This window comes from Miscanthus floridulus, chromosome 5 (genome assembly GCF_019320115.1).
Source record: "Miscanthus floridulus cultivar M001 chromosome 5, ASM1932011v1, whole genome shotgun sequence".
In the NCBI taxonomy this organism is placed as follows: domain Eukaryota; kingdom Viridiplantae; phylum Streptophyta; class Magnoliopsida; order Poales; family Poaceae; genus Miscanthus; species Miscanthus floridulus.
Genome location: NC_089584.1, coordinates 65,915,020 through 65,987,108, shown reverse-complemented (window position 1 = coordinate 65,987,108; position 72,089 = coordinate 65,915,020).

The window sequence follows — 72,089 nt, the reverse complement described above, 5'->3', positions numbered from 1 at the left end:
CCATCGGCGCGGGGCAGTGTGCTGAGCATGTTGGTGCCACCCCCTTCACCGGAATCCTCGCCATCGTTGAGCGGAGGCCGGTCAATGACCTCCCCTGTTTCGGCTGCAATTGGCCGGTGGGTCCATTGACCCCGCGGGACCCGCCTGTCAATGGCTTTTACAGTTTTAGAGTTGAGTTTAAATGCAGATTTTATGCTATTTTGTGATTTTTGTATCTCCTCAGTGGTAGATCCAAATGGAGTGAGGTAAATTTTGGTAGAGTCACAATGAAGTGTAGTATTTAAGAAAAATAGGACATGAGCACATGTTGTATAAATTTTGGATGAATTAAATAGGAACTTAAAATGTGTTTTTAAATACATGCAAACTTGTTTAAATTATATCTAGAGTTCCTTTGCTCCAAAAATTATGAAATTTTATGGGTGAGCTATTCTTGATGAGTAGAATCTCTGGTAAAAATTTTAGAGTCATTGCATGTATGGTTTTTGAGTTATAGATTTTCCTTTTATCATTGGGCAATTCTTGTGTGAATTTTAGTAATTTATTTATGAATCTAATCACTATGAAATTTATTGGAGAATGTCCTAGTACCTTAAGTATGCTAGGAAAAATATGAAATCTGTTGCTTGACACTTTTCACTAAGGTTTCCTATTTATGCCATTTTAAGCCTTTATGCCTTGTCATTTTTGTGTAGGATGAGATACTTGTTCAATTGATGTGAAATTTATGTAGTAGCCTATTGGAGTCATGTATATGCTACTGTAATTTTTGTGGAATTTTATGTACACTTTGGATATGTGTTTATTATTTAACCTAAGTATCTAAATAAATTATTAAAGGCAGGAGAATAATTTAGTTAGGAATGGACACTATGTTTTCTGGTGTTATTTCAACCTGTATGATGAGTTAGTAAAGTTGGTCTTGTCCGTTGGTATGTTTACAACGTAAGTTAATAATTATTTCTTACGTTGTGTCTTTCTGGCTAATTCTGGGAACTTTAGAAAGTTCCCCATGATAAATTGGTTTGCTGGGAAAATGGTTAATAACAAGGTTGTAGACAATTTTATAAGCTTTCCAGAAAGTCTTAAATCATGGTATTTGGATCTGTAGAACTCCAGTTATGGATCAAACTTGTAGCTGCTGTTTACAGCCTGAAAACTATTGAGTGCAGTAACTGACTGGTTTGCTTTATATGAGTTGATGTGATGATTTAGATGCTAGGCTAATTTAAGATAAATTGTTAGTTGCAGGTGTTAGACCTCTTACCGAAGATGAACAACTTTATCTTAGGTTATTAGAACTTGGTGAGTGTGCCATTCTTGTTTTCCAAAAGAGATATGCACCTACTCGGTAAAAATCAATGTTAATCTTGCATCATTATGTCTTTCATGCGTCCATTCATACATGGCTATACATTTCATCATCATCTTCCATCTCTTGTGCATGCATGATTCTTACTATGCATATGCATGCAATAGGTGTTCCGGAGGGAGTTACGCTTCTGGAATTCGAGCCAGTACTTCCGGAGGAGCAGCAGCAAGCTCAGGAGCAGGAGGTGCAGGCCCCCGAAGGAGTCAACGAAGAAGTTCTTGAGTGCCCCGATCACCAACCTTCATCTTTTCTGAAAGGCAAGCCCCGGAGCATTCTAAGACTCCTATGTTTTCAAAATGGTTACTTTGAGTATCTTTATTTATTGATGCATTAAGTGATAGGAATTGGATGCGAACACTTGTTGCATATATACCTATTCCTTGGCCAGTATACGTACCCTGAATCCTATTTAGGTCCAGGAGCGAATCAAAGCTTAGCCATGCTTAGACCGGTAAAAGTCGGGTGATTTCCTGTCACCTGCATATTAGAAAAATGTCTGATCACGGTTGGCTATAATCGCTATCGTGGAGAATAACCATGTGTTAATAATGAATTGTGACCGGGCGGGAGGTCGATAGAGAAGCAACAAGGCAAGGAGGTCTTGGTTGTGGATCTATCCCCGTCTGTGTCGGTTAAGGACCGATTCGCTGTACGTCCTCATGTCATGTTGAACGCATGCCTATCACTTAGTTGGCCGGATAACTCGTTCCGACCGCGAAGCCGAGTAGCTCAACTCAGGCCGGAAGACCGAGAAGTGAAAGTGCACACCCTGGCGGTAGTAAGGATGTGTGGGGAGCTATTGGCGTAAGTCCGAGGTGAGATTGACCACCTGGCAGAGTGGACTCCCTGAGGGTGCGGCGCTGCTTGGAGCCGCGATTCCTGAGATGTACCAAAGGTGACCTAAGGCTGCCTTCGCGAGGTATGCCTGGGTTTGTGTTAGGAATACCCCTCCAGCTGGATAGGAATCGATTCGAATCGCCGTCTCTCCCGGATAGTGAGAACTTGACTGAGCAGCGGCAACGTAGATGCACTTAATTGAACTTGATGGTTAAATTGATGATGATGATACAACATTATACCGGATATGGTTACTAATGTTTGGAGTTAATCAATTGCTTGCTCTAGTACAGGTGCTAATCTAGTTGATAGGTTAATATTATTAAATTGCTGCTTATTCATAAAGCAAATTATGCTCTCGTATCACTAAAGCATTTTTGCAAAATGATTGTCAAGCTAGATCCACCGATAAAGCCTTGCATAATCCTTGGTGTCATTTATTTCTGGTTTACGACGGGTAAGTCTAGCTGAGTACCTTCTCGTACTCAGGGTTTATTTCCCCCTTGTTGCAGATGACGTGCTATATAACGGCTACTGCAAGTATTGTCTCCACCCTGCGGGGGATGAAGACTAGATCATGGTCATGATCATCTAGGTTATCTTATCTTACTTCTTTTGCTGGATATGACTATGGTACTGGCTTGTATTTGAACTAAGGGTGTGTGATGGTGTTAAACTACTTTGCTTCCGCTATTTGTGAACTCGTTTTGTAATAACTATGTGTACTCTGATGTATGTGGTACTTATGAACTACTTGGGAAATGGATGTAACATGTGGCTTGTTATGTTGAATTACTGTGATCTTGGTTGTATGCAAGTTGGTTTGAAATCCTTCGTGGTTTCAGTTGACTACCGGGTTTATATGGGTTCAAGTATGACGGTTTGATCACTCCGGTGATTGCTTTTGTACTTGTGCTCTTATAAATTGGTCGGTTCTGTTACAGCTGGCATCAGAGCTAGATTCAACATTAAACATGTCATATGTGTATTTAAAACAAAAGCTTTTGTTTGTAAAAATCAGTTTTGACAACTTATAGCTACATATATAGGTGTTCAAATCTGAAATTTTATCTAGGTGTGCCAGTTGTCATATCCTCTATGCCCAAATAAGGACTTTCAGGTGGCTTATTTAAGTAATGACTTTTGGGGGGGTAATGGCTTTCATTTTATTTCGTCGTCCATACGGCGTGCTATTGTATGGATGCCATCCGCTTGGGTGGTAATGTATGGACCAATTGCCTCTACGCCTAGGTAAAGTGAGTTGTGAGAGCATGACCGTCCAACTGTCGGTCTAGGGGAGAGTTAGTTATGGTTACCGGAATGTTTACATGTTGCACACATGTACATATGAAGGAACTTAATTGTGGGTGTATCCATCGGGTAGCTTTGGATACCGAAGTATATATATCCGGGGATGTATATATGGAGAGTATCTTAGTTTACTGCTTTCATTGCGTACTTATTTCTTTTGTTGGGATGGGCTGCAATGAAATTTTCTGCAGGTACACTAACAACGCAATGTGTAGCTCGACTAGATACGTATATGAGAGAACGTATGTATGCCACCGTCTATGTCGCTAGAATGTTAAATTTCTTAAGATTCGTGAGGACGTACGGAACGTGCATGCATCATGTTTACTCATGCCATTACATTTTTGCATCACTCCCTCCCTTATCTAATTATTCCATTATAGTTTCTCATCCTGTAAGGTAATCCTCTCGCACCCAAGTTGCCATGCTACTACTGATGGCCGCACTACCACTACCGCCCTGGAGCAGTCTCGTTATACTTAGATGAAATTTCTAAAACTTGAAGTTGATCAAAAATTTGGCATATGAGCGGCTGCATCGCATGAATGTGCGGAGTAAAGTTATGGCGATGTTATGAGGATGAATTATTGTGCCTCTGTTTATTGTATGAAATTAATCTCTCCAATAAGTTCAGTTTGGCATAATTCTACAATCCGTCTGCATTATATCTGACATCGTCCATCATTACTCACAAATGCGCTTCTGCAGATGTCGCGCAATCTATGTTCAGGCCGTGGTGGGGGTAGTGGCGATGATGATCTTCCACCGCCACCTTCGCCCACGCCGTCTGATCTGTTGGCCATGCTCGTGGAAGGTCAGCGTGCGTTGGGTGATGCTATGCGTACCATGGCCCAGCATCAAGCCCAAGGCCGCAATCAACGTCAGGGGCTAGAGCCCAACCAGTTTAGTGATTTCAAGGAATTCCAAGATACCAAGCCACCCGTCTTCAAGGAAGCTGAAGAGCCGCTCCAAGCAAAAGAGTGGCTAAACACGCTTGAGCACAAGTTCCGTTTGCTCATGGTGACAGAGCAGATGAAGGCGGAGTATGCTTCGCATCAGCTACAAGGACCAGCAGGTATATGGTGGCGACATTATCGGTCCACCCTACCAGAAAATGCCCAGATTACTTGGAATCGATTCCAGGAGGCTTTCAAGAGTCATTATATTCCTCCTGGGTTGATGGCCATCAAGCACAATGAGTTTATGAAGTTGGTGCAGGGCACCAAGACACTCACTGAATATCTTCATGCCTTCAACCATCTGGCAAGGTATGCTCCAGAATTCGTTGATTTAGAAGCAAAGAAAATCGCCAGCTTTAAGAGAGGGCTTAGTCCCAAACTGATGAAGTCCATGGGGAACAACAAAAGTATCACTTTCAATGAGTTCGTAAGTGATGCTCTTACTCAAGAGAATAACGATAATGTCTATGCTGCTTCCAAAAGTCGCAAGAGGGTCTTTGAGGCAGGTGTCTCTCAGGCTAGAGCTCCAGTAGCGAAGACTCAGTTTCGCCCACCAACTACAGCCGTTCGGTACCGGCCGCCACAAAAGAAGAATCAGGCAAAGACTGGGTTCAAGAAGGCATTCACTGTACCTCTTCCAAAGGGTACCACAGGACCTAGAAATTCTTTTGTTCCGCCAGCTAATAGGCCCTGCTGGAATTGTGGCAGGACAGGTCATTGGTCCAAGAATTGTCCGTATCCTCAGAAGAACAATCAGAAGCAAGGGAATTCTAGTGCTTGTCAAGGACATGTTAACTACACCAACGTGACCGAGATACCCTCAGGAGAGGTGGTCACCGCGGGTAAGTTTCTTGTGAATCACCATCCGGCAGTTGTACTATTTGATTCTGGTGCTTCGCATTCATTTATGAGTCCAGCTTTTGCATCAAAATACAATCAGAAGGTAATTACAGTATCCACGGGTAGTTATTGCATTAGTGCAGCTGGAAGTAATATTTCGACCAATCAAATAGTGCTGGGGGTAAGGATTGAAATAGAGGGATGAGTGTTTATGGCCGATGTGGTAGTCCTACCAGGATTAGGGATAGATGTAATCTTGGGAATGAAGTGGATGAGCGGTCATGGAGTGTTCATTGATACTTCCACTAGGGTCGTTATGTTGAGGGATCCTATCAGCAATGAAGCCTTCCTTGTGCCACTTCCTAGAGAGCTAGAACTCCACAACACTGCTAACGCTATCCAGACCCCGAGAATTGAGGACGTCCCAGTAGTGTGTGAATTTCTAGATGTTTTTCCTGATGATCTACCTGGTTTACCGCCGGATTGAGATATTGAATTCAAGATCGAGTTAGTGCCGGGCACTGCACCTATTTCTAGAAGGCCTTATAGGATGCCGCCTAATGAGTTAGCAGAGCTTAAAGTACAGTTACAAGATCTATTAGAGAAAGGTCTTATCCGACCTAGTGCTTCTCCCTGGAGTTGTCCTGCTATATTTGTGAAGAAGAAGGACAAGTCATTGCACATGTGTGTGGATTATCGTCCACTCAATGCGGTGACAATCAAGAACAAGTACCCATTGCCCCGCATTGATATTTTGTTTGATCAGTTGTCTAAGGCAAAGGTATTCTCTAAAATTGATTTGAGATCTGGTTATCATCAGATAAAGATTAGACCGGAGGATGTGCCTAAGACCGCTTTCTCCACCAGATACGGGTTGTATGAGTATCTGGTTATGTCTTTCGGCCTGACCAATGCTCCTGCATACTTCGTATATCTGATGAATTCTGTGTTCATGGAAGAACTGGACAAATTTGTAGTTGTCTTCATTGATGACATCTTAATCTTTTATGTAAATGCTGAAGAACATGCCGAGCATCTGAGAGTTGTTTTATCTAGGCTACGAGAGCATAAGCTTTATGCCAAGTTTAGTAAATGTGAGTTTTGGCTTAAGAAAGTACCTTTCTTAGGTCATGTGTTGTCCGATGAAGGGATTTCGGTTGATCCGTCTAAGGTGCAAGAAGTCATGAATTGGAAAGCACCAACTTCAGTACATGAGATCAGAAGTTTCCTTGGTTTGGCTGGGTATTATCGTCGATTCATCCCAGATTTCTCTAAGGTAGCCAAGCCCATGACCAGGTTGCTTCAAAAAGATGTGAAGTTTGTTTGGACTCCAGAGTGTGAGACTGCTTTTTGCACTTTGAGGACCTTGTTGACATCAGCTCCTGTGTTGGCACAACCTGACATCGAGAAACCTTTTGATGTGTTTTGTGACGCATCAGGTACCGGTTTAGGATGTGTCCTTATGCAGGAAGGTCGAGTTATCGCCTATGCCTCACGTCAGCTAAGGAAGCATGAAGCTAATTATCCAACTCATGATCTTGAGTTAGCTGCGGTTGTGCATGCTTTGAAGATTTGGAGGCATTACTTGCTCAGTAACGTGTGCCATATTTATACCGATCATAAAAGTCTCAAGTATATATTCACTCAACCAGAATTGAACATGAGACAAAGAAGATGGCTAGAGTTGATTAAAGATTATAACTTAGAAGTTCATTATCATCCGGGTAAAGCAAATGTTGTTGCCGATGCTTTGAGTAGGAAATCTCACTGTAATTCTCTCTTGGAGGCAGATTATCATTTGGCGCATCTGTTACATCCTGCTGTGTTGCACAGTATTACCCTTAGTTGCTCTCTAGAAAGTAAGATCATCGAGCTTCAGAAAACCGATGTGGGTGTGTTCCACATCAAAAGAAAGATGAAGGAACAAGAGACAAACCACTTTCGCATTGATGAGAAGGGTGTTCTATGGTTTAAGGACAGACTGGTAGTACCGAAGGACAAAGAGCTTAGAAACCAAATCTTAGAAGAAGCTCACTCATCCAAGTTATCTATCCACCCAGGAAGCAGTAAAATGTATCAAGATTTGAAATCTCGCTTTTGGTGGACAAAGATGAAGAAAGAAATCGCAGCTTATGTTGCAAGGTGCGACAATTGTTGTAGAGTCAAAGCAATTCACATGAAGCCTGCTGGACTTCTCCAACCATTGTCTATACCAGGATGGAAGTGGGAAGAGATTAGTATGGATTTTATTGTTGGACTTCCCCCTACCCAAAAGAATTTTAATTCCATATGGGTGATAGTGGATCGTTTAACAAAGTCTGCTCATTTCATACCAGTTAGGGTTGACTATCGGCCAAGTGACTATGCTGAGCTATATTTTAACCAGATAGTACGTCTCCATGGTGTTCCTAGAACCATTGTATCTGACAGAGGACCTCAGTTCACCGCTCGTTTTTGGGAACAACTGCATAAGATGATAGGGACCAACTTAGTTAGAAGTTCTACTTATCATCCCCAAACCTCCAGACAGACGGAGCGGGTGAATCAAATATTGGAAGACATGTTAAGAGCTTGTGTCATATCATCCAAAGGTTCATGGGATAAGTGGTTACCCTTGGCTGAATTTTCCTATAATAATAGTTATCAAGAAAGCATCAAGATGGCCCCGTTCGAGGCGTTGTATGGTCGCAAGTGTAGAACTCCTTTGAACTGGGTTGAATCTGGAGAAAGGAGATACTACGGCATTGATTTCATCGAAGAGGCTGAACAACAAGTCCGTACTATCCAAAAACATATGAAAGCCGCTCAAGCTAGGCAGAAAAGCTATGCTGATAAAAGAAGGAAGCCCATTGAGTTTGAAGTGGGTGATCACGTTTATCTGAAGGTATCACCGATGAAAGGTGTGCAATGATTTGGAGTAAAAAGAAAGCTTGCACCGAGGTATGTAGGTCCATATCCGATTATAGAGAGGAGTGGGAATGTAGCTTACAAGATAGAGTTACCTTATGAGATGAGAGCTATCTTCAATGTGTTTCATGTATCTCAATTGAAGAAATGTCTCCGTGTTCCCGAGGAAAGAGTTTCACTTCGAGATGTCAAGTTGAAATCAGATTTATCCTATGAAGAAAGACCAGTGCGGTTATCGACACGAGAGAAAGAGTAACCTGGAATCGTGTGGTCAAGTTCTACAAGGTTATGTGGAGTAACCAGGGTAGTGAGAGCGATGCAACGTGGGAGCGGGAAGATTATTTGAAGGATGTATATCCTACCTTTTATTCAAAATGGTACGCTTTTCAAATCTCGGGGCGAGATTTTTATAAGGGGGGAGGGCTGTAACACCCCAGTGTTATGGTTGTACTAAAACACTTGCATCACATGAGCATGAGCATCATCATCTCATTCATAAGCATCATATCATTATGAATATTATCATTTCATGTGTGTTTCTATTTGAACTGCTTGGTTTATGCTAGCATTTGTGTGTGCTCATGTGTGGTCTATGCAAATGTGTGCCAAATGTCCTCTTAAACAACTTAGCTACACTTAGAATGTCTTTAGCAACAATGTTCATGTTGACCATCTTACCTAATTACACTTCTAAGTAATAGTTTGACTTGTGTTGACCCTAGAGCTCTTATCTTTGACTATTTAAAAAGTACAACTTAGAGTGTTTGCATGTCTGAGCAACCTAAAGCAAAGTGGTAGCAAATTTTATATGGAACAAACTTTGTTTAGAGGTCAAGTCATGAAAATGTGTGGAACAGTCTCAAACATGGCCCACAAGTCAGAATTGGGGCTGATTCTACACTTAGAAATTTTCTAAGTCTAAGGGCTGATTTCCAGTTTTGCAGGCTCGACTTTGGCTTGATTTTACTCTCTATCCATTGTGAATTAGACTTTGATCTCTAAAGGAGTTTTGTAGCTGGTACATAGTACTTCAACTTTCGTTTAGGAGGTTTGCGCTAATTACCAAAGGATTCGGAGATCCATCGACTCCAAATCGCGCTGTCAGGCGTTGAGGTTCGACTGAATCGGAGCTACAGGGTTTTGGGTTCAGGCCGTCGTGGCCGACCGCCGTCTGGCCACGCGCGCCAAGTGGAGGCCGTACACCGGCGCTGCCCTAGCTCGTCAGGCCATTGCTGCCGTGAAGACACCACGCGCCCCTCAGCTCACCTATTTGCTTCGCCATGCGCGTCTGGCCTCGTCAGTTCGCGCCGAACCGAGCCATAGCCGCTCGCCATTGCCGGCCGAGCCTCCGCCGTTACCTCGCTCTCGCGCCACTGCAAAAACGCTGTCGCCAGCTAGCTCCAAGCTCCGCCGCGACCTCCTCTTGCTCGTTGTCGCATCCACGCAGCCAGTCAACCTCTGGTGAGGCCGCTTTCGGCATTCCCGCGCCGTCGCAACCTCATCGGAGGTGAGCCCGCCGTGGCCAACCACCACCGGAGCTCCCTCTTTCCTTTCTCTCCCATCCCTCGTGTCTTTGCGAACTCTTGATGCTCACGCCTGGCTTAGGACAGTCCACCATGGCCGAAGTTGGCCGGCGTACCTTGCGCAGCGCCGCCGCAAGCACCATTGCCGACGGCGACCTCCTCCTCTGTAGCTAGGGAGCCCGTTTTCTACTCCCATCGGCGCGGGGCAGTGTGCTGAGCATGTTGGTGCCACCCCCTTCGCCGGAATCCTCGCCGTCGTTGAGCGGTGGCCGGTCAACGACCTCCCCTGTTTCGGCTGCGACTGGCCAGTGGGTCCATTGACCCCGCGGGACCTGCCTGTCAATGGCTTTTACAGTTTTAGATTTGAGTTTAAATGCAGATTTTTATGCTATTTTGTGATTTTTGTATCTCCTCAGTGGTAGATCCAAATGGAGTGAGGTAAATTTTGGTAGAGTCACAATGAAGTGTAGTATTTAAGAAAAATAGGACATGAGCACATGTTGTATAAATTTTGGATGAATTAAATAGGAACTTAAAATGTGTTTTTAAATACATGCAAACTTGTTTAAATTATATCTAGAGTTCCTTTGCTCCAAAAATTATGAAATTTTGTGGGTGAGCTATTCTTGATGAGTAGAATCTCTGGTAAAAATTTTAGAGTCATTGCATGTATGGTTTTTGAGTTATAGATTTTCCTTTTATCATTGGGCAATTCTTGTGTGAATTTTAGTAATTTATTTATGAATCTAATCACTATGAAATTTATTGGAGAATGTCCTAGTACCTTAAGTATGCTAGGAAAAATATGAAATCTGTTGCTTGACACTTTTCACTAAGGTTTCCTATTTATGCCATTTTAAGCCTTTATGCCTTGTCATTTTTGTGTAGGATGAGATACTTGTTCAATTGATGTGAAATTTATGTAGTAGCCTATTGGAGTCATGTATATGCTACTGTAATTTTTGTGGAATTTTATGTACACTTTGGATATGTGTTTATTATTTAACCTAAGTATCTAAATAAATTATTAAAGGCAGGAGAATAATTTAGTTAGGAATGGACACTATGTTTTCTGGTGTTCTTTCAACCTGTATGATGAGTTAGTAAAGTTGGTCTTGTCCGTTGGTATGTTTACAATGTAAGTTAATAATTATTTCTTACGTTGTGTCTTTCTGGCTAATTCTGGGAACTTTAGAAAGTTCCCCATGATAAATTGGTTTGCTGGGAAAATGGTTAATAACAAGGTTGTAGACAATTTTATAAGCTTTCCAGAAAGTCTTAAATCATGGTATTTGGATCTGTAGAACTCCAGTTATGGATCAAACTTGTAGCTGCTGTTTACAGCCTGAAAACTATTGAGTGCAGTAACTGACTGGTTTGCTTTATATGAGTTGATGTGATGATTTAGATGCTAGGCTAATTTAAGATAAATTGTTAGTTGCAGGTGTTAGACCTCTTACCGAAGATGAACAACTTTATCTTAGGTTATTAGAACTTGGTGAGTGTGCCATTCTTGTTTTCCAAAAGAGATATGCACCTACTCGGTAAAAATCAATGTTAATCTTGCATCATTATGTCTTTCATGCGTCCATTCATACATGGCTATACATTTCATCATCATCTTCCATCTCTTGTGCATGCACGATTCTTACTATGCATATGCATGCAATAGGTGTTCCGGAGGGAGTTACGCTTCTGGAATTCGAGCCAGTACTTCCGGAGGAGCAGCAGCAAGCTCAGGAGCAGGAGGTGCAGGCCCCCGAAGGAGTCAACGAAGAAGTTCTTGAGTGCCCCGATCACCAACCTTCATCTTTTCTGAAAGGCAAGCCCCGAAGCATTCTAAGACTCCTATGTTTTCAAAATGGTTACTTTGAGTATCTTTATTTATTGATGCATTAAGTGATAGGAATTGGATGCGAACACTTGTTGCATATATACCTATTCCTTGGCCAGTATACATACCCTGAATCCTATTTAGGTCCAGGAGCGAATCAAAGCTTAGCCATGCTTAGACCGGTAAAAGTCGGGTGATTTCCTGTCACCTGCATATTAGAAAAATGTCTGATCACGGTTGGCTATAATCACTATCGTGGAGAATAACCATGTGTTAATAATGAATTGTGACCGGGCGGGAGGTCGATAGAGAAGCAACAAGGCAAGGAGGTCTTGGTTGTGGATCTATCCCCGTCTGTGTCGGTTAAGGACCGATTCGCTGTACGTCCTCATGTCATGTTGAACGCATGCCTATCACTTAGTTGGCCGGATAACTCGTTCCGACCGCGAAGCCGAGTAGCTCAACTCAGGCCGGAAGACCGAGAAGTGAAAGTGCGCACCCTGGCGGTAGTAAGGATGTGTGGGGAGCTATTGGCGTAAGTCCGAGGTGAGATTGACCACCTGGCAGAGTGGACTCCCTGAGGGTGCGGCGCTGCTCGGAGCCGCGATTCCTGAGATGTACCAAAGGTGACCTAAGGCTGCCTTCGCAAGGTATGCCTGGGTTTGTGTTAGGAATACCCCTCCAGCTGGATAGGAATCGATTCGAATCGCCGTCTCTCCCGGATAGTGAGAACTTGACTGAGCAGCGGCAACGTAGATGCACTTAATTGAACTTGATGGTTAAATTGATGATGATGATACAACATTATACCGGATATGGTTACTAATGTTTGGAGTTAATCAATTGCTTGCTCTAGTACAGGTGCTAATCTAGTTGATAGGTTAATATTGTTAAATTGTTGCTTATTCATAAAGCAAATTATGCTCTCGTATCACTAAAGCATTTTTGCAAAATGATTGTCAAGCTAGATCCACCGATAAAGCCTTGCATAATCCTTGGTGTCATTTATTTCTGGTTTATGATGGGTAAGTCTAGCTGAGTACCTTCTCGTACTCAGGGTTTATTTCCCCCTTGTTGCAGATGACGTGCTATATAACGGCTACTGCAAGTATTGTCTCCACCCTGCGGGGGATGAAGACTAGATCATGGGCATGATCATCTAGGTTATCTTATCTTACTGCTTTTGCTGGATATGACTATGGTACTGGCTTGTATTTGAACTAAGGGTGTGTGATGGTGTTAAACTACTTTGCTTCCGCTATTTGTGAACTCGTTTTATAATAACTATGTGTACTCTGATGTATGTGGTACTTATGAACTACTTGGGAAATGGATGTAACATGTGGCTTGTTATGTTGAATTACTGTGATCTTGGTTGTATGCAAGTTGGTTTGAAATCCTTCGTGGTTTCAGTTGACTACCGGGTTTATATGGGTTCAAGTATGACGGTTTGATCACTTCGGTGATTGCTTTTGTACTTGTGCTCTTATAAATTGGTCGGTTCTGTTACATGTACTAAGCAATCACTTGAGTAAGATGCAAACATTATTAACCATAGCAGATATAAATCATGGCAACATTATCATCATTCTCCATTTAACCATATCATTAAATTAATTGAATCTACGTTGCCGCTGCTCAGTCAAGTTCTCACTGTCCGAGAGAGACGGCGATTCGAATCGATTCCTATCCAGCTGGAGGGGTATTCCTAACACAAACCCTGCTTCCCTCGTCAGGGTCGCAATCAAGTCACCTTTGGCACAACTCCGGAGTAATGAGTCCGAATAGATCGGCATTCTTAGAGAACCACTCTGCTAAGGGTGATCGGGACTCTAACTCGCCTAGGGCTTATGCCAAGGGCTCTCCGCACATCCTTACTACCTCCAGAATGCGCGCCACTGCTCGTGTTCCTAGCCTGAGTCGAGCTACTAGGCTTCGCGGTCGGAACGACTTATCCGGCCAGCTAAGTGTTAGGCTACGTTCAACATGACATGAGGACGTATAGCGTATCGGTCCTTAAACGACATAGACAGAGTCACTATGTCCAACCCTACACAAGACTCCACCCGGTCTTCATTCATTATTAACATGGTTCTTTTCCATGATAGCAAATATAGCCAACCGTGATCCACCTCATCCTAAAGCTCACAGGTGATAGGAAATCACCTGACTTCTACCGCACTAAGCATGGCTAAGTATTTAACCCTTTCCTGAACTTAAATCGGATTCAAGTGCGATATCTGGATAAGGATATATATATAATTCAACAATTGGTTCCAACCAATTCCTATACTTAAGGCATCATCAACAACAAAAGATACTCAAGATATTTGTAAAAACATGGGAGACTTAGAATGCTCTGGGGCTTGCCTTTCAGGAAAGAGAATGGGCGGTGGTCAGGGCACTCGGGTAACTCCTCCTCGGCGGCTGCTTCGTCGATTGCCTGAACCTCAGGCTCCTCCTCCTGGCTCGCTCCCTCGAACTCCAGAAGCGTCACTCCCTCCAGCACACCTATTGCATGTATGCGCAAGATAAATATCATGGATGCACATGAACAAAGTTAGAGATGCTCGGGGAATGCACATGCTTACTGCAGTCCGCATATTCTAACTTAAGCTCTATTCAAATCACTTTAACTTACCAAGTTTATACAACCTAATGCACAATTGCTCATCTTCAGTTAAGGACCTAGCACCTGCACCTAAGCATGTTCTCAGGTTAGGCTAGCACCTAAACAATCAACAAGAACATTGCAACATAGCATACACACAAATATTCGTATTTTAGCAAAACAGGAACTATACAGCGGTATAGTAAACTGATCATAACTGGAGATCCACAAATCGAAATGATAGGCAAAAAGACAATTTGGAAAGCTTATGAAATTTCCTACAATTAATTTTCAGACCTCAAGGCACGATTCCGAACTTTACAAGTTCAAATTTACAGAACCACATAATCAGGTCCAAATAAGACAGAGAGCAAGCAAAACTATGATCCAACTTTGAACGACAGTAACTCCTAAACTACTAGGCCAAATACCACCAAATGTTAACAGGAGCTAGATACATAAGTTATCTACAACTTTTGTATTCACCACTTTCTCAGCAAACCAAATTATCATGGTGAACTTTGCAAAGTTCCCAGAACTGTCCAGAAGGACATAATGCAAGAAAATAATTATTAACTTATGTGGCAAACATATAAATCGACAAAACCAACTTTACTAACTCATCACACATATCAAAATAACACCAGAAAGTAAAAAGTTCACCACCAATTCATTTCTTTTAATGCCTTTCTTAATTTATTTAATTATTTAAGAGGAATAATAAACATATATGAAAACTACACCATTTAATCTACAAAACTTACAGTAGGTACTATATGCTCTAAGTAGACTACTATAAAAATGTCACATCATTTGAACAAGTATAACATCCTACACAAAAATGACAAGGCAGAAAGGCTTAAAATAACATAAATAGGAAACCCTAGTGAAAAGTGTCAAGCAACAGATTTTATATTTTTCTTAGCATCCTTAAGGTACTAGTACAACCTCTAATAAATTTCATGAGCATTGGATTCATAGATCATTTATAAAAATTCACACAAGGATCACCTAATTATAAAAGGAAAATCTATAACTCAAAAACTATTCATGCACTAACTCTGAAATATTTACCAAAGCTTCTACTCATCAAGAAGAGCTCACCATCCAAATTTCATAATTTTTGGAGCATAGGAACTCTAGATATAATTTAAACAAGTTTGCATCCATTTAAAAACACATTTCAAGTTTCAATTTAATTCTTCCAGAAACTCTACTACAAGTGCTCATATTATATTTTTCCTAAATACTACACTTCACCAAGATCCTAACAAAATTAGAACAACCCAATTTGGATCTACCAACTCTAGATATGGATTTTACAAAACTGCATCAAAATCTACATAAATGAGCTATCCTATTTTCTAACAGTCACTGGCAGCTGGGACCGTAGGTCAGGCGGGCCCGCTTGATAGTGAGACGAAAAACAGAGGAGGCGGCTTGCTCGACGTGGACCGGTGGAGCTCACCAATGGCGAGGTTTTTCGGCGACACCAATGACACACCGAGCATCCCCATGACATTACGCACCTACAGCGCTAAGCACGGTGGTGGCGGTCATGGCAGCACGGTGGTGCGGCTCGATGGTGCTCTAGTGAGGTCCGGCCATGTAGGGCGTGGCTAAGCTTGGTACGAGCTTCTAGGGCTCGTGGGGAAACTAATGGAGGGTAGAAAAGGGAGTGAGAGGGCTCCGATGGTGGTCGGCCACGGTGAGCTCCAACTCCTGCGAGGTCCGGACGGCGGTGGAAACAAAAATGCAGCCTCTACCTTGACTCTCCGGCTCAACAGTGAGGTGGACGAGCTAAAGGAGACTATGGTGGAGTTGTGGTTGGAGTGGCATTGGCTGTGGTGCAGCGGCGAGCTCATGCGGGCTCGGCGGAGCCAATGGCGACGGCGGTGGTCTGCTGCGGCTGCTGCGGTGGCGAAGTTAGGAGCAGAAAATGAAATGTGAGCACGGTGGAGTCACAGGCGCACGATGGGGCTTGATGTGGCATGCAGCAGCCCAACGTGGCCTGGCCAGTCAGGCCGGCATCGATGCACGGTGCCTCGCGGCGGTGACATTCTAAAAACGGTCAGGTTACTGTAGACTCGATTCAGTAAACCTTCAGGGCTTGACAGCGTACATTCATTGCGTTCAAACTTCTAAACCGTGCTGATCTAGCTCATGGCATAGTTGACAAAGTTGGAGATCTAGGTGAGGGCTACAACTTTACCAATTGGAGCTAGAGTTGGTTCAGCCTGCTTAGTGAGATACAAGGTTCCAAACATCGACACATGAAACTAAAAATCAGTTCCAAGACTTAGAAAATTTCTGAGTTTCTAAATAGACCTCAAAACTGACTTGTGGGCCCTTTTTGAGCATGTTCTGCACCTTTTCATGAGATGGTCATAAATAACTTTTGTTCCTTATAAAATTTGCTACAACTTTACTTTAGGTTTCTCGGACATGCAAACAATCTAAGCTGTACTTTTTAAATAGTCAAACAAAAGAGTCCTAGGGTCAATACAAGTCAAACCATTACTTGAAAGCATAATTAGGCAATATGGTCAACATGAACATTGTTCCTAATGACATTCTAAGTGTAACTAAGTTGTTTAAGAGGATAATTAGCCACACCACACGTTGATCACACCAAAATCAAGCATCACATGTATTGAAACAAGGAAGAACAAGTGAAATGTTACTTTTGTTTCAAAGCCATGTTTCATATGTTTCATGAGTTTGTTGCATTGTACTAACTAACCATGTTTCACTAAAGTATGTGACATGTTTCAAGAGTGAGTTGCACATGTTGCACTTGAGTGTTGCACACTATTCATTTCATAAAACAAACACACATAGAATATAAACATATGTTGCAATGTTTCAAAAGCATGTTTCATACAATCTAAGCTCATGAATGGATGAATGATGCTCATGTTTATGAAATGCAAGTGCAAATGTGGAAGCCAAACACCTGGGGTGTTACATCCCTTCCCCCTTATAAAAATCTCGTCCCAAGATTTGACAAGCGTACCATTGTTGATAGAATTCCTTATAACCTTCCCTCAAATAATCTTCTCTTTCCCAAGTTGCATCGTGTTCACTACCCTAATTACTCCACATGGCCTTGTAAAACTTGACCACCCGACTCTGAGTCACTCGCTCACGAGTGTCAATTACTCGAACCGATTTTTCTTCAAAAGTCAAATCAGATTCTAACTCGATATCCCCTAGTGGAACTCTCTCTTCAGGGACGCAAAGACATTTCTTCAACTGAGATACGTGAAAGACATTGAAGATAGCACTCATCTCAGGAGGTAATTGGATCTTGTATGCTACCTTACCACTCTGTCCTATAATTTGAAATGGACCGACATATCTCGGCGCAAGCTTTCGCTTCACACCAAAGCATTGGACACTCTTCATGGGTGAGACTTTCAGATAAACGAAGTCTCCAACTTCGAACTCGATAGGTTTTCTATGACGATCAGCATAACTTTTTTGCCTAGCTTGAGCTGTAGCCATATGGGTTTGGATAGTACGGACTTGTTCTTTGGCTTCTTGAACAAAATCAATTCCATAATATCTCCTTTCATTGGCTTCAATCCAATTCAACGGGGTTCTACACTTTCGGCCGTACAAAGCTTCAAATGGTGCCATCTTGATACTCTCTTGATAACTATTATTATAAGATAATTCAGCTAGGGGCAACCACTTTTCCCATGAACCCTTAGACGAGATGACACACGCTCTCAACATATCTTCTAAGATTTGATTCACTCGCTCAGTTTGCCCATTAGTTTGCGGATGATAGGCAGAGCTTCTTACTAACTTAGTTCCCAATAATCTGTGTAAGTGCTCCCAAAAGCGAGCAGTGAACTATGGTCTTCTATCAGAGACAATAGTGCAAGGTATCCCATGAAGTCAGACTATCTGATTGAAGTACAACTCCGCATAGTCAGTTGGACGGAAATCTATGCGGACAGGAATGAAGTGTGCAGACTTGGTCAGACGGTCTACAATCACCCAAATAGAGTTAAAATTCCTCTGAGTAGTAGGGAGTCCAACAATAAAATCCATACTTATTTCCTCCCATTTCCAACTTAGAATAGAGAGTGGCTGAAGCAATCCAGCCTTCATGTGTATAGCTTTAACTCAACAACACGTGTCACACCTAGCCACATAAGCGGCTATCTCCTTCTTCATCTTGGTCCACCAAAAGCGAGGCTTCAAATCATGATACATTTTACTACTACCAGGATGAATAGATAATTTCGAGGAATGTGCTTCGGATATGATTTGATTTCTAAGCTCTCTATCCTTCGGAACCACTAACCTATCCTTAAACCATAACACGTCATTCTCATCTACCCGAAAATGCTTGGTTTCTTGCTCTTTCATATTGCGCTTGATGTGGAACACACCTGGATCTATCTTCTATAGCTCAATAATTCGACTCTGTAGAGTACAACTGACAGTGATGTTGTGAAGGATTGCAGGATGTAGGAGTTTTGACAAATGGAGGTCACTTTCAACCAAAGAGTGGCAATGAGATTTCCTGCTTAAGGCATCCGCAACGACGTTTGCCTTGCCAGGATGATAGTGCACTTGGAGGTTATAATCCTTGATCAACTCGAGCCATCTTCTCTGATGCATATTCAACTTAGGTTGAGTGAAGATGTACTTAAGACTTTTATGATCAGTATAGATGTGGCATACATTGCCAAGCAAATAATGTCTCCAGGCCTTCAAAGCATGAACAAATGTAGCGAGTTCTAAGTCATGCGTAGGATAGTTCACCTCATGCTTCCAAAGTTGGTGAGAGGTATAAGCAATGACTCTATCTTCCTGCATAAGAACACCTCCTAAACCTGTGCCTAATGCATCACAAAACACATCAAAAGGTTTCTCGATATCCGGTTGAGCTAAAACCGGAGCCGAAGTTAGAAGGGTTCGCAGGGTGTGAAAAGCCACATCACACTCAGAAGTCCAGACAAACCTCATGTCTTTTTGCAGCAACCGAGTCATAGGCTTGGCTATTTTAGAGAAATCTGGGATGAAGCGACGATAATAGCCAGCCAACTCCAGAAAACTCTGAACCTCATGCACCGAGATTAGAGCCTTCTAGTCCAACACTTCTTGCACCTTGGTGGGATCCACCATAATTCCACCATCGGACAACACATGCCCGAGAAAAGGTACCTCACAAAGCCAGAATTCACACTTGCTAAACTTTGCATCAAGCTTGTGTTCACGCAATCTAGTGAGAACCACTCGCAAATGTTCAACATGATCTTCTTCATTCTCATAATAGACCAAGATATCATCTATAAATACCACCACAAATTTGTCCAACTCGGGCATAAACACCAAATTCATCAGATACATAAAATGTTCGGGGGCATTGGTCAATCCAAAAGACATAATAAGATACTCATACAGACCGTATCTTGTAGAGAATGTAGTTTTTGGAACATCCTCAGGCCAAATTTTGATTTGATGATAACCAGATCTCAAATCAATCTTGGAAAAGACTTTTGCTTTAGACAACTGATCGAATAAGATATCTATACATGGCAGAGGGTACTTATTCTTGATTGTGACTGCATTCAAAGGCCTATAATCTACACACATGCGTAGTGATTGATCCTTCTTCTTCACAAAGATAGCTGGACACCCCCACGGAGATGAACTAGGACGGATAAGGCCTTTCTTTAGAAGTTCATTCAACTGGGTCTTAAGTTCGGCTAGTTCATTGGGAGGCATTCTATAAGGTATTCTAGATATGGGCGCTGTACCAGGAAGCGACTGTATCTTGAACTCCACGTCTCGATCCGGGGGCAATCTGGGCAAATCATAAGGAAAAACATCAGGAAAATCACACACTACTGGGATATCTGCAATAGCCTTTGCTTGCACCGCATTTGCCGCACAAGAGAGATTGATGTCCCTAGTTAGTTGCACAAGAAAACCTTCCTGATTACTAGGGTCTCTGAGCATGACTACTCTAGTCGATGTATCAATAAGCACCCTATGACTGCTCATCCAGTTCATTCCCAATATCACATCGATACCTAGCCCTGGTAAAACTACCAGATCCACCTGATAACTTTGTCCCTCTACCTCAAGTTGCACACCCCCGACAACTAGCTTGGTTGGGATAGTACCACTAGCAGCCTTAATACAATAACCCTCACCCTCAACAGTGTATGTTTTCTGCTTAAACTTGGGTGCAAATGCGGGACTAATAAAAGAATGCGAAGCACCTGAATCAAATAGTACAACTGTAGGGTGTTGATCAACCAAAAACTTACTAGTAGTTACTACCTCTCCTGAAGGAATATCAGCAATATTAGTGTAGTTCACCTACCCCTAACGGCCACCTTGGTAGTTATTCTTCTTAGGATAAGGACACTCCCTTGCCCAGTGACCTGTCTTGTTGTAGTTCTAGCATGGCATGTTGCTTGGAGGAACCTTAGAGCTGCCTTGACTAGTAGTGCCCTTTGGAAGAGCAACTGTAAAAGCCTTGCGAAATCCAGTCTTGCCTAGATTCTTCTTCTGCGGTGGGTGGAACTTAGCAGCTGATGCCGGAGGATGGAATGGAGCCTTATGTGTGACTGGAGCCTTAGATTGTGAGGCACCCGCCTCATAGGCTCTCTTGCGATTCTTTGAAGCAACATATATAGCATTGTTATTCTCTTGAGATAAAGCATCACTAACAAACTCATTAAAATGAGCACACTTACAATTTCCCATAGTCTTCAACAATTTGGGGCTAAGTCCCCGCTTGAAACTAGCGATCTTCTTGGCATCAGTGTTAACAAACTCAGTAGCATACCTTGCAAGGTTATTAAAGGCCTATAGGTATTCATTCAAGCTCTTGTTCCCCTGTGTTAGCTTCATGAACTCCATATGCTTGATTGCCATGAGACCAGGAGGAATATAATTTCCCCTGAAAGCAGACTTGAACTGATCCCAAGTGATTTGGGCATTAGCGGGCATAGTGGACCGATAATGACTCCACCAAATACCACCTGGCCCATGCAGTTGGTGAGAAGCATATTTAGTCTTCAGCACTTCTGTCAAGCGAAGCAGATGGAATTTCTGCTCAAGAGTGTTTAGCCACTCATCAGCTTGGAGGGGCTCCTCAGCCTCCTTGAAAATTGGTGGTTTAGTGTTGAGGAAATCTTTGAAGTCGCTATACTGATTTGGTTCCTATCCTTGGCGTGCACCACGACCATCATGATTTGCAATCGTGCAGAGAGCCTCAGCCATAGTGCGCTGTCCTTCAGCAAGAATTGCCATCAATTCCGCTAGTGTGGGTGGTGGTGGCAGTGGGAGACCATCATCATCACTAGCCGCACCAGTGGAATGAGTGCGAGGCATCTGCAACAACACGCAACCAGCAATTATTGGTAATGTTAGCACATTGGAGAGGAACAATGTAATTATGCCAAACTGAATTTACTGGAGAGAATGTAAAATTCATACAATAAAACAGAGGCAATAATTCATTCTCCAATCACCACATCATCAATTAGATTACTAGCGCCATACGCAGTGCATTCCAACATGACAAGTTTTAAAATTCACCAACTAAGATAAGCATCCCGAAGGGAGTAGATTAAGGTACATTACATGCCAAGTTCGAATTAAAAGGTACATCCAACATCTACCACAGTACTTAGTCCATTACACAATTGGCTACAAAAGCTTAAACTAGTGAGACTTGCTAGCTAACTACTCATCAAAGTGGTCACTATCCACATCGGAGATGCCTTGGACTTCTTCAGGATCTTTCTCTTCCTCTTCCTCTTCATTTGTATGTTCAGCTGCATTGACATCCATCTACACATCCTCTTCTTCTTCATTGGCCTCAATCACTTGAGGTCCACCCACATTAGGATACCTTGGAATGGGGTGAGGAATAGGAAATAGGCGGTTGTTCAGTTGATGGTACTCAACCTGAAGCTCCTCTAGCTGCTCTTGGAGCTCATTCTCCCTTTGAAAAGCATTGTGGTTAGCCATGATCCATCCCTGATGCCTTTCTTCTACCAACTCTAGGGCGACATCTCTATGACGGGTCACACGGTCCAACTCCTGTACTGCCTCCTCTCTCTCTATGGTGAGGTTCATAAGCTAGTTATGAAGCTCATCTCTCTTGCGTGCTGCTTGCCCCCACTGCTGCAGGCGATAATTTGCAATGCCCCGAATCTCATCTACTTCTAGCTGAGCTTGCCCACATGCCTCCACCCTATGGCGATACTTGTAGGGACGCAACCTAAACTTGTGCTAGGCTACCATTGCCTTGCTAGCTTCTTCTAATACTCTAGAGAGTGTGTCCTGCCTGACTCGACAAAGCTTCAAGATGGCCATCATAGCAAGGCCTAGCCAACTCCTTGAGTCCACTCAACATCTGTAGGAGCCACTCGGGGAATGGATGCAGCTGGTCCACCCACTAATTCATCTCCGAAACTATGTGTTATGTCCATAAGCACATCAAGGGCAGCAACTTGTGCGGCTTCCCATGGGCTTTGCCCATCAGACTCGATGCTCCACCCACGCCACAACGGTCTCATGGGGTTCTGTGGCACCACCAAGGTCACATTGTACCATGGCACATCTCAAAATGGCACTATCTGCACCCACGTGTAATGGGGCACCTCCGGGTACCCAACTGAGCTTAGCACCCTCCAGAGCAAGGTAGGTATACCAAACTGGTCCAAAAAGGTGCTGCTACAAGGAGGAAACACAGGCGCGGCCATAGCCTTTCAAAAGGGATGCAACTCTTGTGAGAGGATTATTCTTCAAGGTAGGCATAAGTAAGTTATAAGGGAGGGAGTACTGCAATATGAATGACATGAGTGAATATAATGCATGCACGTTCCATACGTCCTCACAAACCTAAGAAAAGTTAAGTTCTAGCAGAATATACAGTGGCATACACACGTTCTCTCGAATAGCGGTAACTAGTCGATCTACACAGTGCATTGTTAGCGTACCTGCAGAAAATTTCATTGCAGCCCAACCCAACAAGATATAATGCTAACAATGAAAGTAGTAAACTAAGATACTCTCTATATATACATCCCCGGATATATATACTTTGGTATCCAAAACTACCCGACAGATATACCCACAATTAAGTACCTTCATATGTACATGTATGCAACATGTAAATATTCCGGTAACCACAACTAACTCTCTCCTAGACCGACAGTTGGACGGTCATGCTCTCACAACTCACACTTACCTTGGCGTAGAGGCAATTGATCCATACATTACCATTCAAGCGAATGGCACCCAGGCAATAGCACGCCGCATGGATGATGAAATAGAAACAATCACTTTACCCCAAGTTAGTAATTATATAAGCCACCTAAAAGTCCTTATGTGGGCTACAAGGGATGTGATCACCAGCACACTATAAAATTTCAGATTTTGAAACACTTATATATAACTATAAGTTGGAAAACCCTTTTCGCAACAAAAGCTTTTGTTTTTAAATACCCATATGACATGTTTAGTGTTGAATCTAGCTCTAGTGCCACCTGTCACAGAACCGACCAATTTATAAGAGCACAAGTACAAAAACAATCACCGAAACGATCAAATTCTCGCACTTGAGCCCATATCAACCCGGTAGTCAACTGAAACCACGAAGGATTTCAAACCAACTTGCATACAACCAAGATCACAGTAATTAAACATAACACATCACACGTTATAACATTTCACAAATGGTTTGCAGATATTACAACACCTCATAGTCATAGTTATTACAAACCAAGTCTTGTAAAGTAGCGGAAGCAAATAGTTTAACTCACACACACGAGTTCAAATACAAGTACCAGCTTACTGATCACATCCCACAAAAGCATTCGGATAAGATAAACATAGATCATGCCCTTGATCTAGTCTTCGTCACCCACCGGGTGGAGATAGTACTTACAGAAGCCCTGATAAAGATGGTCATCTGCAACAAGAGGGAATAAACCCTAAGTACGAGAATGTACTCAGCTAGACTTACCCATCGGAAACCAAAACAAATGACACCAAGGATCATGCATAGCTTAATTTAGTGGATCTGGCTGACACTTCCTTTTTGGCAGAAAGCATAGGTAATAATGATCAACTTTTAACCTGAGCCAGCAGTGATTTTAAGCCATTAAGCTGTCATCTATATTAGCACCTGTACTAAGCAATCACTTGAGTAAGATGCAAACATTATTAACCATAGCAGATATAAATCATGGCAACATTATCATCATTCTCCATTTAACCATATCGTTAAATTAATTGAATCTATGTTGCCGCTGTTTAGTCAAGTTCTCACTATCCGGGAGAGACGGTGATTCGAATCGATTCCTATCCAGCTAGAGGAGTATTCCTAACACAAACCCTGCTTGCCCCGTTAGGGTCGCAATCAAGTCACCTTTGGCACAACTCCGGAGTCGTGAGTCCGAATAGATCGGCATTCTCAGAGAACCACTCTGCCAAGGGTGATCGGGGCTCTAACCCGCCTTGGGCTTACGCCAATGGCTCTCCGCACATCCTTACTACCTCCAGAATGCACGCCACTACTCATGTTCCTGGCCTAAGTCGAGCTACTAGGCTTCGCGGTCGGAACGACTTATCCGGCCAGCTAAGTGTTAGGCTACGTTCAACATGACATGAGGACGTACAACATATCAGTCCTTAAACGACACAAATGGAGTCACTATGTCCAACCCTACACAAGACTCCGCCCGGTCTTCATTCATTATTAACATGGTTCTTTTCCACGATAGCAAATATAGCCAACCGTGATCCACCTCATCCTAAAGCTCGCAGGTGACAGGAAATCACCTGACTTCTACCGCACTAAGCATGGCTAAGCATTTAACCCGTTCCTAAACTTAAATAGGATTCAAGTGCGATATCTGGATAAGGATAGATATATAATGCAACAATTGGTTTCAACCAATTCCTATACTTAATGCATCAACAACAACAAAAGATACTCAAGATATTTGTAAAAAACATGGGAGACTTAGAATACTTTGGGGCTTGCCTTTCAGGAAAGAGAATGGGCGATGGTAAGGGCACTCGGGCAACTCCTCCTCGGTGCCTGCTTTGTCGATTGCCTGAACCTCGGGCTCCTCCTCCTGTTCGCTCCCTCGAACTCCAGAAGCGTCACTCCCTTCGGCACACCTATTGCATGTATGCGTGAGATAAATATCATGGATGCACATGAACGAAGTTAGGGATGCTCGAGGAATGCACATGCTTACTGCAGTCCGCATATTCTAACTTAAGCTCTATTCAAATCACTTTAACTTACCAAGTTTATACAACCTAATGTACAATTGCTCATCTTTAGTTAAGGACCTATCATCTGCACCTAAGCATGTTCTTAGGTTAGGCTAGCACCTAAACAATCAACAAGAACATTACAACATAGCATACACACAAACATTCGTATTTCAGCAAAACAAGAACTATACAGTGGTACAGTAACTAATCATAACCGGAGATCCACAAATCGAATTGACAGGCAACAAGACAATTTGGAAAGCTTATGAAATTTCCTACAATGAATTTTCAGACCTCAAGGCATGATTCCAACCTTTACCAGGTCGAATTTATAGAACCGCATAATCAGGTCCAAACAAGATAGAGAGCAAGCAAAACTGTGATCCAAGTTTGAACGACTGTAACTCCTAACCTACTAGGCCAAATGCCACCAAATTTTAACAGGAGCTAGATACATAAGTTATATACAACTTTTGTATTCACCACTTTCTCAGCAAACCAAATTATCATGGTGAACTTTGCAAAGTTCCCAGAACTGTCTAGAAGGACATAATGCAAGAAAATAATTATTAACTTATGTGGCAAACATATAAATGGACAAAATCAACTTTACTAACTCATCACACATATCAAAATAACACCATAAAGTAAAGTGTTCACCACCAATTCATTTCTTTTAATGCCTTTCTTAATTTATTTAATTATTTAAGAGGAATAATAAACATATATGAAAACTGCACCATTTAATCTACAAATATTACAGTAGGTACTATATGCTCTAAGTAGACTACTGTAAAAATTTCACATCATTTGAACAAGTATAACATCATACACAAAAATGACAAGACAGAAAGGCTTAAAATAACATAAATAGGAAAGCCTAGTGAAAAGTGTCAAGCAACAGATTTTATATTTTTCTTAGCATCCTTAAGGTACTAGGACAACCTCCAACAAATTTCATGAGCATTGGATTCATAGATAATTTATAAAAATTCACACAAGGATCACCTAATTATAAAAGGAACATCTATAACTCAAAAACTATTTATGCACTGACTCTGAAATTTTTACCAGAGCTTCTACTCATCAAGAAGAGCTCACCATCCAAATTTCATAAGTTTTGGAGCACAGTAACTCTAGATATAATTTAAACAATTTTGCATCCATTTAAAAACACATTTCAAGTTTCAATTTAATTCTTCCAGAAACTCTACTGCAAGTGCTCATATTATATTTTTCCTAAATACTACACTTCACCAAGATCCTAACAAAATTAGAACCACCCAATTTGGATCTACCAAACTCTAGATATGGATTTTACAAAACAACATCAAAATCTGCATAAATGAGCTATCCTATTTCCTAACAGTCACTGGCAGCTGGGACCCGCAGGTCAGCCGGGCCCGCTTGACAGTGAGACAAAAAACAGAGGAGGCGGCTTGCTCGACGTGGACCGGCGGAGCTCACCGACGGCGAGGTTTTTCGGCGACACCAACGACACGACGAGCATCCCCATGACATTGCGCACCTATAGAGCTACCTAGCTCAGCCTATTGCCAGCGCTAAGCACGATGGCGGCGGTCATGGCGGCACGGTGGTGCGGCTCGACGGTGCTTCGGTGAGGTCCGGCCATGTAGGGCATGGCTAAGCTCGGTACGAGCTTCTAGGGCTCGTGGGGAGTGAGAGAGCTTCGGTGGTGGTCGGCCACGATGAGCTCCAACACCGGCGAGGTCCAGACGGCGACGAAAACAAAAATGCAGCCTCTACCTTGACTCTCTGGCTCAAAGGTGAGGTGGATGAGCTAAAGGAGACTACGGTGGAGTTGTGGTTGGAGTGGCGTTGGCTATGGTGAAGCGGCGAGCTCACGCGAGCTCGGTGGAGCCAATGGCGACGGCGGTGGTCTGCTGCGGCTGCTGCGGAGGCGAAGGGAGTAGCAGAAAATGAAATGTGAGCGCGGTGGAGTCACAGGCGCGCGTTGGGGCTTGATGTGGCGCACGGTAGCCCGATGTGGCCTGGCCAGTTAGGCTGGCGGCGACGCGCGGTGCCACGCGGCGGTGACATTCTAAAAACGGTCGGGTTACTATAGACTCGATTCAGTAAACCTTCAGGGCGTGATAGTGTATATTCACAGCATTCAAACTCCTAAACCATGTTGATCTAGCTCATGGCGTAGTTGACAAAGTTGGAGATCTAGGTGAGGGCTACAACTTTGCCAATTGGAGCTAGAGCTGGTTTGGCTTGGTTAGTGAGATACAAGGTTCCAAACATCGACACATGAAACTAAAAATCAGTTCCAAGACTTAGAAAATTTCTGAGTTTCTATATAGACCTCAAAACTGACTTGTGGGCCCTTTTTGAGCATGTTCTGCACCTTTTCATGAGATGGTCATAAAATAACTTTTGTTCCTTATAAAATTTGCTACAACTTTACTTTAGGTTGCTCAGACATGCAAACACTCTAAGCTATACTTTTTAAATAGTCAAACAAAAGAGTCATAGGGTCAATACAAGTCAAACCATTACTTGAAAGCATAATTAGGCAATATGGTCAACATGAACATTGTTCCTAATGACATTCTAAGTGTAACTAAGTTGTTTAAGAGGATAATTAGCCACACCACACATTGATCACGCCAAAATCAAGCATCACATGTATTGAAACAAGGAAGAACAAGTGAAATGTTACTTTTGTTTCAAAGCCATGTTTCATATGTTTCATGTGTTTGTTGCATAGTACTAACTAACCATGTTTCACTAAAGTATGTGACATGTTTCAAGAGTGAGTTGCACATGTTGCACTTTAGTGTTGCACACTATTCATTTCATAAAACAAACACACATGGAATATAAACATATGTTGCAATGTTTCAAAAGCATGTTTCATACAATCTAAGCTCATGAATAGATGAATGATACTCATGTTTATGAAATGCAAGTGCAAATGTGGAAGCCAAACACCTGGGGTATTATAGTTTCCACCCAATGCGACGCCGTTCATTAAATCCAGTAGGGAGACGTCACCATCGCCCGATTCATCACGTCTCTGGCTTCGTCTTTATGCCACCAAGCCGCCCAACCCCATTCGGCCATGATTGGAGTGCGGCCAAGCTCCAATTTGGTATTTTCCTCGTCGCCGAGTCATTATGGTCGTGCTCAGCCGATGTGGGTGGCAACTCCCGTAGAAGACATTAGAGGCCAGCCCAGCTAGCCATTAGCTTCGCCTCGATTCCCTCTTCATCCTGCGCACCTCAGCCAAACTGCTACCCCTACCCGGTGTTGCCGTCACGGTCATGTCTGCCGTAGTGCGCCACCACATGGCTCGATCGCAGGTGGCCAGCCCTCCTCCGCCATCCTCTACTCCAACTGTCCCTTTGGTTGAGTCCACGGTAAGCTCCTGAAGCTCACCCGCTAGCTGGTATGGCCTATAGCTGCCCTATCTCACTAGAATGGTCGTGCCGCCATCGTGGATGGCCACGCATCGTTGCAGCCCTCACCAGTGAGCCCCACCACCCCTCACCGCCACCCCACATAGTCGTTTAGGTTAGGGATGGTGATCGACCTGCTAGATGGGTCCACACCGGTCCTAGGTGGCCGGCGTAGCCACCCTATGCCGCTGCTCGTCGCGTCGCCGTGCGCCCTGCCTCAGGGATGTGCACGGGGAAATTAAGAAGAACCCAGGGGGCTAAATGAGATTGTTAGAGAGAGAGGGGAGAATAATGATTGGATCCCGTTGTAGTTCAGATAAAAGCTCGAGGGCTCCTTTGCAAAATCACAAGCGTTGGGCCGCTTGTCTTTTTCTTTTTGGATAAATTAGTTAGTATTTTCTAATGAGATTCTGAGTTGATCTTTGGTAATAATATAAAATCATGTGTATGTCCAAAAATTGTGAAATTAATTTTGTTAGGTTCCTAAAATGATGATCTATTTGCTAGTATATTTTGTTTGCATAGTTCATAGTATTTTTAGGAGTTATCTAATTAAATTGAGATGCTTACTATTGTTATGATATAAACTTGTAGGAAGTTTTGTAACAAATTGGTGATAGTGTTGGCTCTATAAATTTCACAGTAAATTCCTGACATTATTAGGTGCACTGTAATTTTTGTAGCTCCATAATAATTAGTTTGCTAAGATAGCTAATGAGCCCTAGGTCGAATATATATTAAATCAATGAAATGCCAAAACACCTTGAGATGGTAGAACGGAAACAATTGTTGGGAAATAATGCCTTATTCGGCAACATGGATACATAGCCTAGTGCATTAGCCATTAAAGCTAGCTCGTTAGAATGAGAGGCGTAATCATATTCTTAGAGTTGCGGTTGTTGTTGGTTAATTATGTTTTCTGCATTGCGTCTACATATATCATAATCGGGACAATGATGGATCATGGAGTCGACTAGAAAAGCAGAAAAGATGGAGCCTTGGTGATCATGTCGCCCCGATGGAATGCTAACCCTTGGCTATATCTTGCCCAGGCAAGCCTTGGTGGTGTTGGGTACATAAAAAGGGGTCCCCTAAGCAAGAGCCAAAAAAATCGCTTAGACCCTTTTAAAATCAAAGCCAAGAGACAACTACTGGCTAACCCCCACCTCGTCCGAGGATACCAATTCTCTACCTCGCTCGAGGCCTCGCACGTAGGGCCTCGGACAGGGAACCAATTCTCTGCCCTGCTCGAGGCCTCGCACGTAGGGCCTCAGACAGGGATCCGATTCTCCGACTCGCCCGAGGCCCTGCCCGAAAGGCCTCGGATGAGTTGCTGATTCTCTGCCTCGCTCGAAGCTAGCTCGGCAAACAACCCCGTCGCCTCTGCCTTGACCCACTTCTGTGACAGGGTGTCACGTCCAATCAACGCGTTCAACTGCTCCCGCGATATCAGCTGAACGACGGCTCGACATAGCGGAGTGGCCGACAAGACGTAGGGTCACATCGATGCCATGCCGTCTGGGATAGGACAGAGCAGGGGTTACCGGCCGCTGTGCTTAGCACTGTGCCCGCAACTAACACCCATACCGCACTATGCTGCCTAACCCCAACTGCTCCAAGGACAACGCAGTGCGGGGAGTCAAGTTCGGGTCCCTGTTGCCTCGGAATCAGTGTATAGGACCAATTGCTCCCTTCGAGCCTTGGCAATCCACTTCAGAGTCTCGGCAGCCTCGGGATTCATGCCCGCTGAGCCCCCCACGATGGCTTGGCCTCGGCACTGATTGAGCCTCAGCTTTTCACACTATCAGCGCACAGCGACCGACACATCATTCGCCATGCCTGTGTCAAGCTATTACTGGAGCTCCCACGTCGCACAGGATTAGGTGTGACTAGTGCGTCGCTCCAGTACATCAAGGATAGGACCGCTCCGTCGACCATGCCACCATAGTAGCAAGCTACAGGGCTCGGACACGCCACCTCCGCTTATAGGACACTATATAGGGAACACATGTATCACCCCTATCCCCCCTTCGACTATAAAAGGGAGAGACCGGGGCCATTTCTAGGGACGACAAACTAACGGGTGCATATGTTTAGGCTGACACTTATGCTCATAGACGATGGGCTCACGAGTTCACAAACTCACGCATAGACGCTCAGACGAACACACGTGCTTCCCCGCTGCCTGAGATCAACATCTCAAGCAAACCACACCACCCCACATAGAGACCTGGGACTAGCTCCCTCTCTCGCCCTGCTTGTAAACCCCTACTATGAGCACCTCGGTGCAAGGAATACAAGATCGATCTCTCAGACTAGACGTAGGGCACCTATTGCTTGAACCAGTATAAACCTTGTGTCTCTTTGCATCACCATCCGGGATTAGGAACACGTAGTACAAATTTACTAGTTGGTTGAGGGCTAGCCGGTCCAAAACACCGACAGTTGGCGCGCCAGGTAGGGGAACTACTGCGTGTCAGCTTCATCATCCCAATAAGTTCCAAATGGCAGACCTCATACGACCGCTGTGTCTCGGCACGGTGATCTAGTTCGGGAGCCTAGAGTTCATGTCTCTAGGATCTGAGTACGACATGGTACTCCTCACACCCTGAGCCCCACCGACCGGCAACGACATCACACACCAGTAGCCCAAGCACAGGCAGTGCTAGGGCCACCGCCCTCGTCACAACCACCAAGCGCGACATGGGCGGGACCACCCCAACACCACACAAGCTCAAGTCCACGCGCCGCCGGCATCCCATGCCCAGCTGTTGGCATAAGGTCCCTGGTTGGGGACCTGTCTAGCCTAAGCCTGGACAAGGGAAAGATGCCGGTGGCGTGCAGCGACGCCCTGTCATCAAGCTCTGCCCCACCACCTCTAGAGGAGTCGACTCCAGCGGAGCCAAGCCCGGCGATGGCACCGTCCCCGTACCCCTTCGGGTTGCGTAATGCCGCCACCGCCTATGCTTCCGCCTACGCTTCTGCTCACGTGGAGCCCTCAGGACACCACCAACGCTTCGCCCTCGACTTCGACACCATGACTTCGATCCACACCCGCGCTGACTCCTCAGAGGAGGATGAGGCATGGACCAGAGCGGACTTCTTCGGGCTCCGCGACCCTAAAGCCATGCGTAGCTTCCTGGCCGTGAGCGACTACTGCTTTGGCTTCTCTGACTCTGATGACGAAGGCACTTACGACCCCACTCGTGAGTGCTTCCATGTCGGGCTCAGGATGCCAAGCATGGGCGATGAGGACGAAGGGACAGGTTTTCACTCCCCGCCCCCTGTGGGGGCGAGCGGCGCCACACCTCCATGGAACGAGCACCCTACGGCGTGGAACGAGAACCTCACCCTCGAGGAACATCAATGCCTTGACTTGGAGCAGCTCCATGAGCTTTAGGCCAAGGTCGAACAAGACCGACTCCTTCTACAGCAGCTCCAAAACACTCTCGAGCAAGAGCAGCAGGGTCATGGTGATCGCGGAGCAGCCCGACGGAGGGCTCACAACATCCACCACCGCATCAACAACGACGTAGGGGGTGAGCAGCCCCCTATCTTCAATCACGCTAGCCAGAACATCGCGGTAGCGGTGATGCTTCTTCGAACGATGCCCGAGCCCTCTACCAGGACCGCGCGACAGGTCCATGGCGAGCTCTGGGACCTCCTCGAGACCGCCGCGGTGCAGCAGGCTGAGAGCTCTGCCTCTCAACGGCATGGGGGCGCCTCGGAACTACCCATGGCATCGCTTCGGCAGGAGAGAGAGGCCTCGGTTCATCCTGAGCCTGCTCGGGCACCAATGGCCAACAGAACCCTTTCGGTGCACGAGCGCCTTGGCGGCCGACGCGAGGGACAAGGCAACCACAATGTGGTTGGTAGGCGACGGCGCCATGACAACGAGGGGCCCACCCGAGGGTACCAACCACACTGAGGCGGTCGCTACGATAGCGAGGAGGACCACAGTCCTTCCCCTAGGCCACCTAGTCCTCGAGTCTTTAGCAGGGCCATCCGCGGCGCTCAGTTCCCGGCCCGGTTTCGCCAACCGGCCAACCTCATGAAATACAGTGGCGAGACCAACCCCGAGCTTTGGCTGGCCAATTACCACTTGGCTTGTTAGCTAGGTGGCGCGAACGATGACCTACTCATCATCCACAACCTCCCCTTGTTCCTATTAGACTCGGTGCGAGCCTGGCTCGAACACCTCCCTTCCTCACAAATCCACGACTGGTGCGACTTGGTGAGGGTCTTTGTCAAGAATTTTCAGGGCACATACGTGCGCCCTGGGAACTCCTGGGACCTCAAGAGTTGTCGCCAGAAGCTGGACGAGTCTCTTCGAGACTTCATCTGGTGTTTCTCCAAGCAATGCACCGAGTTGCCCAGCATCAGCGACTCAGAAATTGTCTAGGCTTTCCTCTCCGGCACCACCTGCCAAGACTTGGTCCGAGAGTTAGGCCGGAACATGCTGAGCTCAGCTGCCGTGCTCCTCAACATCCTCTATGCCAACACCCTAGAGCTCCTAGAACTCGACCGGTCGTAGCTCTGGGGTGATGCCGTGCCTTTCCACGGCATCGTGCCGGGGAAACGCATGCGACCCCTCGGGCGCATCGACTTGCTCGTTTGCTTCGGCACTCCCTCCAACTACCGCAAGGAGGTCCTCACCTTCGAGGTGGTTGGGTTCAAGGGGGCCTACCATGCCATCCTCGGGCACTTGTGCTATGCCAAGTTCATGGCAGTCCCCAACTACACCTACCTCAAGCTCAAGATGCCGGGCCCCAACAGCGTCATCACGATCGAGTCCACATACGAGCATGCATACGACTGCGACGTCGAATGCATCGAGTACGCCGAGGCTCTCGTGGAGGCCGAGACCCTCATTGTCAACCTCGACCGACTTGGTAGCGAGCTGCCCGAGCCCAAGCGTCATGCTGGGACTTTCGAGCCCATGGAGGCCATCAAGCTCGTCCTGGTTGACCCCACCAGCCCCGACAACTAGGAGTTAAGGATCAGCGCCACCCTCAACATCAAATAGGAAGCCATGCTCATCAACTTTCTTCGTGCGAATGCCGATGTATTCACGTGGAGTCCCTCGGACATGCCGGGCATACCGAGGGAAGTCACCGAGCACGCCTTGGACATCCGGGCCGGCTCCAGACCGGTGAAGCAGTGCCTACGCCGATTCGATGAGGAAAAGCGCAGGACCATCGGCGAGGAGGTTCAAAAACTTTTGGCGGTCGGATTCATCAAGGAAGTGTCCCATCTAGAGTGGTTAGCTAACCCTGTGTTAGTCAAGAAGAAAAATGGGAAGTGGAGAATGTGTGTAGACTACACCGGTTCGAATAAATCCTGTCCAAAAGTCCCTTTCCCATTACCTCGAATCGACCAAATCGTTGACTCCATTGCGGGATGCGAAATCCTATCTTTCCTTGATGCGTATTCTGGTTACCATCAAATCAAGATGAAAGAGTCTGACCAGCTCACGACTTCTTTTATCACACTATCCGGCATGTACTGCTATGTGACTATGCCGTTCGGCCTCAGAAATGCAGGGGCCACATACTAGCAGTGCATGACCCAGGTCTTTGGTGAGTACATTGGGCGAACCGTCAAGGCCTACGTGGATAACATCGTGGTCAAGTCTAGAAAGGCCAGGAATCTCGTTGATGACCTGGAGATAGCCTTCAAATGCTTTAGAGAGAAGGGCATCAAGCTCAACCTCGAGAAGTGTGTCTTTGGGGTCCCCTGAGGCATGCTCTTGGGATTCATAGTCTTAGAACACGACATCGAGGCCAACCCAGAGAAGGTCTTGGCCATAACCAGCATGGGACCAATCCAAGATCTCAAAGGAGTGCAGAGGATTATGGGATGCCTTGTGGCCCTAAGCCGCTTCATCTCACGCCTTGGCGAAAAAGGCTTGCCTCTATACCGTCTCTTGAGAAAATCAGAACGCTTTTCTTGGACCACCGAGGCCGAAGAAGCCCTTGCCAAGCTCAAGGCACTGCTCACTAATCCTCCCGTCCTAGTACCACCGGCCGAGGACGAGACCCTCTTACTCTACATCGCCGCAATGACCCAAGTGGTTAGTGCGGCCGTAGTAGTCAATAGGAAGGAAGAAGGGCACGCTCTACTCATCCAATGACCTGTTTACTTCATCAGCGAAGTGCTCTCCGAGACCAAAACACACTACCCCCACATCCAGAAGCTGATCTACGCCATAGTCTTGGCTCGACGCAAGCTGCGTCACTACTTCGAGTCCCACCCGGTGACCGTGGTGTCGTCTTTCCCCCTGGGAGAGATAATTCATAATCGGGAGGCCTCAGGTAGGATAGCCAAGTGGGCCATCGAACTCATGGGGGAAGCCCTGGCTTTTGCGCCTTGGAAAGCAATCAAGTCTCAGGTCTTGGCCGATTTTGTGGTTGAGTGGACCGACACCCAACTGCCACCTACTCAAGTCCAGGCAGAGTGCTGGACCATGTACTTCGATGGGTCCCTGATGAAGACCAGGGCAGGCGTGGGTCTGCTCTTCATCTCACCCCTTGGAATACACATGCGCTACATGGTTCAGCTCCACTTCGCCGCCTCCAACAATGTAGCCGAATACGAAGCCCTCATCAACGGCTTGTAGATCACCATCGAACTTGGAGTGCGGTGTCTCGACGTATGGGGCGATTCACAGCTCATCGTCGATCAAGTAATGAAGGAGTCGAACTGCCATGACCCTAAAATGGAGGCATACTACAAGCTGGTACGTCGCCTAGAAGACAAGTTCGACGGTCTCGAACTCAACCACATCATGTGAAAATTCAATGAGGCCGCGGACAAACTTGCAAAGATAGCGTCGGCACGGGCCTTGGTCCCCCCGAACGTCTTCACCAGAGACCTCCACAAGCCTTCCATCGACTACGTCTCGGCGATGGAAGAGAGCCCACCAGTCGAGCCCACCATAGGGCCCGAGGCCCCCTCTGTCACTAAGACCCCTTCGGCCGAGCCCGAGGTCATGGAAGTCAACACGGAGCCTCTCGAGGCCAACCTAGGCATGGACTGGCGAGTCTCATTCCTTGATTGCCTCGTTTGAGGAGAGCTTCCCGCAGACAGGACCAAAGCCCGATGGCTTGCACGACGAGCCAAAACTTACGTCCTCAGCAACGGCGAGTTGTATAGGCGAAGTCCATCTGGCGTTCTCCAATGATGCATCACCACTGAGGCAGGCCAAGCCCTACTTTGGGACCTACACATAGGAGCCTACGGGCACCATGCAGCGCTTTGGACGCTCATCAGAAATGACTTTCGCCAAGGATTCTACTAGCCAACGACGGTTGCTGATGCCACCAAGCTCGTACGCTTCTACGAGGGATGCCAGTACTATGCGCGGTAGACGCACCTCCCGGCCCATGCCCTCCAAACCATCCCCATTACATGGCCATTCGCCGTGTGGGGGCTCGACATGGTTGGCCTCTGCAGAAGGCCCCTGGAGGCTACACCCATCTGCTGGTAGCGATCGATAAGTTCTCCAAATGGATCGAGGCTCGTTCGATCAATCAAATCAAATCCGAGCAAGCGGTGCTGTTCTTCACTGACATCATCCATAGGTTCGGGGTTCCGAACACCATCATCACCGACAATGGGACACAGTTCACCGGCCGAAAATTCCTGACATTCTACGACGACCACCACATCCGTGTGGCCTGGTCGACCATAGGACACCCTAGGACAAACGGCCAAGTAGAACGTGCCAACAGCATGATCCTACAAGGCCTCAACCCAAGAATATACAACCGGTTGAAGAAGTTTGGCAAGAAATGTCTTGTCAAACTCCCATCGGTCATCTAGAGCCTGAGGAACACTCCAAGCCGAGCCATGGGGTTCACACCGTTCTTCCTGGTCTATGGAGCCGAGGTCGTCCTCCCCACTGACTTGGAATATGGTTCCCTGAGGCTACAAGCCTACAACGAGCAAAGCAACCGCACCACCCGCAAAGATGCCCTCAACCAACTGGAGGAAGCCCGAGATGTTGCGCTGCTACACTCGGCCAAGTACCAGCAAGCCCTACGACACTATCAAGCCTAGCGCATTCGAAGCTGAGACCTGAAGGTGGGTGACCTAGTGCTGAGGCTGAGGCAGAGCAACAAGGGCCGCCACAAGTTGACCCCACCATGGGAAGGACCATACATCGTCACCCAAGTGCTGAAGCCCAGGACCTACAAGCTAGCCAATGAGAAGGGCGAAATCCTCACTAACGCTTGGAACATAGAACAACTACGTCACTTTTACCCTTAAATTTCCAAGCATTGTATACATTGTTTTTCAAAATACAATTAAGAAGCATTCTTTAGTTGTTCTAATTTTTTGAGAAACCCCCCGAGCCCACCATAGGGCTCAACGTTACGATAACACTATAAGGGAGACTCAGCTCTACCTCTACAAAGGTGCCCACTACGGGGCTCGAACAAAACTCGGCTCTGCCTCTGCAGAACCGAGCCTCCCTCGGGGGCTAGAAGGGGGGACTTCCCCCCTAAGTCCCATGTACCATTTTTAGCTGTTTTTTGAAAAAAATTCTACGCCAAACTCTCTAGCGCGCTCTGACAAATCGGTTGTAAAAAACCTAAGGACCGAAAGTCTGTCTCAAGGCCAAAAGGCCGGTCGAGTTGTGAGACAGCCTACGCCTCTGGGCTATGGCACTCCCTCACCACCTTTCGCCCAAGGGGCAGCTTAGGCTCCGAGGAAGTTTTTTGCAAGACATTTGTTTAGAGACAAGACAGAGGGCAGAGGCTCAGAAATACAATAAAAATGATTAAGAAGCACGAGTACTTTAAAAAGGCCTCGACGACCACAAGCATTACGATACAAAAATAATCCCTATTCTAATTACATGGCCTCTTGGGCCCAGGTCAAGTCTTAGGGTCTCTAGCGTCGGCGGACGGTGTGGGAGGGACCACCTCCTCTTCGAATAGCTTGGCCAGCGCCGTGTTGGGGCCCTCAGCCGCCTCCATCAGCTTTGTGACCTCCTCATCGGCCTCCTCGTCATCCTCGGCTAGGACGTAGCCATCGTTGACGCCCTCGAGGTCAACACCGACGTAGTGCGAGGCAACGATGGCCAGGGCGCACTTGACGCCCATGTGTAGTGCCCCTCGGAGTCGCTCGCGCACTTGGCTCCTAACCGCGATCAAGCGACTCCCAAGGGAGCTGCCCGACTGAACTCCCTCGACCTCCAGGGCCTCGTAGGCGGTACGGCCGGCGCTCCGCAGTGCGCTGTGCTCCTCGATCTCGGCCTCGAGCACCACCTGTACTGCGATAGAGGCCTCAGCTACCCGAGAAGCCTCCTTCTCCAACCCTACGCCAAGACAAGCAGGATGGGGTTAAGCGCAAAATAAAATAAGCCAAGCAGGGGCTGAGGCCTATGGGACTCACTCTCGGTTTTCTCTTTCCAGCACTGGGCCTCGACCCGAAAGGCCTCGGCTTTCTCCTTCCAGCGCTGGACCTCGATTCGAGAGGCCTCGGCTGCCCTGGAAGCCTCCTTCTCCAACTCTGCGTCACATCAGGGAGTTAGAGGTCGAACGCAAGAAAAACAAATAAAACAAGGGGAACGGGACTCACCCTTGGCCTATTCCTTCAAAGCTAGGGCCTCGACCCAGGAGGCCTCGGCCACCTTGAGTGCCTCCGCCAGGGCGCCTTTCATCAGCAGGTGTGCACCCTGCTCCGTCCCCAGCTGCCCAGCGATGGCCTTGGTAGAGGCCTTCGCTTCTTCAGCCTGGGACCTAAAGGTGTCCCGCTCATTGGCCGCCCAGGATAGCTCCTCCTCTAGCTCCTTGATCCATGCCACCAGGGGGGCGGCCTGCTCCCGAACCGTAGCCACCTCGGCCTTCGCATCGGCATAGCGAAGGTAGAGGTCCTCCACCTCCACGCTCCGCGCTGACAGAAGCTCATTGGCGCCAGCAAGCAGGTCCCTTTGCTGCTGGAGCTGGTCCCAGATGCCCCTCTCCCACCAGAGGAATAGCGACTTCCTGAGGGACCGGGTCTCGAGCTCCTAGATAGGCAGAACAGGGGTCATTCACTGCGAGAAAACTTGGAAAAAGACGACACCACATGAGAAAAGAAGGTGCGAACCTGGGCGACCCCGGGTAGATCATTAGCCATGATGGACAGCGCTATCCACAACGACCGCTCCGCCAGCTGGTGGTATTGCTCGAAGGTGTCCCAGCGCCCCCCTCGGCCGCATCCTCAAGAGCGAACAGGGGCTCCCCTTTAGGGTCATCCTAGCTCTGCCACAAGACACGCGGGTGATGCCACCCGCGGGGCTCGGGTTGTACCCGCACGAGGGCCGAGCTTCCCTCGCCAAAGGTTAGAGCAGGCTGCTCCACGGTGCTGGCCGCCTCGGCATCCACCACCTCCTTCTCCTGAGAAGTATCGTTGGAGGAGATCGAATGGACCTCCACTTCCTAGGCGCTCTCCTGCGATGGCGGCGGGCCTGGGATCGGGGGCAGTGTTGAAGCTTGCCCCGCCCCCATCTCCACTTCCTGGGCCATCGGCTTCACTGCGCTCATGCCGATCTCCACCACCCTGGCCTCGATGGTCCCCGGGGCTCTGGCCTCTGCCACCTCGGCCTCGGTGGTTCCAGGGGCTCTGGCCCCTACCACCTCGGCCTCGGTGGTCCTGGGCACCCCGGCCTCCGTCGCCTCAGCCTTAGGAATCTGGGGGGCCTTGGCCTCACCCTCGGTGGCCTTGGCGACGGAAGGCGCCTCGGCTCCAGCCGACTCACGGGCCTCGGCCTCGCGAGGCATAGGCTCCTTCGGGTCGGCCCCGGCCAAGGCCACGCCACGCTCACCTTGGGCGGTGGAGCTAGCGCTCACCTTGAGCACCTTACATGGCACTAGGGCGGGCACTTCCACATGACGCTTTCGGCTGGAGGTACAGATTCACAAGGTCAGCATACAGCCAATGGATGAGCGGGAGGTACTGCAACTCCACCGACGAAACACTCACCTTGAGCAGGGATGCAACCGCTTCAGCACGACGACCCTCCTCTACAAAGGCAGTGGCGGCGGCGGAGTCACGGCATCTGTATCCACTGGTGCCGGCCGGTCCTCGCTGGACTCCGGCGCCCCCTCGATCCTCTGCGGGGGCAGTTGCGTCGCCCCCACCGCCACCTGCTCCACCTCTACCATCAAGCCCACTGGGCTGACGGTGCGCTTCCCTAATGCCTATGCCTCGGGTGTGTCGGCCTCAGCCCCGGGGAGGGCGATCGCCGGCCCTGGGGCGTCCTCTCCTCCTCCCCCTAGAAGCGCCGGGCTGCTCGTCGACGCCCCGAGCGCTGTCCCCCCGACATCGGGGAGATGGTCCAGAGGACCCCGCCCCATCTCGCTCTCATCATCTCCACCCGAAGAGTCCATCGAGAGTGACGGCGACAGAGACACCTCCACCGGGAGACCGTCCTGCCTCTACTGCCGGCGGCGCTTCTCCAGCTCCTCGGGCTCAAGGATCTTCCTCGTGCGCTTTGCCTCCTCGGCATCCTTCTTCTTCTTCTGCACCTCGGCGTGAGCTCGGTTCACCGCCCGTCGCTTTGCATCCTCAGGAACAGGAGGCGGGGAGGCTCGCACATCCCTCATCCCCTACAAGAACAGTGAACACAAATAAGGGAACAGGAAATGGTGATGAACGAGGAGGCCTCGGGGGCTGCAGTGGCGTGAGACTTACTAGGGAAAGGTACTCCCACAATGGGCGCATCATGATGGGGGTCAGACCGCCGCTCCTCAGCTTCCCCTCCACTATCTCCCTCACCCGACGTAGAATCTCCTCGTCGGAGAGGGTGTCGGTGGACATCCGGATGCCCTCGATCGGCTCATCTGGTCTCATGTCGAACAGGCGCCGCCGCCGAGCCATCAGCGGTAGCACCCACTTGTGGTGGAAGGCAACCACGACCATAGCCGTCGTAACACAGTGGCTCCATAGCCTCTCCAGCCCCTCTAGGAGCGGCTGCAGCTTGGACTGATCCTCCTTCGGGATGCCATACCTCTACTTCTCCGGCTGGCTCTCCATGACCCGCTCGGTGTAGGGGGGAAGTACGCCATTGTTGTTGTGGAGATAGAACCAGCTATTATACTAGCGCCATTGTTGTGGATGCCATACCTCTACTTCTCTGGCTACGCTGGGATGTAGAGGTGCTGCCGGTCTTGGCGCACTTGGAGAGTGCAGTCGCCGGCCCTCACCGGCTCGCCCCCCAGAGCAATCCACTCCGATCTGCTGGGGTCGGTAACTGGACGGAGGAGGCCGTCATCGACGAGCGACTACAGTGTCTCCACGGATACGTCGGACCGACCCCAAGGATCCGCCGAAATGACAACAATAGTGCCGGCCATGAGTGCGGTGGGGAATGCGACTACGGCGGTAAGCCTCGCTCTCTCCCTCTCTTCCTCTCCCTTCTCCCTTCTTCTCCCCAGCACTCTCTGTTCCTAGCAACGGCTCGAGGGCAACAAAAGCAAAGGTAGACAAGGTAAGGAGGAGAGGGGTGAGGCTCGTCATGTATTTATGCAGGAAGGGGGCAAAACGGACGAGCGATGAAATCGGGGAAGTTTCCCTCAGATCTGGCACAGTTAATCCGGATTCGATTTTACCGCCCACGTGCCCACCTTTTCCTTATTAATCGCACGCACAGTTATGTCCCATCCGCTGATACCACGTCGCATCTGACCACAGCGACGGCAGGCGCCGTTTCGTCTCCCCAAGAATCCGCCTCAAAAGGCGCTTCTGCCGTTGTCAGCCGATGGGAGGGGAATATCCCCCAACCATTTCCTTTTAGATGAAGGAACTAGGCACCGAGCCCGTTATGGTCCAGGGGTTCGAAGGCTGGGCCCCCGAGGGTTTCGACAGCCGCCCTAGGACAACAGAGTTAGGGATGACTATGGGCGAGCCCGTACGTGACCGAGGCCCAAGCAAGCGAAACGCTTGGGACGGCCTAAGTTGTGTCCGAGACCGGCAGGGAGGTCTCCGAATGGGATCCCACCGTAGGGAGGCATCGAGCCCCTGGGACCAATCGAACGGCCTTGGGACCCACTAGAGAAGCCCTCTGGTACTTTTGGAGTGCGTCTCTGGACCACTAGCCGACCCCTATCGAATGGGGCACGGGCCTCCACTCGGACTTACCCAATAACAGCTCACTGGAAGTGTCACCGCTCGCGCCCACCGAGGGTAGCCTGGCATATTCCACCCCTCCTTCCGAGCAAAAAGGATGCGTGAGGGTCGCACAAAAAGCCAGGGGAACTCCTAATCGCCCTCTCGCTCCATGCAGAGGCTTGGGGGCTCTTCCTACAACCTTGCTGAGACCCAGCGACCTAGGCTCGCACTCGAGGGGGCTCGGCAAACAACCCCTCCTTCTGAACGAAAAGGATGCGCGAGGGTCGCACAAAAAGCTAGGGGAACTCCTGATCGCCCTCTCGCTCCATGCAGAGGCTCGGGGGCTCTTCCTGCAACCTTGCCGAGACCCAGCGACCCAGGCTCGCACTGGAGGGGGCTCGGCAAATAACCCCTCCGTCCGAACGAAAAGGATGCGCGAGGGTCGCACGAAAAGACAGGGGAACTCCTGACCACCCACTCGCTCGATGCGGAGGTCGGGGGCTCTTCCTGCACCTAGGATGAAGACAAGCAACCCAAGCTCACACTCGAAGGATAAAAAAACACGATAAGGGGCACCGAGCCCGTTATGGTCCAGGGGTTCAAAAGCTGGGCCCTAGAGGTTTCGACAGCCGCCCCAGGGCAACAGAGTCAGGGACAACTATGGGCGAGCCAGTACATGGCTAAGGCCCGAGCGAGCGATCGCTCGGGATGCCCTAAGTCATGTCCGAGACTGGCAGGGAGGTCTCTAAATGGGATCCCACCGTAGGGAGGCATCGAGCCCCCGGAGCCAATCGAACGGCCCTAGGACCCACTAAAGAAGCCCTCTAGTACTTTTGGAGTGCGTCTCTAGACTGCTAGCCAACCCCTATTGAATGGGGCATGGGCCTCCACTTGGACTTACCTGATAACAGCTCACCAGAAGTGTCACCGCTCGCGCCCACCGAGGGTAGCCTGGCATATTCCACCCCTCCTTCCGAATGAAAAGGATGCATGAAGGTCGCACAAAAAGCCAGGGGAACTCCTGATCACCCTCTCGCTCCATGTAGAGGCTTGGGGGCTCTTCCTACAACCTTGCCGAGACTCAGTGACCTAGGCTCGCACTCGAGGGGGCTCAGCAAACAACCCCTCTGTCGGTGTTTTGGACCGGCGAGTCCTCAACCAACTAGTAAATTTGTACTACGTGTTCCCAATTCTGGATGGTGATGCAAAGAAACACAAGGTTTATACTAGTTCGGGTAATGAGCACCCTACATCCAGTTTGAGAGATCGATCTTATATTCCTTGCACCAAAATGCTCGTAGTAGGGGGTTACAAGCAGGGCGAGAGAGGGAGCTAGTCCCAAGTCTCTACGTGGGGCGGCGTGGATTGCTTGAGATGTTGATCTCAAGCGGCAGGGAGGCTCGAGCGTTCGCCTGTGCGTTTATGTGTGAGTTTGTCATGTGGGCATAGGCCTAATCGTCCGTCCCCCTTAGAAACGGTCTAGGTCCCTCCCTTTTATAGTTGAAGGGGGGGACAAGGGTGATACATTTGCTAGCTACACGGCATCGTGTGGACGGAGGTGGCATGTCCAAGCCCTGTAGCCTGTTACTATGGCAGCGTGGATGATGGAGTGGTCTCGTCCTTGAAGTACTGGGGCGACGCGCTAGTCACATCTGATCCTATGCGTCGTGGGAGCTCCAGTGTTATCTCGAAGTGGGCATGGCGGTCGACGTGCTGGTCACTATGTGTTGACTGCATGAGAGGCCAAGGCTTAGTTGGTGCCGAGGCCGAGCCACCGTGGGAGGCTCAGCAGACGTGAATCCCAGGGTTGCCGAGATCCTGAAGTGGATTGCCGAGGCTTGGAGGGAGTAGTCGGTCTCATACGCTGATTCCGAAGCTATGGCGACCCAGACTTGACTCCCCATGTTGCGTTGTCTCTGGGGTGGGGGTTAGGTGGCACAGTGTAGTGCAGGCGCTGATCATGGGCATAGCACTAGAGCACAGTGGCCGGTAATCCCCACCGCACCCTGTCCAGGATGGTATGGCGTTGACGCGACTTCCTGTCTCGTCGGCCGCTCTGTAGTGTCGAGCCATCATCTGGCTGATATTGTGGGAGTGGTTGGCGCATTAATGGGACGCGACGCGCTGTCGGAAAGACTGGTCGAGGCAGAAGCAACGGGTTATTGCCGAGCCGGCCTCGAGCGATACGGAGAATCGCTGTCTTGTTTTGAAGCTTTACACGTGGGGCCTCGGGCGAGATGGAGAATTGGTTCCTCGTCGAGGCCTCCTGTGCGAGGCCTCACGCGAGACAGAGATTTGGCAGGCCATCGAGGCCTCCCGTGCGAGGCCTCATGCGAGGCAGAGAGCCGGTGGGCTCGAACTATGCCGGAGATCAACTGATAGTTTACCTTTTGGCTTTGTCTTTGGTAGGGCTTAAGTGATTCTTTCAGTAAACGTTCAGGGTACCCCATTTCATGGTACCCAACAGTAGCCCCCGAGCCTCAGGGAGAGCGTGAGCGCTCTTCTTGAGGTTTTGACGAGGCTTGACTTGCGGTAGCTCCTGGTGGAATAGTGTTTTGTACTTCGAGGCCTCGGTAGGTGCGCACGAGCGCACCTGCCAGGTGTAGCCCCCGAGGCCCTAGGGGAGTGGATTCATTCCTCCAGGGTCTTTTTCTCACTACCGAGGGATGTTATCATTTTTGTTGAGCCCCTTAGCCGGGGTCGCTGGGTCTCGGCAAGGTTGCAGGAAGAGCCCCTTAGCCTCTGCACGGAGCAAGAGGTCCGTCAGGGGTTCCCCTAGCTTTTTGTACGACCCTCGCGGTTCCTTTTCGCTCGGAAGGAGGGGTGGAATATGCCAGGCTACCCTCGGTGGGCGCAAGCGGTGGCACTTCCGGTGAGCTGTTATCGGGTAAGTCTAAGTGGAGGCCCATGCCCCATTCGCTGGGGGTCGGCTAGCGGTCTAGAGATGCACTCCAAGAGTACCAGAGGGTTTCTCTAGTGGGTGCCGAGGCCGTTCGCTGGGCCCTGGTGGCTCGGTGCCTTCCTACGGTGGGATCCCATTCGGTGACCTCCCTGCCGGTCTCGGACACAACTTAGGGCATCCCAAGCGTTTTGCTCGCTTGGGCCTCGGCCCCGTATGGGCTCGCCCATAGTCGTCCTTGACTCTGTTGCCCTAGGGCGGCTGTCGAAACCCTTAGGGGCCCAGCCTTTGAACCCTTGGACCGTAACAGGCTCGATGCCCTTTATTGCGTTGTTTCGAGTCTTCAAGTGCGGGATTGGGTCGCTTGTCTTTGTCTTGGGTGCAGGAGGAGCCCCCGAGCCTCTACACAGAGCGAGAGGGCGGTCAGGGGTCCCCCTGACTTTTTTGTTCGACCCTCGCACATCCTTTTCGTTCGGACGGAGGGGTTGTTTGCTGAGCCCACTCATGTGCGAGCCTGGGTCGCTGGGTCTCGGCAAAGTTGCAGGAAGAGCCCCTGAGCCTCTGCACGGAGCGAGAGGGCGATCAGGAGTTCCCGACTTTTTGTACACCCCTTGCGCGTGAGGGTTTGTTTGCCGAGCCCCCGTCGGGTGCGAGTCTGGGTCGCGGGGTCTCGGCATATCTGCAGGAAGAGCTCGCTAGCCTCTGCATGGAGCAAGAGGGCCGTCAGGAGTTCCCCTGGCTTTTTGTATGACCCTCGCGCATCCTTTTCGCTTGGAAGGAGGGGTTGTTTTGCCGAGCCCCCTCGAGTGCGAGCCGGGGTCGCTGGGTCTCAGCAAGGTTGTAGGAAGAGCCCCTTAGCCTCTGCATGGAGCAAGAGGGCCATCAGGGGTTCCCCTGGCTTTTTGTATGACCCTCGCGCTTCCTTTTCGCTCGGAAGGAGGGGTGGAATATGCCAGGCTACCCTCGGTGGGCACGAGCGGTGGCACTTCCGGTGAGCTATTATCGGGTAAGTCCAAGTGGAGGCCCATGCCCCGTTCGCTGGGGGTCAGCTAGCGGTCTAGAGACGCACTCCAAGAGTACTAGAGGGTTTCTCTAGTGGGTGCTGGGGCCGTTCGCTGGGCCTCGATGGCTCGGTGCCTCCCTACAGTGGGATCCCATTCGGAGACCTCCCTGCTGGTCTCAGACATGACTTAGGGCGTCCCAAGCATTTCGTTTGCTTGGGCCTCGGCCCCATGTGGGCTCGCCCGTGGTCGTCCCTGACTCTGTTGCCTTGGGGCGGCTGTCGAAACCCCTAGGGGCCCAGCCTTCAAACCCCTAGACCGTAATGGGCTCGACACCTAGTTCCTTCGTCTGAAAGGAATGGGGTGGGGGGATATCTCCCCCATCAGCTCGACAATGGCTGGCGTGCCTTTTGAGGCGATTTTCTCGTGGAGGCGAAACGACACCTGCCGCTGCAGCGGTCGGACGCGACGTGGTGTCAGCGGATGAGACGTAACTATTCCCGCGATTAACGAGGAAAAGGTGGGCACCTAGGCGGTAAAATCAGATCGGGATTAACCGCGCCGGATCTGAGGAAAACTTCCCTGATTTCGTCGCCCGTCCATTTCGTCTTCATCCTGCATAAATACGCAACGAGCCTCGCCCCTCCCCTCCTTACCTTGCCTGCATTAGCTTTGCCGTCTTTGAGCCGTTGCTAGAGCAGAGAGCCCCGGGAGGAAGAAGGGAGAGAGGTGAGGCGGAGAGAGAGAGAGAGAGAGAGAGACTCACCGCCGTAGTCGAACCCTCCATCGCACTTATGGCCGGTGACATTGTTGTCATCGAGGTGGACCCTTGGGGTCCATCCGACATCACCGTGGAGATGCTTTAGTCGCTCGTCGACGGCAGACTTCTTCGTCCGGTTACCAACCCCAACAGGCCGGAGTGGATCGCTCCGTCGGGCGAGCCAGAGCCAAGGCCTTGCGATGGTTACGTCGTGAGCTTCATGTCTTTTCACGAGCGCAGCCTCGGCCTTCCGACAGACCGGTTCATGCGGGCACTCCCGCACTACTACGGCGTGGAGCTCCACAACTTCAACCCCAATTCCATCGCATAGGCGGCCATCTTTGTCGCTGTCTGTGAGGGATACCTGAGGATTGCTCCCCATTGGGAGTTGTGGCTCCACCTCTTTCAGGCGGGGCATACCACCAAACCGACGGGTACGTTGGGCACGAGGAAGGCGGTGAGGGCCGGCGGCTGCACTCTCCAAGTGCGCCAGGACCGTCAGCACCTCTACATCCCAGCCTAGCTTGCATCAACCAATCGCCGATGGTACACGAGCTAGTTCTATCTTTGCAACGACGACGGTGGACTTCCCCCCTACACTGGGTGGATCGTGGGGAGCTACCCGGAGAGGTGGAAGTATGGCATCCCGAGGGAGGATCAACCCAAGCTACAGCCGCTCCTGGAGGGGCTGGAGAGGTTGCAGGACTGCGGCCTTACTGCGGCTGTGGTTGTGGCCGCCTTCCACCACCGGAGGGTGCTGCCGCTGATGACTCAGTGGCGGCGCTTGTTCGAGATGAGGTCAGATGAGCTGATCGAAGGCATCCGGATGTCTGCCTCTGCCCTTTCCAACGAGGAAATTCTTCGCCGAGTGAGGGAGACGGTGGAGGCGAAGCTGAGGGGCAGTGGCCTGACCCCCTTCACGATGCGCCCGTCGTGGGGGTTCCTCTCACTGGTAAGTCACGTGCCGCTGCAGCCCCTGAGGCCTCCACGTTTCTCATTGTTTCTTGTTCCCTTATCCGTGTTCGCCGTTCCTGTAGGGGATGAGGGACGTGCGAGCCTCCCTACCGCCCATTCCCGAGGACGCGAGGTGGCGGGCGGCCAACCGGGCGCACGCCGAGGTGCAGAAAAGGCGGAAGGACACCAAGGTGGCGAAGCGCACGAAGAAGATCCTCGTGTGCGAGGAACTAGAGAAGCGCTGCCGGCAGTAAAGGAAAGATGGTCTCCCATTGGAGGAGTCCCCGTCGCCGTCGCTATCGACGGACGCTTCGGATGGAGATGATGAGGGCGAGGTGGGGCGGGGTCCCCTGGACCATCTCCCTGACATCGGGGAGACGGTGCCCAGGGCGTCGGCAAGCAGCCCAGCGCTCCCAGGGGGAGGAGGAGGAGCTGCCCCGGGGTCGGCAATCGGCCGCCTCGGGGTCGAGGCCGACACGCCCGAGGCGCGGGCGCTGGGAAAGCATGCCGTCAGCCCAGTGGGCTCGATGGCGGCGGTGGAGCAGATGGCGGCGGGGGTGACGCAACTGCCCCCATAGAGGACCGAGGGGGCGTCGGGGTCCATCGAGGACCGGCCAGTGCCGACAGATACAGAGGCCGTGCCTCTACCACCGCCACCGCCTTTGCAGACGAGGGTCGCCGTGCCATAGCGGTTGTATCCCCACTCGAGGTAAGCATATTTTTGGCAGAGCCGCAGCGTTTTCCATTCGTTCTTCGGTCTTGTGCTGACCCTGTAAGTGTTTTGTCCTTAGCTGGAAGCGACCTGCGGAGGTGCCTACCTTGGCGCCCCTTAATGCGCTCAAGGTGAACTTCGGCTCCACCGCCCACTGGGTGGCGGAGGTGCAAGTCACCCTACAACGTGGCGCGGCGTCGGCGAGGGCTGACCCAAAGGAGCCGGCCACCCAAGGAGGGGCTGCCGAGGCGACCCCGACACAGACAGGGGAGGGAGCGCCTCCACCCCACGAGGGCGAGGCTCGTGAGTCGGATGGGGCCGAGGTGCCCTTAGTTGCCGAGGCCACCGAGGTTGAGACCTCCAGGGTCTCTGAGGCCGAGGCGACGGAGGCCGAGGTGCCTAGGACCACCGAGGCCATGGCGGTGGGTGCCGGAGCCCCTGTGACCACCGAGCCCACGATGGCGGAGGCCGGAGCCCCCGGGACCACCAAGGCCGACGTGATCGCGGCGTGGCCATCGGCCTAGGAAGTGGAGATGAAGGCGGCGGAGGCCTCGGTGGCACCCTTGGTTTAAGGCCCACCGTTGTTGCGGGAGAGCGCCCAGGAGGTGGAGGTCCATCCGATCTCCTCCGATGATACTTCCCGGGTGCAGGAGGTGGTCGACGCCGAGGTGGCCGACGACGTGGAACAGCTGATTCTGACCCCGGGCGAGGGAAGCTCGGCCCTCGTGCGGGTACGACCCGAGCCCCGCGGGTGGGATCACCCGCGTGTCCTATGGCAGAGCTAGGACGACCTTGAGGGGGAACCTCTGTTCGCCTTTGAGGACACAGCCGAGGGTGGGCGCTGGGACACCTTCGAGCAATACCGCCAGCTAGCGGAGCGGTCACTACGGACGACACTGTCCGTGGTGGCCGACGATCTGCTCGGAGTCACCCAGGTTCGTGCTTTCTTTTCTCATGTAGTGTTGCCTTTTTCCGAGTTTTCTTGCAGTGAATGACCCCTGTTCTGCTTACCCAGGAGTTCGAGACCAGGTCCCTCAGGAAGTCGGTCTTTCTCCGGCGGGAGAGGGACGTCTGGGACCAACTCCAGTGGCAGAAGGGCCTGCTTGCCGGTGCCAATGAGCTTCTAGCGGCGCAGAGCGCGTAGGTGGAGGACCTCCGTCTTCGTTGTGCTGATGCGAAGGTCGAGGCGGCCATGGCCCAGGAGCAGGTCACCCCTTTGGCGGCGCGGGTCAAGGAGTTGGAGGAGGAGCTGACCCGCGTCGCCGGTGATCGGGATGCCTTCAGGTCCCGGGCTGAAGAAGCGATGGCCTTGGGCAAGGTCCTTGCTGGGCAGCTAGGGGCGGAGCAGAGTGCGCACCAGCTGATGAAAGGCGCCTTGGATGAGGCCCTTATGGTGGCCGAGGCCTCCCAGACCGAGGCTGTGGTCTGGAGGGGAAGGGCCGATGGTGAGTCCTATTCCCCTCATTTTATTCGCTTTTCTTGTGTTCGCCCCCTAACTCCCTGGTGTGATGTAGAGCTGGGGAGAGAGGCTTCTAGGATGGCCAAGGCTTCTCGGGGCGAGGCCCAGTGCCTGAAGGAGAAGGACAAGGCTTCTCAGGTCGAGGCCCAGCACTGGGGAGAGAAAGCCGAGGCCTCTCGGGTCAAGGCCCGATGCTGGGAGCAGAAGGCCAAGGGTGAGTCCCGCAGGCTTCCGTCCCTATTTGGCTTGTTTTCCTTTGCGCTCAACCCCACTCTGTTTCCTTTGGCACAGAGTTGGAGGCAGAGGTCACCCGGGCAATCGAGGCTTCTATCGCGGTGCAGGCGATGCTTGGGACCGAGATTGGGGAGCACGACGCGCTGAAAGGTGCCGCCTGTACCGCCTGCGAGGCCCTGGAGGTCGAGGGGGTTCAGTCGGGTAGCTCCCTCGAGAGCCGCCTGATTGCGTTGAGCGGCCAAGTGCGCGAGCGGCTCTAAGGAGCGCTGCACACGGGCGTCAAGCGCTCGCTGGCCGTCATCGCCTCACACTACATTGGCGTTGACCTCCAAGCCATCAGCAATGGCTATGTCCTGCCCGATGATGACGAGGAGGCCGACGAGGCGGTCGCGAAGCTGATGGAGGTGGCAGAGGGTCCTAGCACGGAGCTAGCAAAGCTATTCGAAGAGGAGGTGGTCCCTCCCCCACCATCCGTTGATGTTGGAGGCCCTGAGCCATGACCTGGGCCCAAGAGGCCATGTAAATAGAATAGGGATTAACTCTGTATCGTAACGCTTGTGGCCATCGAGGCCTTTTTTAAAGTACTCATGCTTCTTAATCATTTTTCTTGTCAGATTTCCGAGCCTCTACCCTCTGTTGTCTCTTATCAGATTTCTTTGCAAAAAACCTCCCTGGAGCCTAAGCCATCCCTTGGGTGAAAGGTGGTGAGGGAGCACCGTAGCCCGGAGGCGTAGGCCGTCTCATGACCCTACCGGCCTTCTGGCCCTGAGACGAACTTTTAGTCCTTTGGTTTTTCACAACCGATTTGTCAGAGCGTGCTAGAGAGTTTGGCGTAGGAATTTTTTCAAAAAATGACTAAAAATGGTACGTGGGACTTAGGGGGGAGTCCCCCATCTAGCCCCCGAGGGAGGCTCAGTTCTGCAGAGGCATAGCCGAGTCTCCCTTACAGTGCTATCGTATTGCCGAGACCCATGATGGGTTCGGGGGGGTTTCTCGAAAAATTAGAACAACTAAAGAACGCTTCTTAATTGTATTTCGAGAAACAATGTATACAATGCTTGGAAATTTAAGGGTAAAAGCGACGTAGCTGTTCTATGTTCCAAGCGTTGGTGAGGATTTCACCCTTCTCGTTGGCTAGCTTGTAGGTCCTAGGCTTCAGCACTTGGGCGATGATGTATGGTCCTTCCCACGGTGGGGTCAGCTTGTGATGGCCCTTGTTGCTCTGTCTTAGCCTCAACACCAGGTCGCCTACCTTCAAGTCTCGGCTTCGAATGCGCCGGGCCTGATAGTGCCGTAGGTCTTGCTGGTACTTGGCTGAATGTAGCAGCGCAACATCTCGGGCTTCCTCCAGTTGGTCGAGGGTGTAACACCCTAGGTGTTTGTCTTCCACTAATCGCATTTCATTTCATAAACATGTGCATCATCTATCTCGTCATGCCTTTGTTACTAAAACATGCATATGCAACATTTTCCAATTGTGTATGTTTCATACTTGAGTGTTGTGAATAGTAATGGTGTAACATGTGAATGCAACCTGAGTTTCTTATACCATGAAACATGGCAACATGGTAGAAATGTGACACGTATAAAATAACCACGAGGTCACGAAACATGTGAAACATGGAATTGAAACATATGAATGAATTACTTGTTTTAATTTCTTTATCACATGTGATCTTTAGAAGTGGTATAACAATTTGGTAAAGTGGTTAATCATGGTCTATTACACCTTAACTATACTTAGGTTACTTGTTGGGACATTGTTCATGTAGATCAAAATGACCAAAATGCCCTCAAGTGGAGGTTTGACTTGAATTGACCCTAGGAGTGTCACTGTTTGACTGATTCAAAAGTCCAACTTAGAGACTTTACATGGCTGTGCACTCTTTACAAAAGTTGTAGCTAATTTATCAAGGAACAAAAGTTGTTTTATGACAAACTCATGAAAATGTGTGGAACATGGTCAAACATGGCCCACAAGTCAGATTTCCATACTGAATTCACACTTAGAATTTTTCTAAGTCTTTTTGGCGATTTTCAGTTTCGAGTATCCCAGTTTGGAGGCTTGTATCTCCCAATCCTAACCGAATTAGTCCAAGCTCCAATTAACAAAGTTGTTGTACTCACTTGGATCTTTAATTTTGTTAACTACACCATGAACCAGATCGCCACCGTTTGGGAGTTATAGATCATCAAAAGTACGCTGTCAGTCGGTCGTTGGATCACTGAATCGATGTATCAGGCGAGCTACAGTGATCTCCGTTTCAGAAAACACCCGATGCGTGGGGGACGCGCGTCGCCGGTCGCCTGACCACGCAGGCCACGCGCCGTGGCTGGCCTGACGCCACTACTGGTGTCCTCCACTTGACCTGCTCGCCCTCCCATTTTCATTTGTCCGCTCGCCACAGCAAGCGCAGCCACAAGCAGTCGCTCCGCCATTGCCGCTCCTGCTTCGCCATCGTCGAGCTCGAGCGCCGCTAGGAAAATGCGCGCTACGTCTTCACCGTAGCCCCGTGGTGTTCCTCGCGACCTTCTCCACCACTTAGCCAGGCCATTGGCGCTTGGGTATGGTCGCTGTGACCATTCTGACATCTCTGCGCCATGGCCACGCCGGTGACCTCACTGTGGCCAGCATGGCACCGTTCCCTTCCTCCTTTCTTAGCTCGCATTTAGTCTTCTCCATCACGTGTAGATGCTTGAGTGTAAAGGCTACCACCAATGCCGGTCCAGCCGCGTCGGGACACGGCCGAGCGCCGCCGTGCGCCATGGCCGAGTCGCCGAGCTCCGTGGCCGGAGCACTTAAGGACCGCTAGAGCTTCAGATTTGTAGGTCAATCGACACGTGGGAACTTGGGGAGCACGCCGGTGCTGTCCAATTCGCCGGAGGAGTCGCCGTCGGCGAGTTCCACCGTCGCCGAGGCCGCCTCCCCTGTTTCTCTCCCTGACGCGCGGGTCCTGGCTGTCAGCCGCCGAGGCTTAGGCGAGAGCCTGGCTGGGCTGCACCGCGTCTTGGGCCGCGCTAGTGCGCTTCGCGGGCCACCGTGTCCTCGGGCCGGCCCAACAACAGTGAAATGATTTCTTGTTTTGTTTTGTTTATTTTGTTTTTCACAGAATTGTGTGCATGATTCAAAAATGTGTAACTCAAGATTGGTAGATCCAAATGCTATGGTTCCAATTTTGTTGAGTTCCTAGTATTGTCTAGTATTTAATAAAAATATTATATGAGCACATGTTTTAGAAATTCTGGATGAATTAAATAGGACTTTGAAATGTGTTTTTGGATACATGCAAACTTGTTTGAATTTTATCTTGAGTTTCTGTGGTCTAAAAATGATGAAATTTTGTGGGTAATCTATTATTGCTTAGTAGAATCTCTGGTTAAAATTTCAGAGCTAGTGCATGCATAGTTTTTGAGTTATAGAATTTCCTATTATCAATGGATGGATCTTGTGTGAATTTTTATAATTTTTCTGTAGATCCAGTATAGGTAACATTTGGTGAGCAAGGTTCTTATGATAGAATGATGCTAGGAAAAATGTGAAATCTATTGCTTGACACTTTTCATTAGGGTTTCCTAATTATGCTAAAAATAGGCATGCCACCTGTTATTTTGGGTATAGCAAGTTCTGCTTGCCCAATGGCTTTGAAATTTTTATGGTAGTCTATGTGAAGCATGAGATAGCTACTGTAATTTTTGTAGAATTTTATGAATAGTTTTACTATATATTGCTTTAATCACCTAATTAACTAAATAAATGTGAAAAGGATAGTAAATAATTTATTTAGAAGTTGGCACTATACTTTCTAGTGTTTTTCTAGTATGCAAAACATGTTGGTTAACTTGGCTTGGTCAAATTATGCTTTTGCATCATCATTAAATAATTAAGTTAGTAACCCTGTCATTTCTGGACAGATTCTAGGTATACTGGAATTCGATTTGATTAACGTAAGAATCATGCCTTAATGTTTATAAATGATTTGTAGAGAATTTCATAAGCTTTCTAGAATGTCCTCATGCAAGTCATTTGGATTTGTATAACTCTTGTCGTGATTGAATTAAGGGGACTACTTGTATGCATATGAAACTTTAAATGTTAAATTATGTATACCTTTACTATTTCTAAGTTTGTGGTAATGTTCCTAGGTATTAGGCCTTTAACTAAAGATGAGCATCTTTATCTTAGGTTATGCAAGTTAGGTAATTTGATCTTGTTCTTTAAGTTAAGTTAGATACATGCTTAAAGTGATTTGAATAGGGCTAGTCTTACTCGGTAAACGAGTGTCCAGTAATGCGTTCGTAAACACTTACTGTGATCCATTCATCATGAGCATCATGTCATTCCTTATGCATCCATGATATTTATCTCGTGCATTAGCATGCAATAGGTGTACCGGAGGGAGTAACACTACTGGAATTTGAGGAACCCAGCGAGCAGCAGCAGCCGACACCGGAGATTCAGGAGGAGCAGCCTTCAGGAGAAGTGCCAGACGAGGTCGCCGTTGAGTGCCCGGATCACCGTCCTTGCAACTTTGTGAAAGGCAAGCCTCGGAGCATATTAAGCCTCCTAATTTCCAAAATGCAGTTACAGTATTATTATTACATATATATTGTTGCATTAAGTTTAGGTGTTGGATGCAAACACTTGCTGCATTGGTTATCCAATCCTTGTCCAGATATTGTTACCCTGAATCCTATGTAGCTCAGGCTCGTGTAGTGCTTAGCCCTGCTTTAACACGGTAGAAGTCAGGTGATTTCCTGTCACCTGCGAGATATAGGAAGATACATATGGCACGGTTGGCTATATTTGCTATCGTGGAAAAGAACCAGTCTTAAATTGAAATAAAGACCGGACGGAGGCTTGCCGGTTTGCAGTGACTCCGTCTGTGTCGATTAAGGACTGAATCTTGGAGCCTTTCCTATTCATGTTGAACGCATGCCTCTCTCTTAGTTGGCCAGGTCTAGAGACTGACCACGAAGCCGAGTAGCTCACCTCAGGCCGGGAGTCGATAAGTATAAAGTGCGCCTCGGAAGGGAGCCGTAGGCGTGAGTCCAAGGGCAGGTGATTTAAAAGTCCTGATCGTCCTGGCAGAAGGGTAATCCCTGAGAGTGCTGGCGCTGATCGAACCCACGAATTTGGTTCCTGAGATGTTCCAAAGGTGACCCACGGCTACCCTTGCTAAGTATGCCAGGGTGAGAGTTAGGAATACCCCCTCAGCTGAGTTGTAATTCGATTCGAGTCGCCGTCTCTCCCGGTTAGTGAGAACTTGACGGGCTTATCTCCAATGTAGATACACTTTATAACATAATGGTTCGGAAATGATGATATGATGATGACAGCCTTATTATACCTGCTATGGTTAATATTGTTTGCTCCTAATAAGTGAGTGCTCTAGTACAGGTGCTAATCTAGTGGACAGGTAAATGATGATAAGCTTGATGCTAAGTTTAAATTGGTTACTATAATCATAAGCTCTTTTATGCAACTGTGTCAAGCTAGCCCACCTAAAAAGCCTTGCATGACCCTTGATGTCTTTTATTTTTGGTTTTGACGGGTAAGTCTAGCTGAGTACCTTCTCATACTCAGGGTTTATCTCCCACCTGTTGCAGATGACCAGTTATACTTTGGTTGCTGCAAGTACTGCCTTCTCCCTGCTGGGGATGAAGACTAGACCATTGGGCGCAGTCTCTACTAGTTCTCACACCTGATAATGCTTTTGTGGGACATGACCCAGACTTGGCAATGTAATTGAAAACTATGATGTTTTGTACCAAACTATGTTGCTTCCGCACACTCAAACTTGGTTTGTAATATTCTATTTAAACTCTGATGGATGTATCCGAATGCTTATTATGAAATGTTGTAACGGATGATGTGTTGTGTTGAATCACTACGATCTTGGTTTGTATGTCGAGAGTTGGTTGAAATCCTTCGTGATTTTTGGACTACCGGGATTATGGGAGCTTAAGTACAGGAATTTGATCGCTTCGGTGATTGTTTTTGTACTTACGTTCTTATGATTTGGTCGGTTCTGTTACAGCTGGCATCAGAGCAAGATTCGACACTAAACATGTCATTTGTGTATTTAAAACAAAAGTATTTTCGAAAATCCTAAATTAAATACTAAGTATTGCCAGTGGTCATATCCCTTATGCCCAAATAAGGACTCTTAGGTGGCTTATTAAAGTACTAACTTGGGGGTTCCTGCTTGTTTCTGTTTCGTCGTCCATACGGCGTGCTATTGTATGGATGCCATAGTAACATCTTAATGGGCCAAAGTGGGCCCAATCCAATTTCAGTATGGGCCGGTGGCACTGTAGCAGGGGAATGACGGTCACTGTATCACCCAGACTCTGGGCTACTGTTCACTCGAAAATGGGCCGGCCGATTTCGCTGGTGCCTGTTCACTGTTTACGGGTTACTGTAGCGCCACGAAAACACTGTGCAACCATGTTTAGTACCATACTGGAAACTGAGGAATCGCCGGATCGACTTAAATACCAGGGTCAGGGACGCGTAGTAACCTTTGGTTAACCGTTTTGAACGAAGCGAGGACGAAAGTTCAAGCGGGTTGCTACGCGGGTGGGACCACTCCTCGGAAGAGTGGGCCTGGGCCATGTATGTCGGGACTGGACGTTACAGCCATCCGCTTGGGTGGTAATGTATGGATCAAAACACCTCTACGCTCTGGTAAGTGGGAGTTGTGAGAGCATGACCGTCCAACCGTCGATCTAGGGGAGAGTAGTTGTGGTTGCTCGCATACTTACATGTTCGATCATGTATCTATGAGAGTACTTAAATGTGGGTATCTCTGACGGGTAGCTGTGATACTAGAGTATATGCATCAGGGGATGCATGTATGAAAGTATCTAGTTTACTGCTTGTTTTCTATGCTTTTTGGGAAATTATTGGGCTGAAATGAAATTTTCTGCAGGTGCACTAACAACGTCTCGTTGTAGATCGACTAGCTATTATATACGAGAAAACGTATGTATGCCACCGTATATTTCGCTAGCCTTTAAATTGTTCTAGGTTTGTGAGGACGTACGGATCGTGCATGCATCATGTTCAAGCATACATGGCATTTCTTGCATTATTCTCTCCCTTAAAATTTGTTTGTCCCGACTAATTAAATTCTGTATCCCTTAAATGATTCTCCCCTTATGTTGCAACTTTTTGCTACAGATGGCGCGCACAAAACTCACTGCTCACAAGTCCGCTGGAGGCAGGGCGCCTCATCACCGTTTAGCTCCTCGCGAGCCCCGTCCTGAGCCTACTGAGGCGGAAAGGCTGAGGACAGAGCTAGCTCGGGTGACTGCTGAGAGGAATGCGACTCAGCACCGTTTGGAGCAAGTAACACAGGAAAGGGACCAAGAGACCCTTGAGGTTCAGAGGTTGACAGTTGCTCACCGCAACTGTGAACGCATGTTGATTCACGTGATGAACCAACAGAATGAAGCCTGGCACGAGGAGAATGTGTTGAGAGCGCGATAGGTGGAGCTAGAGCAGCAGTTGGCAGTTGTCGAGGAGTACAATGACAATCTCCATGAGGAGGTTCACCTATTACACAATCAGCTTCACCCTCTCCTGCCCCCTGATGTTGAGAATGACAATGAGGATGAGATGGGCTCTGGTGTCATCATGGCTGAAGGTGATGATGACATGGAGGTCAATGGACCTAAGGATGTTCCACCTGATGAGGAGGAAGATGAGGAGTTAGAGCCTGCTAGTGATGAAGATGGAGGAGAGATCTTCGACACTGACTCCGAGGACGATGCGTAGTTTAGCTTACTACTTAGCTAGTGCGCTATAGCTAGTCTTTTGTTGATCCTCATGCATGAACGAGTAGCTTTGTATCAAGCTAATCATTGGGATGTAATATCAAACCCTATGTTACCCTTGATGTAAGTTTGGAACCTCTATGGCTTGGATGTAACCTATCAAACGTATTATGCTCCACGTATGTGAGCTTTTGATGAAATTCGTCTTTGCGGTCTATGGATCTCGATTGTTGGGTAAATTCATCGCATTTATGTGTCAATTGACTCTCTTGATGAGTTGTGTGATTGTGATGAATGATTGTGCCTCTGTTGATTATATAATGTATTCTCTCCAATGGACTCAGTTTGGCATAATTATACAATTCATCTACAAAAGTTTCCACATCATCGGTGCTCATTGGCTATACATTTTGTAGATGGCTTATAACCTTCGTCGTGGTCGTAGCATGGGAGATGAGGAACAACCACCTCCTCCACCGCCCACACCAGCTGAGCTAATGCAGACGGTCATGGAAAGTCAGCGCATGCTAGCTGAGGCGATGCGCCAGATGGCTAACCGTGAGGATCGGCATGTCCGCCAGGGACCCGAGCCAAACCAGTACAGCAGCTTTAAGGACTTCATGGACACAAAGCCTCCTATCTTTCATGAGGCAGAAGAACCATTACAAGCTGATGAATGGTTGAGCACGATAGAGCAAAGGTTTGGATTGCTCCGTTTGACAGAAGGCCTGAAGGCTTCGTATGCAGGACACCAGCTCCAAGGCCCTACAGGCATCTGGTGGACCCATCATAGGACCACTTTCCCTGCAAACGTTGAGATAGTTTGGGACCAGTTCTAGACAGCTTTTCGGGGACATTTTATCCCTCTGGGTCTCATGGCCATTAAGCATACCGAGTTTATGAAGCTAACCCAAGGCAACAAGAGTCTTAATGAATACCTCTAGGCATTCAACAACCTGGCAAGGTATGCTCCTGAGTTCATTGATACTGACGCCAAGAGAATAGCTAGCTTCAAGAGGGGACTTTCCCAAAAACTGATGAAGTCTATGGGCAACTGTAAGTGTGTCACCTTCAATGAGTTTATTAGTGACACCCTGACTCAGGAGAATAATGACAAGATATATGCTGCTTCCAAGAACCGTAAAAGAAACTTTGAGGCTGGTGCTTCTCAGTCTAAGGCTCCAATGGTATCCAAGACCCCGTATCGTCCACCCAATGCTAATGTCCGATACCGCCCACCTCAGAAGAAGAATCAAGCTAAAACTGGTTTCCGCAAGGGGTACACAATTTCCTTGCCAAAGAATACCTCTGGGCAGGGCAGCTCCAATGCACCACCAGCAAATAGGCCGTGTTGGAACTGTAACCAGCCTGGTCATTGGGCAAATAAGTGTCCCTATCCTCCCAAGAATGCTCAAGGAAACGTCCGTCAGGGGCATGTTCACTACACTACAGTGGAGGAAATTCCTACTAGTGAAGTGGTCACCGCTGGTAAGTTTCTTGTTAATGATCACCCTGCAGTAGTGCTCTTTGATTCGGGTGCTTCGCATTCCTTTGTGAGTTCTACTTTTGCATCTAAGCATAAGATGACTGTGATTACAATTGTCAAGGGTGGTTATTGTATTAGTGCTGCTGGAAATAATATCCTGACTAACCAAGTAGTTAAAGATGTAAAGATTGAGACTGGGGGTCGAGAATTCCTTATGGATCTTGTAATTCTACCAGGGGTAGGAATTGATATAATCCTAGGAATGAAGTGGATGAGCGGGAATGGAGTGTTGATCGATACCTCAACCCGTGTGGTAATGTTGAGGGATCCTGTGGATAAGAAGGGTTTTCTAGTGCAGTTACCTCGTGATATCTCTATCCACAATACAGCCAATGCTACCCTAGCCAAAGCCATTAAGGATCTACCAGTTGTCTATGAGTTTCCTGATGTCTTCCCTGATGACTTGCTTGGATTACCTCCGGACCGTGATGTAGAATTCAAGATAGAACTCATTCCGGGTATGGCTCCTATTTCTCGAAGGCCCTATAGAATGCCGCCCAATGAGTTGGCTGAGCTGAAGAGTTAGTTGAATGAGCTATTAAAGAAAGGTTTGATTTGGCCTAGTTCATCTCCTTGGGGTTGTCCGGCCATCTTTGTGAAGAAGGATGAATCGTTGCGCATGTGCGTGGATTATCGCCCCCTTAATGCTGTTACTATCAAGAACAAATACCCTCTTCCTTGCATTGATATTCTGTTTGATCAGCTCTCCAAAGCTAAGGTATTCTCCAAGATCGATTTGAGGTCTGGCTACCATCAGATCAAAATTCGTCCTGAAGATATACCAAAGACAGCTTTCTCTACTCGTTATGGCTTGTTCGAATACCTTGTCATGTCCTTTGGGTTGACCAATGCTCCGGCACACTTTATGTACCTGATGAATTCTGTATTCATGCCAGAATTGGACAAGTTTGTCGTCGTGTTCATTGATGATATCCTTGTATATTCTCAGAATGAAGAAGAGCATGCTAAACATCTGAGACTTGTTCTAACTCGGTTGCGTGACAACCAGCTTTATGCTAAGTTCAGCAAGTGCGAATTCTGGTTGAACAAGATACCTTTTCTAGGTCATGTGTTATCTGGTGATGGAATTTCGGTTGGCCCTACTAAGGTGCAAGAAGTCCTTGAGTGGAAGGCACCTACTACGGTCACAGAAGTCCGAAGTTTCCTGGGTTTGGCTGGCTATTATTGTTGCTTTATCCCGGATTTCTCAAAAATCGCCAAGCCCATGACTCGACTGCTTCAAAAAGATGAGAAGTTTGTGTGGACTCCGAAGTGTGAAGAGGCTTTCCACACTTTGTGGACCTTACTAACCTCTGCTCCTGTATTGGCACAACCTGACATCGAGAAGCCTTTTGATGTCTACTGTGACGCATGCGGCACCGGTCTGGGGTGTGTTCTTATGCAGGAGGGCTGAGTAATTGCTTATGCTTCGCGCCAGCTTCGAAAGCATGAAGTCAACTATCCTACCCATGACTTAGAGCTAGCCGCAGTTGTTCATGCCCTGAAGATTTGGAGACATTACTTGCTGGGTAATGTGTGCAACATCTATACTGACCATAAAAGCCTCAAGTACATCTTTACTCGACCCGAGTTGAACATGCGTCAACAGCGATGGTTAGAATTAATCAAAGACTACAACCTTCAAGTGCACTACCATCCTGGTAAGGGAAATGTGGTTGCTGATGCCTTAAGCAGAAAGGCCCATTGCAATTCCTTAGTTAGTGAAGACTTTCATCTGGCACACCTCCTTCATCCTGTAGTACTCCACAATATCACTATGGATTGCTCTCTTAGAAGTCGAATTATCGAACTCCAGAAGACTGATGTGGGTGTGTTTCACATCAAGCGGAAGATGAAAGAGAAAGAGACCAAGCACTTTAGGGTCGATGACCAAGGAATTCTCTGGTTTAATGATAGGCTTGTGGTACCCAAAGACAAAGAACTTAGAAATCAAATTATGGCTGAAGCCCATTCTTCTAAATTGTCCATCCATCCTGGTAGCAGTAAAATGTATCAAGATCTCAAGCTGTATTATTGGTGGACCAAGATGAAGAAAGAAATCGCAGCTTACATGGCAAGGTGTGATAACTACTGCAGAGTCAAGGCTATTCACATAAGGCCCGGATTATTGCAGCCACTCTCTATTCCTAGCTGGAAGTGGGAAGAAATTAGCATGGATTTTATTGTTGGATTACCCACTACCAAAAAGGGTTATGATTCCATCTGGGTTATCATAGATCATCTAACTAAATCCGCTCACTTTATTCCGGTCAAGTCTACCTATCACCCTCACAATTATGCTGAGATTTATTTTCAACAAGTGGTACGTCTCCATGGTGTACCCAAATCCATTGTTTCAGATAGAGGACCATAATTCACGGCTCGTTTTTGGGAGTGCTTACATCAGAATCTTGGCACTCATCTAATCTGCCGTTCTGCCTATCATCCGCAAACATCAGGACAGACAGAGCGTGTTAATCAAATTCTTGAGGACATGCTTAGAGCTTGTCTTATCTCTTGCAAAGGCTCTTGGGAGGACTGGTTACCTCTCGCTGAATTCTCTTATAACAACAGTTATCAAGAGAGTATCAAAATGGCTCCTTTTGAAGCTCTTTATGGCCGCAAGTGTAGAACTCCTTTGAACTGGGTGGAACCCGGGGAAAGAAGATTCTATGGTATTGATTTTGTAAAAGAAGCCGAAGAGCAAGTTCGAACTATACAGAAGAATATGACTGCCGCTCAGGCTAGACAAAAGAGCTACGCTGATAAGAGAAGAAAACCTATTGAGTTTGAAGCAGGTGATCATGTTTATCTGAAGGTATCCCCTATGAAAGGAGTAAAGCGTTTTGGAATTAAAAGGAAGCTTGAGCCTCGATATGTTGGACCTTACCGCATTATCGAGAAAAGTGGAAGAGTAGCCTATAAACTCGATCTACCCCGTGAGATGGGAGCTATATTCCCGGTTTTCCATGTGTCCCAGCTGAAGAAGTGTCTCCGTATTCCCGAGGAAAGAATAGCAACAAGAAAAGTCAACTTGAAATCTGATCTTTCTTATGAGGAGAAGCCCGTGCAAGTTCTGGATACTCAAGAAAGAGTGACTCGTACACGAGTGGTTAAGTTATACAAGGTAGTTTGGAGTAATCATAGTGAATGGGATACGACATGGGAGCGGGAAGATTATTTAAAAGAAAATCATCCAACTTTCTATACTAAATGGTACGCTTTCCAAATCTCGGGACGAGATTTTTCTAAGGGGGGAAGGTTGTAACACCCTAGGTGTTTGGCTTCCACTAATTGCATTTCATTTCATAAACATGTGCATCATCTATCTCATCATGCCTTTGTTACTGAAACATGCATATGCAACATTTTCCAATTGTGTATGTTTCATACTTGAGTGTTGTGAATAGTAATGGTGTAACATGTGAATGCAACCTGAGTTTCTTATACCATGAAACATGGCAACATGGTAGAAATGTGACACGTATAAAATAACCATGAGGTCATGAAACATGTGAAACATGGAATTGAAACATATGAATGAATTACTTGTTTTAATTTCTTTATCACATGTGATCTTTAGAAGTGGTATAACAATTTGGTAAAGTGGTTGATCATGGTCTATTACACCTTAACTATACTTAGGTTACTTGTTGGGACATTGTTCATGTAGATCAAAATGACCAAAATGCCCTCAAGTGGAGGTTTGACTTGAATTGACCCTTGGAGTGTCACTGTTTGACTAATTCAAAAGTCCAACTTAGAAACTTTGCATGGCTGTGCACTCTTTGCAAAAGTTGTAGCTAATTTATCAAGGAACAAAAGTTGTTTTATGGCGAACTCATGAAAATGTGTGGAACATGGTCAAACATGGCCCACAAGTCAGATTTCCATACTAAATTCACACTTAGAATTTTTCTAAGTCTTTTTGGCGATTTTCAGTTTCGAGTATCCCTGTTTGGAGGCTTGTATCTCCCAATCCTAACCGAATTAGTCCAAGCTCCAATTAACAAAGTTGTTGTACTCACTTGGATCTTTAATTTTGTTAACTACACCATGAACCAGATCGCCACCGTTTGGGAGTTATAGATCATCAAAAGTACGCTGTCAGTCGGTCGTTGGATCACTGAATCGATGTATCAGGCGAGCTACAGTGATCTCCATTTCAGAAAACACCTGACTCGTGGGGGACACGCGTCGCCGGTCACCTGACCACGCAGGCCATGCGCCGTGGCTGGCCTGACGCCGCTGTCGGTGTCCTCCACTTGAAGCCACACGCCTGCCTGACCTGCTCGCCCTCCCATTTTCATTTGTCCGCTCGCCACAGCAAGCGCAGCCGCAAGCAGCCGCTCCGCCATTGCCGCTCCTGCTTCGCCGTCGCCGAGCTCGAGCGCCGCTAGGAAAATGCGCGCTACGTCTTCACCGTAGCCCCGCGGTGTTCCTCGCGACCTTCTCCACCACTTAGCCGGGCCATTGGCGCTTGGGTAAGGTCGCTGTGACCATTCTGACACCGCTGCGCCATGGCCGCGCCGGTGACCTCACTGTGGCCAGCACGGCACCGTTCCCCTCCTCCTTTCTTAGCTCGCGTTTAGTCTTCTCCATCACGTGTAGATGCTTGAGTGTAATGGCTACCACCAATGCCGGTCCAGCCGCGCCAGGACACGGCCGAGCGCCGCCGTGCGCCATGGCCGAGTCGCCGAGCTCCATGGCCGGAGCACTTAAGGACCGCTAGAGCTTTGGATTTGTAGGTCAATCGACACGTGGGAACTTGGGGAGCACGCCGGTGCTGTCCAATTCGCCGGAGGAGTCGCCGTCGGCGAGTTCCACCATCACCGAGGCCGCCTCCCCTGTTTCTCTCCCTGACGCGCGGGTCCCGGCTGTCAGTCACCGAGGCTCAGGCAAGAGCCTGGCTGGGCTGCGCCGCATCTTGGGCCGCGCCAGTGCGCTTCGTGGGCCGCCGTGTCCTCGGGCCGGCCCAACAGCAGTGAAATGATTTCTTGTTTTGTTTTGTTTATTTTGTTTTTCACAGAATTGTGTGCATGATTCAAAAATGTGTAACTCAAGATTGGTAGATCCAAATGCTACGGTTCCAATTTTGTTGAGTTCCTAGTATTGTCTAGTATTTAATAAAAATATTATATGAGCACATGTTTTAGAAATTATGGATGAATTAAATAGGACTTTGAAATGTGTTTTTGGATACATGCAAACTTGTTTGAATTTTATCTTGAGTTTCTGTGGTCCAAAAATGATGAAATTTTGTGGGTAATCTATTAATGCTTAGTAGAATCTCTGGTTAAAATTTCAGAGCTAGTGCATGCATAGTTTTTGAGTTATAGAATTTCCTATTATCAATGGATGGATCTTGTGTGAATTTTTATAATTTTTCTATAGATCCAGTATAGGTAAAATTTGGTGAGCAAGGTTCTTATGATAGAATGATGCTAGGAAAAATGTGAAATCTATTGCTTGACACTTTTCATTAGGGTTTCCTAATTATGCTAAAAATAGGCATGCCACCTGTTATTTTGGGTACAGCAAGTTCTGCTTGCCCAATGGCTTTGAAATTTTTATGGTAGTCTATGTGAAGCATGAGATAGCTACTTAGGGTTTATCTCCCACCTGTTGCAGATGACCAGTTCTACTTTGGTTGCTGCAAGTACTGCCTTCTCCCTGCTGGGGATGAAGACTAGACCATTGGGCACGGTCTCTACTAGTTCTCGCACCTGATAATGCTTTTGTGGGACATGACCCAGACTTGGTAATGTAATTGAAAACTATGATGTTTTGTACCAAACTATGTTGCTTCCGCACACTCAAACTTGGTTTGTAATATTCTATTTAAACTCTGATGGATGTATCTGAATGCTTATTATGAAATGTTGTAACGGATGATGTGTTGTGTTGAATCACTACAATCTTGGTTTGTATGTCGAGAGTTGGTTGAAATCCTTCGTGATTTCCGGACTACCAGGATTATGGGAGCTTAAGTACAGGAATTTGATCGCTTTGGTGATTGTTTTTGTACTTACGTTCTTATGATTTGGTCAGTTCTGTTATAGAGGGCGTCCTCACGGGTGGTGCGGTTGCTTTGCTCGTTGTAGGCCTGTAGCCTCGGGGAACCATATTCCAGGTCAGTGGGGAGGATAGCCTCGGCTCCATAGACCAGGAAGAAAGGTGTGAACCCCGTGGCTCAGCTTAGTGTGTTCCTCAGGCTCCAGATGACCGATGGGAGTTCAGTGAGCCATTTCTTACCAAACTTCTTCAACCGGTTGTAAATTCTTGGCTTGAGGCCTTGTAGGATCATGCCGTTGGCACGTTCTACTTGGCCATTTGTCCTTGGGTGCCCTATGGCCGACCAGGCCACACGTATGTGGTGGTCATTGCAGAATGTCTGGAATTTTTGGTCGGTGAACTGCATCCCGTTGTCGGTGATGATGGTGTTTGGAACCCCAAACCTATGGATGATGTCAGTGAAGAATAGCACTGCTTGTTCGGATTTGATTTGATTGATCGGACGAGCCTCGATCCATTTGGAGAACTTGTCGATTACTACCAGTAGATGGGTGTAGCCCCCAGGGGCCTTTTGCAGAGGCCCGACCATGTCGAGCCCCCACACAGCAAACGGCCATGTAATGGGGATGGTTTGGAGGGCTTGGGCCAGGAGGTGCGTCTGCCGCACATAGTACTGGCATCCCTCGCAGGAGCATACTAACTTGGTGGCGTCGGCCAGTAGAACCCTTGGCGAAAGGCGTTTCTGACAAGCGTTTGAGGCCCCGCATGGTGCCCGCAGGCCCCCGCGTGCAAGTCCCAAAGTAGGGCTTGGCCTGCCTTGGCGGTGATGCATCATTGGAGGACACCGGATGGACTTTGCCTGCACAATTCGCCGTTGCAGAGGGCGTAAGTTTTGGCTTGTCGCGCAAGCCGTTGGGCTTTGGTCCTGTCACTAGGAAGCTCTCCCTAAGCGAGCCAATCAAGGAACTGGACTCACCAGTCCATGTCCTGGTCGGTCTGGGGAGGCTCTGTGTCGACTTCCATGACCTCGGGCTCGGCCGAAGAGTCTCAGCGGCAGAGGGGGCGTCGAGCCCTGTGGTGGGTTTGGCCGGTGGGCCCTCTTCTGCTGCCGAGGCGTAGTCAATGGAAGGCTTGTGGAGGTCCCTGGCAAAGATGTTCGAGGGGACCAGAGCCCGTGCTGAGGCCATTTTTGCCAGTTCGTCCGTGGCCTCGCTGTATTTTCGCGCGACGTGGTTGAGTTCGAGACCGTCGAACTTGTCTTCTAGGCGACGTACCAACTTGCAGTACGCCTCCATTTTGGGGTCGAGGCAACTTGACTCCTTCATGACTTGATCAACGACGAGCTGCGAGTCACTCCGGATGTCGAGACGCCGTACTCCAAGTTCGATGGCGATCTGCAAGCCATTGATGAGGGCTTCGTACTCGGCTGCGTTGTTGGAGGCGGCGAAGTGGAGCCGAACCATGTAGCGCATGTGTACTCCAAGGGGTGAGATGAAGAGCAGACCTGCGCCTGCCCCGTTCTTCATCAGGGACCCATCGAAGTACATGGTCCAGCACTCCGTCTGAATTGGAGCAGGTGGCAGTTGGGTGTCGGTCCACTCAGCCACAAAATCAGCCAAGACCTGAGACTTTATTGCTTTCCGAGGTGCAAAGGTCAGGGCTTCCCCCATGAGTTCGATGGCCCACTTGGCTATCCTACCCGAGGCCTCCCAGTTATGGATTATCTCTCCCAAGGGGAAAGACGACACCACGGTTACTGGGTGGGACTCGAAGTAGTGACGCAGCTTGCGCCGAGCCAAGACTATGGCATAGGTTAGCTTCTGGATGTGGGGGTAGCGCATTTTGGTCTTAGAGAGCACTTCGCTGATGAAGTAGATAGGTCATTGGATGGGTAAAGCGTGCTCCTCTTCCTACCTCTCTACTACCACGGCTGCGCTGACCACTTGGGTCGTTGTGGCGACGTAGAGTAAGAGGGCCTCACCCCTGGCCGGCAGTACCAGGACGGGAGGATTGGTGAGCAGTGCTTTGAGCTTGGTGAGGTCTTCTTTGGCCTTAGGGGTCCAAGAAAAGTGTTCGGATTTCCTCAAGAGGCGGTACAGAGGCAAGCCTTTTTCACCAAGGCGTGAGATGAAGTGGCTCAGGGCCGCAAGGCATCCCATGACCCTCTGCACTCCCTTGAGGTCTCGGATCGGTCCCATGTTGGTCACGGCTGAGACCTTCTCTGGGTTGGCCTCAATGCCGCATTCCAAGACTATGAATCCCAAGAGCATGCCTCGGGGGACCCCGAACACACACTTCTCGGGGTTGAGCTTGATGCCCTTCTCTCTAAAGCATTTGAAGGCTACCTCCAGGTCATCGATGAGATCCCCGGCCCTTCTGGACTTGACCACAATGTCGTCCACATAGGCCTCGATGGTTCACCCAATGTGGTCGCCAAAGACCTAGGTCATGCACCGCTGGTATGTGGCCCCTACGTTTCTGAGGCCAAAAGGCATAGTCACATAGTAGTACATGCCAAATGGGGTGATGAAAGAAGTCGCAAGCTAGTCGGACTCTTTCATCTTGATTTGATGGTAACCGGAATATGCATCAAGGAAAGATAGGGTCTCGCATCCTGCAGTGGAGTCAATGATTTGATCAATTCGAGGTAACGGGAAGGGGACTTTGGGACAGGCTTTATTCAATCCGGTGTAGTCTACACACATCCTCCACTTCCCATTTTTCTTCTTGACTAACACAGGGTTAGCTAACCACTCTGGATGGGATACTTCCTTGATGAATCCAGTCGCTAAGAGTTTCTTCACCTCCTCGCCGATGGTCCTGTGCTTTTCCTCGTCGAATCAGCGTAGGCGTTGCTTCCCTAGTCTGGAGCTGGCCCGGATGTCCAAGGCATGCTCGGTGACCTCCCTCGGTATGCTCGGCATGTCCAAGGGACTCCATGCGAACATATCAGCATTCGCGTGGAGAAAGTCGATGTGCACGGCTTCCTATTTGATGTCGAGGGTGGCGCTGATCCTCAGCGCCCGGTCATCGGGGCAGGCGGGGTCAACTGGGACGAGCTTGATGGCCTCTATGGGCTCGAACGTCCCGGCGCGATGCTTGGAGTCAGGCGCCTCGCCACCGAGCTGGTCAAGGTTGGCGATGAGGGTCTCGGCCTCCACGAGAGCCTTGGCGTACTCGATGCACTCGATGTCATAGTCGTATGCATGCTTGTACATGGATTCAATCGTGATGACGCCATTGGGACCCGGCATCTTGAGCTTGAGGTAGGTGTAGTTGGGGACTGCCATGAACTTGGCGCAACACGGCTGCCCTAGGATGGCATGGTAGGTTCCCCTGAACCCGACCACCTCGAAGGTAAGGACCTCCTTACGGTAGTTAGAGGGGGTGCCGAAGTAAACAGGAAGGTCGATGCGCCTGAGGGGTCACGTACGTTTCCCCGGCACGATGCCATGGAAAGGCGCGGTGTCACCCCAGAGCCGCGACCGATCGATCTCCAGGAGCTCCAGGGTGTTGGCATAGAGGATGTTGAGGCCACTGCCTCCGTCCATCAACACCTTGGTGAGTCAGGTGTTGCCGACGATCGGGTCGACAACGAGTGGGTACTGCCTGGGATTCGGGACATGGTCGGGGTGGTCAACTCGATCAAAGGTGATTGCCTCTTGAGACCAGTTGAGGTATCGAGGAGTGGCCACTTTGACCGAGAAGACCTCTCAGCGTTCCCTCTTTCGCTGGCACGCCGTAAGGCACGCCGAGGGTCCACCAAATATCATGAAGGCATTGTGCACCTCGGGGAACCTATCGTCCTTGTCATCGTCCCAGTCACCGGTGCCCCTCTGCTTGGCATCGTCGTCGGGGAGATCGAGCTTGGTGTAGTAACACTAGAGCATGGAGCAATCCTCGAGGGCGTGCTTTACCGGGCCCTGGTGGTAAGGGCAGGGTTTCCTAAGCATGTCGTCGAAGAGCCTAGGGCCCCTGGGGCCTCAGGGATTCTTGCGCTCTGCGGCTATGACCAGATGGGCCTCGAGGACGTCCTGCTTCCCTTGGCGACCCTTTTTCTTTTTCTTGGGGAGGTGGGGAGCCGAGGCCTCGGGGCCTCGTCCCTTCGCTTCCCTTTAGCGTCATTGTCGGGGAAGATGGCCCCAACAGCCTCTTCGCCCGAGGTCAAGTTGGTGGCGATATCGAGGAGCGCGGCACATTCTAGCCTAACTCTTGGACCAAGTCTCGGCAGGTGGTGCCGGAGAGGAAAGCCTGGACGATTTCTGAGTCGCCGACGCTGGGCAACTCGGTGCACTGTTTGGAGAAGCGCTGGATGAAGTCTTGGAGAGACTCGTCCGGTTTCTGGCGACAGCTCTTAAGGTCCCAGGAGTTTCTAGGGCGCACGTATGTGCCATAGAAATTCCCGACAAAGATCCTAACCAAGTCGCGCCAGTCGTGGATCTGTGAGGGAGGAAGGTGTTCGAGAAAGGCTCGCGCCGAGTCTAAAAAGAGCAAGGGGAGGTTGTGGATGATGAGCAGGTCATCATCCGTGCCGCCTAGCTGACAAGCCAGGCGGTAATCGGCAAGCCAAAGTTCGGGATTGGTCTCACCGCTATACTTCATGAGGTTGGCTGGTTGCCGAAACCGGGCCGAAAACTGAGCGCCGTGGATGGCCCTGCTAAAAACTCAGGGGCCAGGCGGTTCAGAAGAGGGGCTACAGTCCTCCCCACTGTCGTAGTGGCCGCCTCGGTGTGGATGGTAGCCGCGGGCGGGCCCCTCATTGTCGTGGTGTCGTCGCCTACTGACCACCTCATGGTAGTCCTGTGCCTCGTGTCGGTTGTCGAGGTGGTCGTGCAGCAAGGGGACCCTATTGATCGTCGACGCCCGAGCGGGCTCGGGACAAACCAAGGCCTCCCTATCCTGCTGACATGGTGCCGAGGGGAGGTCCAAGGCAGCTCAGCGTCGTCGGGAGGCAGAACTCTTGGCCTGCTGCACCGTGGCGGTCTTGAGGAGATCCCAGAGCTCATCACGGACCCATCGCCCCTCCATGGTAGAGGGCTCGGGCATCGTGTGCACTAGCATCACCGCAGCCATGACATTCTGACTAGCGCGATTAAAGATTAGGGGATGATCACCTCTGTCATCGTCGTTGATGCGATGGTGGATGTCGCGGGCCCGCCGCTGGGCTCCTCCGCCATCACCATGACCCTGCTGCTCCTGCTCGAGAGTGTCTCGAAGCTATTGCAGAAGGAGTCGATCTTGCTCGACCTTGGCCTAAAGCTCATGGAGCTGCTCCAGGTTCGGGCGTTGAAGTTGTCCGAGGGCAAGGTTCTCATTCCGCGCTGCTGGTGGGACAATGCGTGAGGGCGTGGCATCGCCCGTTCCCTGGCGAAGCGAGGTGCGATTGCCTGCCCCCTCATCCTCATCGTCCATGCTTGGCATCCCGAGTCTGACGTGGAAACACTCACGAGCGGGATCGTAAGTGCCTTCGTCGTCGGAGTCGGAGTAGCCAAAGCAGTAGTCGCTCGTGGCCAAGAAGCGGCGCATGGCTTTAGGGTCATGGATTCTAGAGAAATCCGCTCCGGCCCACGCCTCGTCCCCCTCCGAGGAGTCAGTGTGGGTGTGGGTCGAAGCTGTGGCATCGAGGTCAAGGGTGAAACATTGGGGGTGTCCCGAGGGCTCTGCGTGAGCAGAAGCATAGGCGTGAGCATAGGAGGCGGCAGCATTTCTCAACCCGAAGGGGTATGGGGATGGTGCCATCGTCGGGCTCTGCTCCGCCGGAGCGGGCTCCTTAGGACGTGGCGGGGCAGAGCTTGACGCCGAGGCATCGTCGTGTGCCACCGGCATCTTTCCTCGGTCCAGGCTCAGGCTAGACAGGTTCCCAACCAGGGACCTTGGGCCAACAGCTGGGCGTGGGATACCAGTGGAGAGCGGCGTGTCGCCCTGAGTTCGCGTGGTGTCAGGGTGACCCCGCTCGCGTCGTGCCTGGCGAGCACAGCGAGAGCGGCTGCCCGGGCGCCGCCTGCGCCTGGGCTACGGGTGCGTGACATCATCATCGGTCGGCGGAGCTCGGGGCATGAGGAGTACCATGTCGTACTCATGCCCTAGAGACATGAACTCTAGGCTCCCAAACCCGATCACCATGCTGAGACGCAGTGGTCGTACAGGGTCTGCCATCCAGAACTTGTTGGGATGATGAAGCTGACACGTAGACGCCCCCTACCTAGCATGCCAACTGTCGATGTTTTGGACCGGCGAGTTCTCAACCAACTAGTAAATTTGTACTGCTTGTTCCCAATTCCGGATGGTCATGCAAAGAGACACAAGGTCTATACTAGTTCGGGTAATGAGCACCCTACATCCAGTTTGAGAGATTGATCTTGTATTCCTTGCACCAAAATGCTTGTAGTAGGGGGTTACAAGCAGGGCAAGAGAGGGAGCTAGTCCTAGGTCTCTACGTGGGGCGGCGTGGATTGCTTGAGATGTTGATCTCAAGCGGCGAGGAGGCTCGAGCGTTCGCCTGTGCGTTTATGCGTGAGTTCGTCATGTGGGCGTAGGCCTAATCATCCATCCCCCCTAGAAATGGCCTAGGTCCCTCCCTTTTATAGTTGAAGGGGGGACAACGGTGATACATTCGCTAGCTACACGGCATCGTGCAGACGGAGGCGACATGTCCGAGCCCTGTAGCCTATTACTATGGTGGCATGGGCGACGGAGTGGTCTCGTCCTTGAAGTACTAGGGCGACGCGCCGGT